General features: G+C 31.8%; 5 protein-coding genes across 7 annotated transcripts; 4 read left to right on the top strand and 1 right to left on the bottom strand.

Moving 5' to 3' along the window:
• Window positions 1–13,865: 13,865 nt before the first annotated feature.
• Window positions 13,866–17,942, top strand: LOC112526943 (probable E3 ubiquitin-protein ligase EDA40). Of its 3 annotated transcripts, XM_025137410.1 has the most exons (3): window positions 13,866–14,408; window positions 15,795–16,701; window positions 16,897–17,942. In XM_025137410.1, exons 1-3 carry the CDS (start codon window positions 14,190–14,192, stop codon window positions 17,709–17,711), a joined length of 1,941 nt encoding a protein of 646 aa, XP_024993178.1. In that variant the 5' UTR covers window positions 13,866–14,189; the 3' UTR covers window positions 17,712–17,942. The 3 variants fall into 3 exon arrangements, with proteins under 3 accessions (XP_024993178.1, XP_024993170.1, XP_024993162.1); XM_025137402.1 differs by having other exon boundaries at window positions 15,798–17,942; XM_025137394.1 differs by having other exon boundaries at window positions 15,795–17,942.
• Window positions 17,943–21,800: 3,858 nt separating this feature from the next.
• LOC112522766 (actin-related protein 2/3 complex subunit 5A) lies at window positions 21,801–25,376 on the top strand. Its single transcript, XM_025132076.1, has 5 exons — window positions 21,801–22,000; window positions 23,993–24,122; window positions 24,208–24,280; window positions 24,892–24,992; window positions 25,130–25,376. The coding sequence occupies exons 2-5, from the start codon at window positions 24,034–24,036 to the stop codon at window positions 25,263–25,265; spliced, it is 399 nt and encodes a 132-aa protein (XP_024987844.1). The 5' UTR covers window positions 21,801–22,000; window positions 23,993–24,033; the 3' UTR covers window positions 25,266–25,376.
• Window positions 25,377–27,490: 2,114 nt separating this feature from the next.
• Window positions 27,491–31,675, bottom strand: LOC112527922 (BTB/POZ domain-containing protein At5g03250-like). The gene is made up of 4 exons (XM_025138782.1): window positions 31,611–31,675; window positions 30,501–30,570; window positions 28,726–29,976; window positions 27,491–28,191 (listed from the first exon to the last, which is right to left on the bottom strand). The coding sequence occupies exons 1-4, from the start codon at window positions 31,673–31,675 to the stop codon at window positions 27,622–27,624; spliced, it is 1,956 nt and encodes a 651-aa protein (XP_024994550.1). The 3' UTR covers window positions 27,491–27,621.
• Window positions 31,676–35,742: 4,067 nt separating this feature from the next.
• LOC112518234 (dolichyl-diphosphooligosaccharide--protein glycosyltransferase subunit 1B) lies at window positions 35,743–42,683 on the top strand. The gene is made up of 8 exons (XM_025125859.1): window positions 35,743–35,919; window positions 36,206–36,250; window positions 36,916–37,547; window positions 38,403–38,550; window positions 40,468–40,647; window positions 40,752–40,820; window positions 41,192–41,281; window positions 42,222–42,683. Exons 1-8 carry the CDS (start codon window positions 35,785–35,787, stop codon window positions 42,342–42,344), a joined length of 1,422 nt encoding a protein of 473 aa, XP_024981627.1. The 5' UTR covers window positions 35,743–35,784; the 3' UTR covers window positions 42,345–42,683.
• A 9,146-nt stretch (window positions 42,684–51,829) lies between these two features.
• Window positions 51,830–54,069, top strand: LOC112511643 (auxin response factor 18-like). The gene is made up of 3 exons (XM_025117345.1): window positions 51,830–52,873; window positions 52,961–53,742; window positions 53,830–54,069. Exons 1-3 carry the CDS (start codon window positions 51,830–51,832, stop codon window positions 53,909–53,911), a joined length of 1,908 nt encoding a protein of 635 aa, XP_024973113.1. The 3' UTR covers window positions 53,912–54,069.
• Window positions 54,070–59,214: the final 5,145 nt, after the last annotated feature.

Here is a 59,214-nt window from a genome sequence, read left to right as displayed (position 1 = left end):
TTGGATTAAAAAATTACACAAAAAAATGAGGAATTTCAAATAGTTAATTTGATACTAATATCGATATATTTTTGTCAAATTTTTATAATATCATCAAACATATATTTTATTCAAAAATAAAAACATCATCGCTTTCTCAAAATCACATAAAGCCATATTATAACATCGACTGAGATAAAAAATAAAATGAAATATTAAAAACACGATGTATCTCGCTGCATTGCGCGAGTACGCTTCTAGTATAAATAAATATTATCAAGTTTTTTGTTTATATTTTACTAAGTGGTTTGAACGAAAATATATGATTATTCTCCAAAACTGATAAGAAGAAAAGAGAACGGAAATTATTCATATCTACGAAATATCCAAATTTTATTTTGAATGAGAGATAAACATGTGTCAAATGTTTTTATTAATTTACCTGAAAGAGAAATAATATGCATCATTCTGTAAAATATATTTTTTAGGATTTGATGTTTTATTGAAAAGAACGTTAAATATTTTAATATGTAACATCTCAAGCCCGAATAAAAAGACTAATCAATAATTTTAAATCAAACTTAAGACCATAGTAAAAATTACATATAACTTATAAATCTCATTTTTTATTCATATGAAATGAGTTGTTGCATTATAATATACTAGGAAGGTGCTCGTGTAATGCAGCGAAATACATCTCGATTTAATGTTTTTTTTTGTCTCAATCGATGTTATAATAGTTTGAGAACGGAATTGTGTTTAATATAAATATAATGATATCATAAAATTTTGAAAAAAAAAATTAATATTAGTATCAAACTAACTATTTAAAAACTTTTGTTTTTTGATGTAATTTATTTAATTCATTTTTTTATTTTAGGTTTAATAATATATTTTTTATAAAGATAATAATTAAGTATTTTGTTAAAACTCAATAATTATTCTAATTATATTTAAAATAAGATGTTTATCCTCTATTTGATTATATTTATCTCCAGTTAGTTACACAAGTTCAAACATGGAGGTTTAATAGGTCATATTTACGCACAATTTATTTGTAATTTTGATTTTTAAATAATATGAATTAATAAACAATATTTCATGTATAAAAAATAATTTTTAAAATTTTGTGTCAAATTAAAAGAAACCGTTGTAAGGACTAAAAACAATAAACGATGTGATCCGGTTAATCTTCAAGAGTGTATTCCTTTGATAATATTTGTTGTTTCCAGTTTTGGTCCTTGCTCTTTTTGGCAGGTGCAACTTTTGGTCTATTCCATTTCAAAACTCGAATCATAACTCTTGCAGAACACAAATAAGCATATTCAAATTTGAGACCTGAACTTATCATATTTGTCCATATAGGTCCTTGTGCTTTACACTTTTGCATATCATCAACTTATTCTTGACTTTTCTTCGATACAACCCCTAAAAGAGACTAAGGGGCTGTTTGTTTTTAATAAAAAAGCTCTTAATGTTCTCTTAAGTCTGAATCGGTCAGACATAAGAGGATTCAGTATGCTTGTTTTTTTTTCAATTAAGAGCTTAAAAGCTCTTATTAAGTCTGAAAATTTAAGTGGTTGTGAAACCTCTTATTTCAAATTGTCGCTTACCTACTCTGATCTCTTTGCGCTCAATTTCTCTAGATCAACTCTTCTGTCTCGATCTCTCATCTCCCAACTTTGTCAACTGTCGATCCATATCAACTCTCGATCTCTCATCTTCAAACTTCAGATTTCAGACGCAAAAAACAAACAGTCTAACTGATTCAGATTTCAGACTTCAACACCACCTCTTAAAAATCAGAAGTGAATTCAGACTTCAGACTTCAGCACGTCTTAAAAAACAAACGCCACCTAAATTTCATATCACTGGCCTTCTTCATAACAATTTACCACGGTAAAACCTGCATAATGTAAATTACTTTCTTTGTCTATATAGTTTGTTAAAAAATACGATTTTCGTTACCATGTGGAAAAATTGGAGTTTTCATCCCCATTACTTTGTAATTTATTGTTATTTTAGCTCTCATGATTCACGATTTATTGTTGTCTCAGTTCTTATATACTGTTTCGGTCTCTTGTACTTGAAAGTCGGAATTTAGTCTATGGACGAAAATAACATAAATTACAAACCATAGGGACGAAAACTGTAATTTACTTCGTAATTTATGTTTATGAGTTTAATTGATTTTTTTAGAAATACATTTATATATTTATTTATATAAATATACCACCCACAAACCAATCATGATACATCATAGGATTTGATTTACACATACGTCACTAATATGTGCATGCCAAAGCATGAACCAACACCCCAAAATGATGGTTTAGGAACCCACCTTGGTCCATAATGGGCATGAAAGCATGGATTAGGGTTTGACTTGGGGTTGGGTTGGGTTCATGATCATTGTGTACACACATGTGACACCATGATTAACATAAGAAGAAAAGGAAGAAAGGTTCACTTATTACTTAACATCACACTTTTTCTTAGCCTAACCATGCTTTGATACTCAAGATTTCGTTTATTATCATCAATACTGAATTTTAAATATGCTAATAACATATTTAATCAACTGGGTATCGATTAAACCACTGCTAAACAAATACTGTAAGAAAATAAATGCTGCATGAGAAGGTCATCAGATACGTACAAATAAAGAACATGTCTTACGCATGGGGTCTCGTATATATTAATTATCGAACCATTATCCTGTCATAATATATTGTATTAAAAAATGCAAAATTTATACAGATTTAAACTCGAAATCAGTATTTTAAAGAGGTGTGAAACCCAAGATCATGAGATAGTATTTGATGGTTCCAAAAAACCATGGTCAAAACTGGATTATTAGGGGATTAACCCAATGTCAAATTCATTGGTAAAAGAGAGATTTAATTATTATTTTGATAAAATCCCGTAAATATGAGTGTGAACAAAAACAAAGAGGGGGTGTTAATTAATGACCCCACTGGGGGAGCACCATTAATTTTTTAATATTAAAATAATAAATAAAATAAAAAAGAAAAAGGGTCAGCTTTTGAGTTGACTTCACCTCCCAAAAAGTCTGCAAATTTAGAGGTGGTAAAGGGAATCCTATACCCTTCAACTAAATTAATTACTTTTTAATTAATTTTTTTATAAATATTTTTTTATCAGTTTTGTCCATTTATATGGAATTTTCAGAGGTTTTGATCGGATACTATCTCCAATGTTAATGTATGGGGTATATGGTTTTTTTTTAAATGTATATTTAATTGTTTAGTACATTTATAAGAGGTTGTTTACTAAATTTTCTAAGTCTTGTATGGATAAATTTGTCATCCCGGATGAATTTATATGTTTGAGTAAAGAAGTATTGTTGTTTATCTTTTTACCTGAATCAAAGGTCTGAATGACATAAATGACTGATCTGCCCCTAAGGAGGCGATTCTGTAATCTGGAAGGAAGAGTCTCTCAAAAGGGGTAGAGTTGTCTTTTTTTGGCCGAATGGAGACAACACAACATATCTATCTATACGATTAAGTCGCCTTCTGTGCGAATGAGCCAGAGGTAAACAACCTAAAAGAGATGTGTGAATAAGCCAATCACACCATTAAGCTTATTAAGCCGCAAATAAACACCCCTTAAGTCACGTTTCAATAAATTAGTTTATAAGCTATTTTTTATTCATTTAAATGAGATTTTTGAAATAAGCTCAAAAAATAAAGTATGTTATGTTTATCAAAAATAGCTAAGATAAAAAAAAAGAATTTATTATATTAATAAAGTGAAAATTACCAGATAAAATTATAAAATCCCTTTTTATTTGTGATAGTCAATTTTCTCAAAAAGAAAAACTACAAATGTAATATATATATAAATAAAATTATTGGTGCCAAATTTTGGTATATGTCGTATGATCGAAATCGGTTGGTGATATCAATATTTGTTTGTTTATAATCATATTTTCTCACAAATCTGAATGTATTATACGTGTATTTATAAATACTAGTTGTGTATTTGTGCAATGCAGTGGAGCCGTGAATTTTAACGATTTTGAAGTTTGACTAGTTTTATTAGAGAGGATTTAACGATGATATGCGTTACACTTGGTATTTACATATTAATACAATTGAAATAAATAAGAGTTATGGTTCCAATTACAGTATATCGATGAAAAAAATTGTATGACAGTTTAAATTTCAATATATTTAAAATTCAACATATTTAAACGACTCCACAAATGTGTTCGATTTACATCAAGAGCAAAGAAATTAAGAGATCAAGAGTGAGACCGAGAGTTCTAGAACAATTGAATGGGAGATGAATGAGATAACTTTTAATAACTCATGGTGAATACCAATTTGAATCTCATATTGGGAGATGAGGAGAAGACATAGAGGTATGACCATATGAGATGGTGAATGCATGAGTGAAATATGTCAAAAGTATCTTATGAACATTAAAAAAGAAAAAGTAATAATATGCATTGGTAACTTGTATTATATGTTATTTTAACTATAGATTAAGAGATTTCAAGACTGAATGCATAAAACAGTAGTATTTAATGCATTATGAGTTGTTTTTAAGACTTTGTGCATAAATGTATAGTACTTTATGCATTAAAATTTGTTTTTAAGACTTTTGATAAATCTAATTTATAAGGTAGTATAGATTTTCAATATATGATAACAAATCCATTAGATTTATGTTATTAAACATGTAATTCGTATTAATATTATGAAAACCGTAATACATTTTCAGAACACAAATACAAATTAGTATATGTATATATATAAATCTATATTTAAACGATGCAAAAATTACCGATTTGCCCTTCGAAGAGGTCTACCGGAATCGGTGTGTATCTCAAATTCACAACTTGAAGAGCATTTGAAACACACAATGCATAGGAACAAAAAAGGTGGTCATGTGTGGTCTAAAAAGAAGGGTAAAATTGGAAAAGAGTAAGGTCCTTAGTAGATGTTGTTTTGTGGGGGTAGGGAATATTTAACTTTTGCACCCCTTAAAAAGATGGGGCATTTTTTGGCTTTAGGGAGGGGAGTAAAGTGGGAATAGGGCACTCCACTCAAATATTTTAGAATCATTCATGTAGTAAATTACTAATATACCCCTCCTCTATGGTATTTATATAACAACATAAAAAGTATAAGTATCATATACATACATATCCATTTAATAATGACCATGATATTCATACCTATCGAATTAACAAAAATAAAAACGTTAATACAAATAGAAAAACAAAATTTTCACTTTTTAGATATGATTTGTTGATTTAAAGTGTATCTAATTTTAAAAAACCCATGAATTAAGAATATGGTCATGTATTAAATTGGTTTTTGGCATATTTTTTGACGTTAGAATAACTTTTCAGCTTAAATATATGATAATATACCCAATTTCTAAATTGAAAATGTATATAAAAGATAGTTTATATATGAGGGCTTAATTTTTTGAGTACTCGATCATAAACCATTAATTTAAGATGATTAATACACGATCAATGATTTAACGAATGATCGTTTGAGAATGGAAGTTGTTGTGAGAAGCTTAAGAGGAGATTTGAACATTTGATCACTTTTAATCTTATGATCACCCATGAATTGTGCTTTAGGGAATTGATATGGTGCATCTCGGTGTACCTCCTTAGTATTGACATTTAATTATGATTGATCTAAGGGTAGAGACTTTTTCTTACGTTTCTCACTATAACTTTTATTTTCACCGGAAACCCAACCCGCATGATTCATGTTAATTTGGTTCATTATTCATGATGAATAATACACATTCATCATGAATGATACATTGTTCATAATGAATAACTCGTGAAGGTGTGAGATGCATGTCGTTCTCTCCTTCGTTTCCCGATTCACAATCGAAAATCGGTTGGTAAAATCTATGCTCGGCGTCATGATAATAAAAGAGCGATCATGTTGATCTTGAATCGATGATTTCCTTGTTTTTCATGGTAAAATCTATGTTCAACATTATAATACATAATATTTTTCTTCATAAAATTGTCGCATGTTCTTCTAATGACAAGATATAACATGTTCTGTTAATTGTACCAGAACAAAACACATTCCGTTAATGACATTAATTAAATACATAATAACATCCATAATTATAACTACCGTAATTAAGTCAAAATCCTCACAGTCATGGAGGTTCATCTGTGATGATTCCATGTCATTCGCGAGCGCTCGAGAAATTAGTAATTGTGCATAAACTGACCTGTAAACCCAAACTTAATTCGAAAAAATATATAATTTATCTAATGCAATTTCCTTAAGTTGTATATTTAATTAAAAGTTGTCATATATTTTTTTAAATAAAATTATGAAAAAGAGATAAGGAGACATGTCATGATATTGTTAATACACCAATTAATAACATGACATGTTTTTAATTAATTTATACGATTGATTTTAAAAATGGTTTTCATAAAAAATTACTCGCAGAATTTTCATAATAACTTACTTTGTAAAAACATAAATTATTGGGTAAGCGAACTTTGCTATAATAACTTATAATGTGACATATTTTTAACTAAAAATTGCGATTTTTATTATTATTTTTCAACTTATATTTCTTTAAATATATATGTATATATATTTAAACTATAAATATTTAAATAGGTATTTAGAGACATGTGTTATATATAATAATTTGTAACTCGTATGTAGTAAATTATATTGTTGGTCTTGTGGTTTCCTCAAAATCCAGATGGTGTATGTATTTCAAAATAAGTACAATTAACGTACCTGTGGTTCTCATTTTGGTGCAACTTGTGTCCCTTAAACATACATATGTATATATATATATATATATATATATATATATAGATAGATAGATAGATAGATAGATAGATAGATAGAGAGAGAGAGAGAAAGAGTGTGTGTGTGTCTCGGGTTCATGCGATATTGATACGTATTTAAGAAGAAAAAAAATAAGAGAATGAATATGAACTATATATTTCATTCTATAGCTTTTAAATAATTATATTTTAAAAATAAATAAACCAGAACATAAAAGTTATTTAAATTTTTTATTTAATATTCTACTTTTACCATGTTTATGATTTAATATGATTTTTTTTTATTTAATTCATTAAAATAAGCATAATTTTCATTTAAATAGTTCATTTTTATTTAAAGAAATACTTTAAAAAAATTACATTTTTCGTTAACATCACATGTGATTCACAATTAATTTATTTATTTATTAAATGTTTTCCTAATCATATGTGATTTAAGACTTGAAAAACAATGATTCAAATTGAAAATTTTAAATTGAAAAAATAATAATGAAAACATAATCACATATTATGTATAACAAAACACATTTAAAATATATAAGATCGCATGTACTTCGAAATGTAATTCGTAATTTACACATATCACATGTAATATTATAGATAACTTACATTTTTTTTCCAATCTCACGTATAATACATTGACGAATATTAGCGGTTCTTTTTTTTGGAAAAAAAACGCCGACTAATTATGGATATCACATATAATTTTTAATGAAAATTATAAAAAATCTTTAAATAAATCACTTCAATAAAAATACATATTTTAAATAAAAAAATAAATCACACTTGTTTTAATGTTATAAAAATTAAAAAAAATAAATATATGAAAAAATAATCATGCTTGAAACACGAAAACTATAAAAAAATCATGAATAAATACCTCAATTGAATGTTTTATAACTTTTATATAAATAAATGAATTTCCGAATATAATCTGCATACAACAAATGCCACATATGTCCCTCATAGTTTTTAGAAAATTTTATCTAACGTATTATTCAAATAAATGATTGACCCAGAATTGTCATCTTATTTTTTTAAATACGTATCATTCTCGTATGAACCTCTCACTCACTCTCTCTTTCTTTCTCTCTCTCTCTCTCTCTCTATATATATATATATATATATGTGTGTGTGTGTGTGTGTGTGTGTGAATGATCGTGTGATGATAGTTGAGATGAGAAACGTAAGAAAATATTTGGTTCCTTGATACCTTTGATCTCAAATCCAGTCATGAATCGCGCTTGATACATAGATTGATCCAGATGCATCATATTCTAATGTGCATCCAATGATGAAATCATTTCTTACGATTCTCACCTTAACTCTCATTTTTTTTTGATTAACTTGTATATCCAACCCTCTATGCGAGCCGACTAATCCCAGGACGACCATCTGCTTTGTACATAGCCCGGAATCACTGTATTTGAACCTCCGTGGCCACAAGAAGATTTTTATTTCTCATTAGACTTGAACTTGAGACCTCCAGGTACTTTTTGATCTTTGGAGTCAAGTTCAAACCAACCAGATACCACCATTGTGGTTAACTCTCATTCTTACCATAACTCAAACATATACATATATAGGTGTATATATATAGGGTATATTTCAAATGCAACCATGTCCATTTGTACAACCAATGCAACTCAATCAATTGAGATATTTATGGAAAAATGATGAGAGTTCATTATTGTGATTTAAATATTTATAGAAGATGATAGAGTTCATTAATTATGATCAATATTTTATATTATGAAACAATCAAAACTTTTATGAAATCACATATTCATCAAATTAAATTGACGGTTGAGATTGAGTTGTATTGGTTGTATAAATATAAAGGGTTGCATAATAACTCACCTCTCTCTCTCTCTCTCTCTCTATATATATATATATACCTATATATGTATAGGGTTGAGTATATATATGGTTGGGTTCACGTGAGACCAATCTATTTTCACTAAACCCGTGAGTTCACAAAATAACGTTGAAACTTCACATTAATTCATTGAGAATGTATGAAAAACAACGAAACTTCACAGTAAAAACACTGTCAAGGTTTACCTTCACAAACCTTCCCAATGTTTTTGCTGTGAAGGTTTAGCGTTATTTAAGTGGTCTCATAAAAACAGTCTGGTTTCACATGATCCCAACCATATATATATATATAGAGAGAGAGAGAGACGCTCAATTGCAACTTGATTTGTGGTTGTGAACTAGGGATAAAGGAGAGCACAATACGTATCCCCGACTTCCACATTCAATATAAATAACGCAGGTGAAGTTCATGAACTATTTATGATGAATCATGATGAATAATACACAATCATGGTCCATAATAAATTGATTTACTATTCATGATGAATAATACTCATTCATCGTTATTCATGATGAATAACCCATGAACGCATGAGACAAATGTCACGCTCTGCTTTGTCCCCGATTCAAAATCAAAACTTAGTTTTCATTTGAACTCGTCTCTATATATTAGACTATTCTTCCTCCCCCTTCCCCACAATCCCCCGCCCTCATTACAAACCCATTGTCCTATTTCAATACTACTTCAACAACCTTTCTCCTCCGTTACTATCACCATCTCCAGCTCAAATTTCTCGATTATCATTGTTGCCACTAACTTCATTTGAATATACGCCATGGATCCCATTGATGTAACCACCACATCCATACAAAACCACCCCCTCACACACATAATGTGAAGAACCCAAATAAATCAAGGTGTGAATAAAAAAGCAAACGAGACAGGAAGTGTACTTATTTAAAATGGGGACAATATCCTGAGCAAACCACGAGGGGCCAATGGTGTAATTTACTTTTTGTATGCTATTTTTCTTAAAGTAAATTGCATTTTTGGTTCCTATGGTTTGTTGATTTTATTGGATCAGGTTCCCATAAAAGTTTTTATTATACAACATCTCTCGTGGTGTAAAAATGCTTGATTTTGGTCCCTAAAACTAATTGATTTTAACCTTGAGGTGTTAACTCCCTTCATTTGAGAACAAAATTGGGATTTTGACGTGACACTGACATGAACTATTAATATTGTATTGAATATTGTTTTCAACCATCATCCACCACCATCAATCATCTACCATCTTGACCACCACCAACACCTACTAAAATTAGAAACAAACAATTAAAAAAACATTGAATATAAAAATCAAACATTGACTAAGAACATAAAAATATACGAACATAAATACAAACTGAACCCCTTAATAAAACTCTAAAATCTTAAGGCTAAAATCAAAATAAACCTATATCTCGTGCCCTAATAACCCCTTCGACTGCTTCACACAGAAAGAGAGATTTATAATTACAGATTGGATTCATGATTTACGGTTACATATCAAGGGCTTCGTCTGCGTGCCTGGTCTGAAGGGATTCACGATTCAAGGATAGGGGTTTGAAGACTATGTATATAGGTAGTGGCAGGATTATTCATATAGGAGAAGAGGGATACGGTTTTCGGTCTCTAAAAAGGATGCTTTAATGATAGAAACAAGTATTATACTAATTAATTTACATTTTTAAATAATAAAAAAAATGAAAAAGACTATAACGTCCTTGACTTAACAATTCTTTTAGACATGTTAAAAGGAAAGGATCAAAATGCAACATTTTCATATACCACAGGACTTTTTTACAAAAAAAAATGTAAGGAACTAACTGTAAAAAAAAAAAAACCCAACAAACCACAGTGACCAGAAAATGCCATTTTACTCATATTCTTATTTAAAATGTGTACTAACCTAATGTGTCATAAAAGTAAATAACTTTAAATGATCAAAGTATTTTGAATAAAGTACACTTTTACAAAATATAACACAAATTGCAAAAAAAAGTGGGTCAATTGATGGGGACAAAAGTCAAGGGGGAGAGAGCTACTTAGGAAAAAAGCCATTTGGGATTTACCTTTTCTTAACTCAAAAATTTTAAAAAAGATGGAAAATATTTAATTGTATTATTGAAAATAATCACTTAAAAAAGTGATATTATTATTATTATCTGAAAATTAGATTCTCATTTTATGGTTTTAGTGTTTAAAATTTTAGATTTTTTTATGAGATTTGATTTATTTTGTATGATAATAATTACATATGTTTTGTTGGTCAACATAAAATATATATTAAAAAAAGGTAAAAGAAAAAAGAAAAAGTAGGTTTTTTTTATTATATTGGTAATTCTACTTGTTTAGTAGAAGAGTAATTATTAGAAGGGTATTTGTATAATGTAACGAGATAAATATTGATTTTAATATTTTATTTTATTATTTATCTCTGTTGATGTTATAATATGGTCCTATGTGATTTTGAAAAAGTGATGATGTTTTTATTTTTTGAATAAAATATAAATTTAATAAAAAATATCGATATTAGTATCAATTTAATTATTTAAAATTTCCCATTTTTTATGTGATTTTTTAATTCAATTTTTTTATTATAATTTAAATTATGTTCAATAACGAAGTGATTTATATTTGGTTTAATAATGTAATTTTCTTATAAAGATAATAATTAGTTATTTTGTTAGAACTCGATAATTATCTTAATTGTATTTTATATTTTAAAATAAGATGTTTATCCTCTGTTTGATTATGTTTATCCGCAGTTAGTTACACAAATTCAAACATGGAACTTTAATAAGTTGTACTTATGCATAATTTACTTGTAATTTTGAATTTTAAGTAATATGCATCAATATACAGTTAAATAATTGTTGTTTTTGTAGATTCATATAGGAATCAAATATTTGAAGCGAACAAACTGATGCGATGTTTGGTCAGAGGTATTAAGCAATAATCAATGAGACTTAAAATAAAATAAATTGTTTAGTAATATATATGTAATGTTCTCATTCTCTCATAAGCCCAAACTTTCATTCCGGATTGAACCGGGAAAAATGAAAATTCATTCCCATTTTCATTCCATGTCATTTTCATTTTCATGCTTACTTAAATATATTCAATATTCACCATGTTAATTTATTTCGTTACCTTTCATTAATTATTTAGATATTCGATTAATACATTTTTTTGGAATGAACATAGAGTAGATTTAGATATAGTGAATCTATCTATTTTTTTGTGAAACATGTGAGACCATATTTGTGTCGTTGGATGATCAATATTCACTGTAAAAACACCAAAAACGAATCTTCATAGTACTTTCCTATGTGAAGGTTCGTCAACCAACAACTCTAAGGGGCCGTTTACCAAACGCTTATCTAGATAAGCGCTTACCAAGTGAAATTACCTTACCGAATCAATATGTCAAGGATGAAGAATCTTACCAAGTAAGAGCGAATGCAAGGACTGAGAGTCTTACCCGGTAAGTGACGACGACTCTTACCACGGTTAGCACTTACCAAGTTAGTTGTTGCACACGATACTGTTTTGGTGGACTAAAATCTTACCTGGTTAATAATTCATAGTTTTGAAATTTTCCGGTAAACACTTACCCAGGTAAGTGTTGGTAAACAACACCTAAGATGATCTCTTATGGGTCACACGAAAATGAGTTGTCTATTGTACTTGTACAATACAACAACATGTAAAATTTAATGTAAATTGAGTATAAAAAATTAATACAATCCGTCATTAAAAAATAAAATATGAAATTAAATTTATGTTCGAATAAAATAGATTTATAATAATTTATAACCATACATTTTTGTATGTAAATGCAAAATATTTTAACTTGTTTTTGATTTTTTTTCTAAAATATTTATCTTTTACAGACTAATTTTTCAAGATGCTTTTAATTACATCAACACTCTTAAAAAATCAACTCAAATTTATGCAATTATCTATAATGTATTATAAAATATTTGACAAAAACTCTTAAAAATCATTTTTTATGCATGAAGTACTGTTTATTGATGTATATTATTTAAAATTCAAGATTACAAATAAATTGTGCGTAAGTATAACTTATTAAAGATTCATGTTTAAATTCATGTAACTAACGGGAGATAAACATAGTCAAATTCAAGATAAACATTTCATTTTAAATATAAAAGATCTAGGATATAACTAGGATAATCATTAAATTATAACAGAATACTTAATTATTATTCTTATGAAAATTATATTATTAAATCAAGATAAATTAATTCGTTATTACATTTAAATTAAATTATGATAAAAAAACTGAATTAAAGAAATTACACAAAAAAAACGATAACTTTTAAATAGTTAATTTTATACTAATATTGATATATTTATTTTCGAAATTTTATAATATCTTCAACTTTATATTTTTTTTCCACAAATAAATACATTATCCATTTCTTAAAACCATATTATAACATGTACATTAGTATCAAATCGAAACATTAAAATCGAGTACCTTTTAAATAGTTAATTTGATATATTTATTTTTGCATTTTTATAACATTTTCAAATTTATATTTTATTCAAAAATAAAAACATCATCTTTTTCTCAAAACCATATTATAACATTTACATTAGTATCAAATCAAAACATTAAAATCAAATGAAACACTAAAATCGAGATTTATCTCATTGCATCGCGTGAGTACCATTCTAGTAACAACTAATAACAAAAAAAACATAGCCTTTAACGTGTAGCTCAATTGGTAAAGGAGTGATGTAAAACCTCCCGCTAACCTTAACCACCGGAGTCAGCAAAAAACGTCCACTCACATTCGTGTCTTTGAAAACATGTTCAAAAACCAACTAAAGTTGTTGGTGATCAACTTTTTGCTCAAATAAAAAAAACATCTGAAAAATTAAATTAAAGTATAACAAGCTTATATTAAAAAAATAAATTCAAAATCAAAAAAGTATATATAACCAATATAATATTTTGTTTAAATTTAATTGTATAAAAACACCTAACAACCTAAGATAATAATAATATTATTGTTTATTATTTATATAAAATAATATATAAATAAATAAATACTTTTGTTTTGAAGGAAGATAGAGGGTATAAAAATGAACATCCGCACCACTCACTTAACCCCTCTCAAACACAAAACCAACAACAAAGGTCAACAAGCTCCTCCGTAAAAAGAAAACCAGAAAAAAGGAAGAAGCATTCATCTCTCTCTCCTCTCTTCTCTCCATGGCAATTCAATTAATGGCCGCCTGTTTCAAGAGTAAGCGCTGAATCTACAACCTACCCATCATCATTCATTGTCTTATTCACAGTCGAAACCCTCATCTTCCTCCTTCCTTTACCATTTCTCTCTCTAAAAACCCTCCTCGATTCTCGTGCCTACCATTCACTCTCTTCAATTATTCTTCAAAACCCACTCCTCATTGTTCGATTCAGCTCTTCTTGCTCAATACCCACTTCGAGATCTGTTTTTTTTTTGGGTGTTTTTGGGTGAAAGAATGGGGAGCAAATGGAAGAAAGTCAAGATGGCTTTGGTGTCTAATTTGTGCGTTTATGTGCCTAAGGCTGATGCAGACGATTCTCCGCCGCATTCAGATGGGTTTTCCGATGCTGCCTTGTTGTCTCCGGCGCCGGCGGCATGGAGCATGAGCGGCTCCGCTACTCGTCCGGCGTCTCCGAGCTTACGATTATCTAAAAGCTTCAACAGATCTTCCAAGGTTTATTTTATTGCTTATTTATTTTAATTTATACTTCAAATTTTGACCTTAGAAATTTAGGATTTGTTTATTATGTATCAGGAATTTAATTATCTTGTTTTTTTCTTTATTTTCCTTGGTGGCTGTTTTTGTTTTTTTCTCTGTTTTCTTGCTTAAAAGCAGATAAATCAAATTAAGTCAAATTAGCTTCCCAAAGAGGACCAAAATCAAGGGGAAAAAGTAAACTAAAAAAATTAAAGATAATAATTTAAAAAAAAGATAAATTTTCTCGGTTCGATTGATGCAAATTCCCACTTTTTCTTTTTTAAAATCTTTGCTTTTTGTTACAAACATCTCCCAAGAAAACTTGTATGTTTCTTGAATCTTGATACGGATTCTTTCAATGGTATTGAGCCCTTCCCCTTATGGGTTTGAAGGTCAGGGGTTTGATTCTTGTGACCATTTATTCATGTGTTCTTCATTCCGTGGGTTCCATCTTCGCTGGACCCATTAAACCACTCTTCCAATGGACCCACACAAGAAATAGAACCCTAATTCTTCTAATTTGATTGCATCCTGTTTCTTTGAACTCTTGTGAAGCTTTGAATCTTGTTATGTGTCTGAATGGTAAATGGGTTTCCATGATTTTCTTCATTTGATCTCGTGATGTGTGGATTCGATATCAATCGTTTTCATGGCACTTGGAGATTTATGCTTTTATGAATTCACTCATTTAGCAACTGTTCATGCTTTACATTTCCTTTTCACTGTATGACTTTATGATCCTTCTTTAGGAAAAGTAGAGATTTAGAGCTGTTTGTGGCCTCATTTGTTGACTATCGACTTCTGGGCTTTGTGAACTTCATAATGATCAAGAAGATGATTTAAGAAAGAAGACAAAAGAAACTCCAAAAACGACCAAAAACATTTGTCTCAACCTCTTATGATGAACCCTTTTCTTGGTTTCTGAATGTAGTTGTTGTTTGTGTTTGATGTTGTTGTCTTCTAGTTGCCAAATGAATCTTGTTTTGCCTTATCTCCTGGACTTTATGCACATGTATCTTGTTTTGACTTTTGAAAGTCAAACAAAATGCTTTTCGACTTTGAAATTGATATGAATTTGTTTAGTTTTGTGATAAATTGACAGATGGGTTAAGTTATACCATGATTTTAATGAAGAAAAAACATAACTTTATGGCAGGATTTGTTGAAATAATTTGAATTATCTTTGAATTAACAAATACATGGTTTTGACTTTCAAAAGTCAAAAAGCGCAAGATTTGTCATTTGTGTATGTTTACAGTTCAAAGTTCATATCTTTTTAAGAATTATGTGATTCTTGTTATGATTTGTTTCACGAATGCGATAATTCTTGAAGAAATCGTGACATTTTTGTTGTTCTTGCAGAAGACGTGCACGATATGTTTAGCTTCAATGAAACGTGGAGAAGGGCAAGCCATTTTTACAGCGGAATGTTCACATTCGTTCCATTTCCAGTGTATTGCTTCAAACGTGAAACACGGTAATCAAATCTGCCCAGTTTGCAGAGCGAAATGGAAAGAAGTTCCGTTGCAGGGTTCTACTGGTTCCGGGCCTCCTTTAGGAAGAACAAGAATAAATCCTGTAAATTGGTCACAAGACAATCCCGTGATGACTTTACTCCGCCCAATACCGCCTCGTCCAAACAGCCCCCGCCATGCTGCCGCTCCGGTTTTCCCGGTCCCGGAACCGACTGTCTTTAACGATGATGAACCGTTAGACCTTAAATTTTCAAATAGAACTTCATCAGACAGCTGTTCTTTGAAGAGGGTATCAGTCAAAACCTACACCGAGGTTCCAGCTGTTCCACGGTTCAGTGCTGCTGCTGATTTTACGGTTTTGATCCACCTCAAAGCTCCGGTTTCGAATTCCGGTCCTACGGTGAGCCAGGCTAACCGGATCCCACGAGCCCCAGTTGATCTGGTCACGGTTCTTGACATCAGTGGAAGCATGGCTGGCACAAAACTCGCCTTGCTTAAACGGGCCATGGGTTTTGTCATACAGAATCTTGGACCAGCGGATCGGCTGGCAGTGATCGCCTTCTCTTCCACCGCCCGCCGCCTCTTCTCGCTTCGGAAAATGTCAGATATGGGAAAGCAACACGCCCTTCAAGCTGTCAATTCACTGGTGGCAAATGGTGGCACTAATATCGCCGAAGGTCTGAGAAAGGGCGGCAAAGTGATGGAAGACCGCCGGGAGAAAAACCCCGTTTCGAGTGTAATACTGTTATCAGACGGGCAGGATACTTATACCGTGACTAGCGGTCCAAACCCTGGTGGAGGCCAAAACCGGTCAAACTACCAGTTACTCCTTCCCCAATCTATCCATGGTGGTGAAGGTGGTTCCGGAATCAAGATTCCGGTCCATGCTTTCGGGTTCGGATCGGACCACGATGCTTCGTCGATGCACTCGATCTCCGAAATATCTGGTGGGACGTTTTCGTTCATCGAGACCGAAAGCGTGATTCAAGATGCGTTTGCACAGTGCATCGGTGGACTTTTGAGTGTCGTGGTCAAAGGTGCACAGGTGATCCTCGAGAGCGTAAACCCGAACGTTCTTCTCGGATCTTTAAAGGCCGGTAGCTACAAGAATTACTTGATGGCCGATGGAAAATCCGGATGCATTGATGTCGGAGATTTGTATGCTGATGAAGAGCGGGATTTTCTTGTTTCGGTCAACATCCCGACGGAGTTGACTTCTAGCAACAAGACTTCTTTGTTGAAGGTGCGGTGCCATTACACCGACCCGTTGACCAAAGAGACGGTCAACTTAGAGAGTGAAGTTGTCGGGATCAATAGACCGGAAAATCTTGGGCCAGAAGTGGGTGTTTCCATTGAAGTTGATAGACAAAAGAACAGGTTACAAGCAGCAGAAGCCATGGTACAAGCAAGAACTGCAGCTGAAGAAGGTGATCTGGCACAAGCCATGGGTACCCTGGAGAAGTGCCGACGGATCCTCGCCGAAACCGTCTCGGCGAAATCTGGTGACCGTCTCTGTGCGGCACTCGATGCGGAGCTCAAGGAAATGCAAGAGAGGATGGCTAGCCGACACATGTATGAAGCATCCGGAAGGGCTTACATATTATCAGGGCTAAGCTCACACTCGTGGCAAAGAGCCACGGCTCGTGGAGACTCAACCGATGGTTCAAGCCTGGTTCAATCCTACCAAACCCCATCAATGGTTGAGATGCTGACTCGATCTCAAGCTTCTCTTTTGGGCAGCCCTTCGGCACAAAGACCGATCCGTCCTGTGTGGTCGTTCGCATCACAGCCAAAACCAAGGTAAAGGGTTACATTCCGTTTTTGGGGTTAGGAAGCGCGATTTTGGGTGTCGATAACTTTTTCGTGCTTTAGATGTGTAAAGCAATAAAGATGTGGTGATTGGGGGAGAGGGGGTATAAATGGTGATAGGGGAAAGATAAGGGGGTTAGGGTTCTTGATTTTTGTTTTTGTGGTTCAGATGTTCTTCCTTGTGTAATTTTTGGGGGTGATGTACATAAGGAGAAATGGTTCTTTTCTTTTCTTTTCTTTTTGGGTTGGGTATAAGCTTTGTAATTGTGGGGGGATAATTGGGGGTGAAGGCTTTGGTTCTATTATGACATAAGACCTCTATAATGTGATTCTTTCACAACTTTTATGCTTTCATTGTCTTTACTTTCATGGGTTTGGGTTGGGTTGGGTTTACGTGAGACCAAAGGTTTTTCATGAGACCCTATGTTTATTGATCAACTTTATAAGCTAATTGTCTAATTATCGGGGACATGGATGTTTAGGGTTTGATATTTGAGAAAAAGGGGGTTTAGGTTGATGAATAAAGGAAAGTGAATTTGATTGGTTGATTGATTTGAAGATGAGGATGAGGATGGAAAAAAAGGGTGAGTTGTTCACCTTTGGTTACACATGGGTGGCCCATGCCACAATGGTGTACCATCATAGTCATGGCCGCCTTTTGATGGTGGTATAGGTGGTTTTACACTCTGATTTCCACATTTCGCTTGTATGAAACTTTGGTTTTACAGTTTTTTTTGTAAGAAAGAAATTTGGTACTTTATGTATTCAGAAGGTGTACATGATGGATTAAAGGTGTACTGAATGATGGGTTGCAATATGGGTTGTGTGGCAATCTTCAAAGCATGCAACCTCTTGCAAGAATCTTGAATGTACCACATCATGGTACTACTAAAAGGTTGAATCTTAATGTGGTACCATGGTATAACTAAAGGTGTTCAAAAACCCGATTAACCTAGTCCAATCCAACACGAAATAACCTAACCTGAAGCAACCTGATGTCTAATCGAGATGTAAAATTGTCAAACCATATGTATTGGGTTGCTATTATTTGAACCAAACCCAATCCGATGAATCCGATATCCTTTTATTTATTGGATTTAATATGATTGTTGAATTTTTGTTAATATGTACATTAGACAATTACACTATCATATATGCTCTTCATATATACATATTTTCAATCTATTCACATCTTTATATAATTCATTCGTATATATGTTCAGTAATTGTGAACATATATATATGTAAATTGAGAAAATTAACTGAATGTGATATACGTTAAGAAGTATGAATAAGTTGTATCAAATGGTTGTTGATGGAAAAAAAATTATGTGTAGAGAAATAACATATTGTATGTTAGAAAAATATTTTAATGTATCAAAGTATCAACCTTATCAATCTGACCAACCCGTACGGGTTGGGTTGCACTTTGGTTCGGGTTGGGTTGGGTTAAAAAATTTCAAACCGCAAGCATTAAGTTGGGTTGTTCAAATGTCTTCAACCCGATCAACCCAATTTGTGAGCACCCCTAAGTATAACCCCATTTAGCAAGGTAATTGTAAGAGGAAAACTAGAAGGGTACTTGGATAATGCAACGAAATACATTTTAATTTTAATATTTTGATTTATTTCTTCTTCTTTTTTGTCTCGGCCAATATTATAACGGTTTTATGTGGTTTTGAGAAAACGTAATGTTTTGATTTTTGAATAAAATATAAATATGAAGATGTCATAAAAAAATGAAAAAAATATTGGTATTAATATCAAACTAACTATTAAAATTTCTTGTTTTTTACGTATTTTTTAATTTATTTTTTAATTTTTGATTTAATAATATAATTTTTTATAAAGATAATAATTAAGTATTTTGTTAGAAGTCAATAATTATTCTAATTATATTTTAGATTTTTATATTTAAAATGAGATATTTAATCTCTATTTGATTATGTTTATCTGTAGTTAGTTACACAAATTCAAACATGAATCTTTAATAAGTTGTATTTACGTATAATTACTTGTAATCTTGAGTTATAAGTAATATACATCAATAAACAGTATTTCATGCATAAAAATGATTTTTAAATTTTTTTATTAAATACTTTATAATATAATATAGATTATATATATAACAACTTAGTTATTTGACAACTCTTAAAGTTATTTTTCTTGGCTATTTATTTGATTTAATTAATCATATTTATTAAATAAATATAAAAGGATAATTATGTAAATATTTAGGCCAACTCATAAATCAATATATTTATTTTCCTTATATAATTCTTTAGGTTATTGAAATTTCGTTCTCAATTTTAAAAGACTAGAAGGGTACTCGTACAATGCATCAAGACACATCATGATTTCAGTGTTTTGTTTTATTCCTTTTTTATGTCGATATAATACGGTTTTATGTGGTTTTGAGAAAACGATAATGTTTTTATTTTTAAATAAAATATAAATTTAAAAATATTATAAAATTTTAAAAATATATATATCGATATCAGTATCAAATTTATCTTTCAAAAAGTTCTTGTGTTTGGTGTAATTTCTTTAATTCAATTTTTTAATTATAATTTAATTTAAATTTAATAATATAATTTTTAAAAAGATAATAATTAAGTATTCTGTTAGAATTTAATGATTATCCTAATTATATTTTAGATTTTTTTATATTTAAAATGAGATGTTTATTCTGTATTTGATATGTTTATCTGCGTTACAAGAATTCAAAGATAGAGCTTTAATAAGTTGTACTTAAGCACAATCTACTTGTAATCTTGAATTTTAAGTAATATGCATCAATAAACAGTATTTTATGTATAAAAAGTAGTTTTAAAAGTTTTCGTCAAATACTTTATAATATAGTATAGATATGTGAAAATGGGTTAGTCTTGGAAGTGAGGCGTAACTTTTTTTTCCTGCTTTTAGGATATGTAGTTTTTTTTTTTTTTTTTTGTGTTATTGGTGGTGTCGTACATATTATGTTCACGATGTGTAATATAAAGATGTGGTCACAACCGATAATTGAAATAATATATTTAATAATGATTCACATTGTGATACTATAGGATTTTGGTTCTAACTTAATTGGAAATGTTTGAGTAGTGTTTAAATTTGAATATTGATTTTGTTCGCAACGTGTTCACATACCAGTTTTTGCAGATTCACGATATGCTCATTATATTCACATGGTGTTCACAAGTGGTAGGTTTAGATGTAGTTTTGTTAAGTTATTTAGTGTTCATAATGTCTTATATTACTTGTTAGGTTTAGTTTAAATTTTTTTAGGTAACGTTTTTAATATGAGGAGAGAGGTTAATTTTAAAAAACCTATAAATCCCTTTATTTGATTTTGTAATTCAAAATTATCAAACTTAATAACTTTACAATTTTTGTTTTCGTATTTTTAAAATTGTTGTTTTTGTCAATAAGATTTAACTTTGTTCGTGTTTATATTAAGTATAAGAGACGAAAACAACAATAAATTGTAACTCACATTAACAAAAACCACAATGAAGTGTAAACTATAAAAACAAAAACCGTAATATTAAAAACAACAAAACCAAAATATAAAATTTCAACAAACCACGTGGGTGAAAACCGTAGTTTACTCTTCATTTTAGTTTTGCATATGCATTCTTTTCTTTCTTTATTCATAAAAAACTTTTAAGTGTATGATTTAATGTTTCTCTGTGTTTCATTCTGTTTTAATGAAGAAACCTCCATGGTTCCATTTTCCATGTTCTTGATTGCGTGCATCATCGAGTTGGCCTGCTCGAGCAACTTCTTATTAAGATGATGTTTGATGCCTACCTGTTGAGGGGTTATTTACCAAATGTTTAACGGTTAAAGGTTTATCAGCAAGAGTCATAATCCTCATTTATCTTATCAGATATTATTCATTAATATTTCATTTTGCTCTATATTACTTAATTATTCTGACAACTTAATATTCTGTACCTAACACCCCCTTGGCTCATAAACGTTAACAGGATAGGAGTTGTCAACAGAATCTCTGTTCTTGGTCTTGCCCTTCTTGGTTTTAACTATAACTTATGACCGAGTTAACCGATGGAAATGTTCCCAGATTACCCTTTTGATCCTCTGACCGAGTTGCTTCTTTTCCTCGTCGCATCCTCGTTGCTCTCCTCTCCTCTCAATCTCACTGCTCGCACCTCTGCTCACCGTCTTCATTGCTCGCGCTGTGGTCGCTCTGTTTCTCGTGATCTTCGATTTGCCATCTCTCTCGATCTATTTAGGGCTTCGATCTGCGATCTGCGATTTACGGTTCGCTTCTGTTTCTTAAAATGAAATTACTCATCTGTGTTGCGATTTGGATTTTGTTCTTACAGAATTTGGTGGATGGATTTGCTATATCATTGAACGATCTTTAGGAAATAAAATAAAATAAAATAAAATAGCTAGTACATTCTTCTTGTCCTGAACATCTAGACTCCTAAATCCTCATTAATTTCTTGAGGAACTAATGGCACTTGGTCTCTGTTTAAAAATATACAAGCCTATGTATATGATGTACAACTCAAATAGCATAATCTAGAACCGACAGTTACTAGAGCAGGTTGTTTCATGCATTATGCTACCTGTAGAGCAGAACCCCTTTTAAGGTCAATATGGCTTCATGCTACGGAATTAACTAGAAGGGATTTTATCGGTTAGGTAAGAAAGGTAAAATGGAGAAGACATGAACTTTATATGTTGTTTAAAGACATAGAGAAGTCATTTGATAGAATTCCAATGAGAATTCTGTGGTCCTTGAGAAGAATATGCCTGCAAAGTATCTAGATGTCATTAAGGATAAGCAATTTGCTTGAAAACATGGGTGATAAGATGGATTATAAATTATAATTGCACCAAGTACATAACATCTATAGATGAACTTATAAATCATATGTCAGATAAAATGTCATCTTTCATGCTATTTGTAGACGACATTGTGCAAATTGATTAGATGACATATTTTAACCAACGCTTGTAGATAAAGTGAAACTAGTATACTCTTTGTGACTTTAGAAATACCAGTAGAGATTTGAAGGTTTGGTATGTAGGTAGCATACAGGAGCATAGGAGTTTAAGAGGGATGTTTGAGATACTTGAATTCTAGGATGTGATCCCGCTTTGTGATGGTGAAGTGATCTATATATTTGTTAGATAGTCTACAAGCAATGCACAACTCACAATCAGAAGACATAAATGTCTTGATCATTAGTAGTATTATGATCTACTGAAACCATGTTCCATGGGATTTATCTTCTTTGTATTCTCGATATTTTTTTGTAAGGGTGTCCGGGCCAAAGCCCGACTAATCCCCGGCAATTTTGGAGGCTAAACATGGCCCCACTTAAATGTCGCCAACACTCCCCTCCCAGGGCTCGAACTCGGGTTCATGACTATGCCATGTCCAAGCCTTTACCACTAGGCTGGAAGGTCTTTGACTTGTATTCTCGATATTATTGGTCACTTTGGTGGCAATTTAGTCACCCATCATCGTCGAAACGTGCTTTTTCTTTGTGGGCGCAACTGTTGCACCTTTAGCCTTTCTTGAACTTCCCTCCTTAGTTAATATGCTGCTCATTGTCTGCCATTGATCTTCCCTTTTTTCGACAGATTCTCGGTCTCCCAATATATAATTGTTGTGTATCTAATAAAATCTTGATTATGAAACAATGAGCATGTGTATGGATACACTAGAACACTTTTCTACGTCTCCTCGCTTTGTTTTTCCGGTCACTTGCTTAACTTACATTATTGTCGTTTGATTGTTTTTGTTGTGTGCATGTATGGGTGTTGCTTAGTATGTGTTATTTCTTGGGTCAAGTGGCAATGAGGATCTGGGAGTTTAAAAAGAGTGTGCATGGATATGGGATACTGTGGGTGACTTGAGAGGTCTGTATGGTTTATGGGCAGGTCTAATTTGTATGCAAACTATCACGTTGATATTCAAAATATATACTTGTTTTAAATTATTTTGAATTATCAAAAGTGTAGTTTTCTGTCATTCAAAACACTTGGTAAACAATCATAATTCATTTAACAATTAATCGTACAGGAGGTTGATATGGTAATTTTCTGTCATTCATTTCTTAATCTAGAACACTTGTGACACTTCTTATTCTGTGCATCAACTAGACAAAGCTTTTTATTTATTCAATGCTTGATAAAAAAAAATGGGTAAACAACCCTTTTTGTATGGCAATACTTTAACTTGAAACCCCTCAAATTGGAATATATGCTTATTTGAACCTTAAAATTTGTTAAAAGGCCTGGTATCAGTTGGAAGAGCAAGGGAAGATTGTGCAAAAATGGGGGAACATGTGGTAGCAGACAACGCAGAAGCCATTATCACAAGGATTGAACACAAGTCTCGCAAGATCGAGAGTTTGCTCAAACAGTCTGTACTATAACCCTATTTTTTGGAATAGATTTCAACTTTTTCCCATTTATCGAAACCCTAAATTGTTGCATTGATTGATCAGGTACAAGCCAGTAGAAGCCCTCAAGACTGCTCTGGAAGGATCTCCTCCCAAGACAAGAGATGAAAGATGCAAGGTTTGGCTCGATCTTTCTCATTTGTATATCTAGATATCCCTTCTCTTAGAATTAGTGAACGTCAAAGATCAAGAACTGGAATTGGAATTTATTGCACCCTAGTCGCTCTTTATGGCACTCATTTGGCTAAATGTTTTGAATCTTCGGATCTAATTGTTGTGTGGATTGGTTTAAATTAAATGTAAACGGACCATCATCTATGTGAGTGGTAAATTACACTATTGAATTTTGTTCCCCTATTGAAGTATGCTCAATTTTGATTTTGTCTTGGTTGTGTGACTCTCGTTTTATGTACTCCGTTTCGATGGTATGTGTGAGCTACATGATGGAAAATTGATCCTTGACTTCTGACTTGAGAAAAAAGGTTATCATTGCCCTAATTTAAACTGGGAAGTTGGAACTTTGAATCGTAACTGTGAAACGAACCAGATATATTGTAAGGGAGAATTCAATTCTCTAGATTGTACGTAAGTTGTTGAACCGCATAAATAACATGCCAATTTTTTGTTTCCAAACTGTAATCGTGGCTCTGTGTCTTTAACTGGATTCTGCATAAAGCTCCCCCTTCAAACTTGTATATGAAAGTTGTGTTTTGGCCTTATTGTTTGTAGTCTGCAAATTGGATTGTGGTGCATAGAGCACTAATGGCGATAAAAGATGTGGATTTAATGTTCTCCTCTTTGGATCCCGAGTACTATGATATTCTCATGAAGTAAGTCCCTTTCTTCTTCTCCATTCTCGATATTTCATTATTTCTTCTCACACCATGTAAACAAGGTTCACATCAAATGGTCAAAACCAAAAACCAAAATGAAGTTAAATCTGAGTTGTGTTGTTATAATTCAACAGATACTTGTATAGAGGATTGTCTACGGGCGATCGCCCCACCTGTGACCAATGCCTACGGATTCATGAAAAGCTTACACAGAAAGCTGGCCTCGGATGCATACTTCGTGCACTCAGTGATACTGTAAACACTGTTTAATTTCTACGATTACCCATGACAAGAAACACGGTTTCCTACATATAAATCATGTTATTTCTTTCTCTTTGATCTCTAATTTCACATGGAAATGCAGGTCAATAGTTTTCAAAATGGGTGTTGGAGAAATCATTGATACCTTGGGGTAGGATTGGCAAAATCAACTGGTTTGAAACAAAATCAAATGTCCATTTTTGAGTCCCAATTTTGGAGACATGGTATGCCATGATGATTCAAGGTAAATATTATGCCACCAAATGATTAGTTGGCTTCTATTGTTGATGGAATCATGGAATGTGGGGATAAAGATCCAGCCCAACAAACACAAGTTTTTCTAAAAATGGATATAAAGGATCATTATATCCGATTTCGCGATATATCCAAGTATAACCAGTTATCGAAATTATGTCGAACGAACTCTAGGAACGTTGCCTGCGTCTTCTATTCATCGTCTTCGTTCACTATTTATGAAATGAAATCTCAAAAATCATGTGTACGAAATGCAGGTGCCTGTGGTTTTTGCCATGAGCATCTCCAACAGGGACAACACCCAACCTCTCAACAGTATTTTTAAAGAATAAAAGAAAGACAAAAGAAGAAGAAAAGGACTAAAATGCCCCTATTTGCTATCTATATGTTATTTTAAAATTAATGAGCAAAATGAGCAAGTCTTAGTATCTTTTTTAATTATACTACTCGTGCATTGCAATGAAACATCATATATCTTGATTTTAATATTTAATTTTATTCTTTATCTCAGTTGATGTTATTATATGATCTTATATGATTTTGAAAAAAACGATGATGTTTTTATTTTTAATAAAATATAAATTTGAAGATATCATAAAAATTTGACAAAAATATATTGTTATTAGTATCAAATTAACTATTTAAAATTTCTTTATTTTTTGTGTAATTTTTAATTCAATTTTTTTATCATAATTTAATTTAGGTTCAATAACGAAGTAATTTATATTTGGTTTAATAATATATTTTCTTATAAAGATAATAATTAATTATTTTGTTAGAACTCAATAATTATCCTAATTATATTTTAGATTTTTTATATTTTAAAATGAGATGTTTATCCTCTATTTGATTATGTTTATCTGTAGTTAGTTACACAAATTCAAACATTGAGCTTTAATAAGTTGTACTTGTACATAATTTACTTGTATGCATAAAAAATAGTTTTTAATAGTTTTTGTCAAATGTTTTATAATATAGTATAGATAAATAGATGATATAATTTATTAATCATGTTCTATCATCTTGTATTTATATTCCTTTTATTTCAAAATAAATGTGTATAATAAACAATAACACATATTTTTTAAAATATATGATTATTATACTTTTTTAATTTAATTAAATGAGAATAAACTCTTAAAAATATAGTGAATAATGAATCTTGGATCTGGAAGGAGTGCTAATTAAATTACTTCGTTTAATTATAATACAATTAACTAACACTAATCGTCAAAACAAGTTACGGGGGATGAACAATATAATAGAATATTTAGCATTTTAATGGTATTGATAATTTGTGTTAGATATTTGATAAAATTGAACAAAAATGACATGATTCATATAATTATATAAGTAATATGATCATGAAACAAGTCATAGGTTTAGATCTATTTTGAAAATTTAAGGAGTTAAGTCTCTTTGGTTGTATTTATTAGGGACCCAAGTAGTTACTTTGTTTAGGGATCCAGACTGTCAAAAAACTACAACCATAAGGACTTAACTTGTTAACAGAAATGAAACTAGAAGGACCTATGTTGTTAAAGACACCAAACTGCAGGGACTAAAAATGTAGCTCATTCTTAAGGCTTTTTGACGGTTGGTAAATGTTTTGGTGTAGAATTATTAAGCGGCTCTTATGATATAGCGTAAAATAAAATGTAATTGTTCGCTAATAATTTACAATGAAATTAGAGTACTGAATGGTTAGCGAAGACTCATGATACAAAATCATTCAAAAGATTTTAAAATCATTAAGAGTCAGAATTTTTTTATCAAACAAGATTCATCTCTTAATGATTCAAAGACTGTCTTTAATGATTCAAAGACTATCTTTTAATAAAACTATTAAGAAAACAACCCTTTAGACTATAATTTAACAAACAAAACCCAAAGTTGTTAGAAATAATAGAGTAAAATTTCATCTTTCTTTCTTTCAATATAGTTTTTGTAGATAGCAGATAAATTAAGAAACCAAATTTAAAAAAATAAACCAAAATCTACAACTTAATTACAGCATCATCATCATTAACCAACAACTCTGACGACTCCCAATTTGTTCGAGACTCAAATTACAAAAAGAATTTAACCCTAAATTTATTTAATCCTCATTCTAATTTCGACCACCCGATTCACCATTTTCTTGATCTTGATTCTTTCCTTTCCGACCATCTTTTATTCTTGCCGGTGACGCCGCCCGCTTGCCGCCAGGGTCATTGCTCGACGCACAAGCGTCCCGAGTCTTTGACTTCAACCTTAGCCTGATCCCGAACATCTTACACAGACTGTTCCAACTGATCCCTTTAGTCTTAACGAGTTTATCGATCTCTTTTTTCATGGTAAAACATTCTTTCTCGAGCTCGGAAACTCGATCCCGCATGTCGTCAACCGCCACGATCCGCCGATCGTTTTCTCCTGCGGTCAACAGGTTGACATTCCCACTTTCCGGCAGCATCATGCTGCTGCTCAGGTGGATCTGCGAGTTGTAGTTGTCGGAGAGGTACAAGCAACCGGATACGGACGTCCGCAGCCGCAGCTGTTCGAAGAAGAGAACTTGGACTATGAACCGAAGCGGTAGCCGCTCGTTTTGAGCGGCATGAGTGCTGGCTTCTAACGACAGTTTCTGGCAGTCCATGAGCCTGCAGACTAGTTCCCGGTCTGAATCCGTCAGCCATGGATGAGCCTGCAAATTACCCAAAAAATGCATGTTGCATGGCAACATTTAACTTTCGAGGTCAAACAGATTAAATTTCCTCTCCAAAATTATATACATTCATAAACTCTTCGAGAAAATGATGCTGATTACCTTTTAGATCACAATACCTACTGCGTATAAGAAAACGTTCGGTTTGAATTTCTTTCGAGATCAGTTTCGGTTTCAACTCCGAATACTAATTGGTTTGACCTCAAAAGTCAACCGTAACTGTTTTTAGAACAGGAATAACAGACTATGTTTGGCAAACTAAACTGGTTGATAAGCTAGTTGTTGCCGATAAGATAACCGATAAAATAGTCATGTATGATAAAAAGTAATTGATAAGATTAGATAACAATGTAAAATTACCTATAAGGACGTAAAAATATAAGGGGCATAAATGGAAAGAAGCCCCTAGAGCTTATTAAAACGCTACTAGAAGTAGCGTTTTGAAAGACTAGCTTATGACGAACCAAATGGGTTTTCTCATAGCAGACCATACAACTCTGAGCTAACTGTTACCTTGAGATATATATCGATGGCGCGGTACATTCCATCATCCATTGCCCTTGCGTATTCGGGAACGGTGGCAGCCAAGGTCCGGAACTTTTCGAGCTTTAAGTTAACGTCAGAAGCCACCTCAGCAAGATAGTTGTCGACAAGATTAGCCACCATTGTCATCGGCGTAAGCGAGTGAGAATTCCCCATCAATTCATCATCATCATTGTCCACTAAACAACCCGATTCAGTAATTTCACTTCCATCCTGATCCTGATCCTGATCCCGATCCCGGTATACGACCACAAAATGATCAAGCATTCGTTGGACGCAATCGATCTCATAAAGCGTCTCGCTTGAATAACCCATATTCGGAATGAGAATATCTTCAATGGATGCTTGATCCAACTCCAACCCAATTCGTCTTTCCAAATCCCCACGACACAGAGGGCTACAATGTAAAATCATCGATGTTCGTAGCAGCCTGAGGAGGAGCTTCGTGGGAACGATCCGCTTTTGACTCGGGAGCAAGTCAACTATCTCTTCAAGAAGCGTCTTTTGATCTGAATTTGAATCGAAAGAAGAACAAAGATTGCTGTTTGGAAAGCTTGGTTGTCTGCCGAGTAAAGGAAGATGCTTTTTCGCGTAGAACATGAGAGACCCGGCTATCTGTTCTTGATCCATACTTCTTGAATCAACGGCCAAGATGAATCTCCTGTAAAGAGGTAATCTCAGCTTCGAAACATCCTCATACCACCAATCTTGGTTCGTTGAAGAGCTTTGGATTCCATTCCAGATGACAGTGGCAAAAGGGTCATTTTTCGTGCTCGAAACAGGCCAACCAAACAAATCTTTATCATACGCACAGGCTTTTAAAGCAAGAGAATTAACACATCTCGAAACTATATGAAGCTCTTCGGCATGCTGCATCACTTCATCACACGAATCGAGCGCCTTCAGGGTATCGATCCAGCTGCCAAACACTTCACCAAGGAAGGTTTCCATATGATTTATGAGATTTCCTTCTCCATACTCTTCAGTCATTTGAAGATACTCAGATGCACATCGAAGAGGAACCACATTCGTTGAGTTGACTTCTAGTTTGACCCCATAGCAGAACTTAGCAACGAGCAAAAAGGTTTTCGGCCCTCCCGGTAAATCATGAAGTTTAAGAACACAAGATTGTTTCTCATCCTCAAGCTTTATCCCTTTTTCATCATCCGAAGAATCCCCAATGAGATTTTCCAACGTTTTGCTTCTAGATAATAACGGGAACTGCGTGTTACACCAAACAACAAATTGGCGAAAAGGTGCATCAATGAAACATCTCGTGGAAGGTCAAGATTAATGGATGTAGAGTTTCAGTAGTTCATATTTAGGGTTGGGTTCCGTTGAGAACAATCTCTTTTCACCATAAGGTTTAAACAAGTGAAGGTTTATCTTGAAAACTGTAAAGATACCTTTATACTGTGTGAAAGTAACAACATTCAAACAATATAATGCAACCTTTTAATATACATTTATAAAAAGGTGATGTGAAAATTACAATCTTCACACAATATGAAGATATCTTCACTTTTTATCACCAAATTTCTCACTTGATCATGACTCTGTGTATATTTAAAACCGTTACAATAGTTATATTGTCTGGTTTTCTTTTAACCATGGTTGTCATACCTTCAATGGATATAGGCAAATTGTTCGATCACGTAACTACTAAGAATTTGATTTGTTTTTGGTCCTACAAATATTATAGTGAGTGACGCTATCGATCCTAATAAAAACAAGTAAACACGGACCTTGTGCAGATGGAATGAAACGTCTCCAATTTCAATGGTAACATCGCTTGGAAGGCCAGACGAGCAAATCCTGCAAGATTTAGTTGTAAATCCATGTTGGTTCAACATCATTTAGTAAGTAAACATCTAAAAGTACTTCTAGATCATATAAACATGAAGAATTGCATATCTTTACCTTCTTAACACACACAAAACTCCATTGATCTAAGAAGTACGTGATATGTAGTTATATCATTATGCCACATTCGATGAGAATGTAAGGATTACAACGAATAATACGAGCAGGAATTCATGAAAATATTCCGTTATGCATAGAAAGGTTCCTTTCTGCTCAATGAAATTTTAAGTTGCTTAAACATATACACATTCTATGGTTGAGCTACAATGTAGATCAATCCCAGAAATTTTGACTTTGCAGAGTCAAACCTGGTAGTTTTCAATGGAACTCGATATGAAATTTGTTACGAATTTTAACACCGGTTTTGTTCTCACCCATAGCGATTCTTTATATAGTTTCATGTGTGTTGTCAGAGATTTCTTGAAAATGTGAGAATTCCATATCAATTTTGATGCCAATAAGCACTTGTTTTGACTCTTGGAATCCACATTGTAACTCCAGTTTTGAAATGGAAGCAGTAACATCTTCCTCTATGAAATTTTCAGAAAGTTCAGTCATAACAATAGATTTCCCAGTTGTTCTAATTTACTGCATAATAATTTCTCATACAAATTATTGCCAAATTAAACCCACATCCAAAAACATCAAGAACAGTGCTGAAACATTCAATCCGAGCTCATACATGTCGATATCACGAATTTAAAACCAAAACCATCCGAGCAAATTAATAAAATTAACACAATTCAAATGCAAATGTGGGTATCGAATCAGACCCATGAGCAATCTACATTAAGCCATCAAAAACCCCAGAAAAAGAGAATCGAAAATTCGCAATTGGGGACGACAAAAAAACTCGAGAAATCGAGGAAAACCAATTACGGGTGTCAATCAAAACGATAGACGAGACATACCCACATAACAATTTTCACGAAACAATCAGAATTCGCAGTGAAACTCGTTAAATCTACACAAGTAACGTAAAAACAACTAACCAGGTTTTCGAATCCTCGTCGAGATGAAAAACTTCCGATTTAGATCCTAACTTCATGCATGACATCGCTATGTATGTATGTATGTATGTATGTACGGTTCGAGTTGTTCAGTTATGGAAAGCAATGCGAATGGAAGCGTATATATGCATAAAGATGAATGAATCGAGTAAAGAAAACACAGTCAGAGTGTGTGATACAGATGATGATAAGAATGGGGGGCAAAGGGCAAAGGTAATGAGTAAACACGCACTCTCTTTCTCCGTCTTGTGGGTGTGGAGGGAGAGATGGTCCCTAGTCTACAGGGTGAAATAATCCAGGGGGATAGAAGAATCTGTTCTTGCTGTTGCAGCACTCTTTTTCCGGAGTAAAAGTCCCTCAACTATTATCAACTACCAAATTTAGTCCCTTAAGAGTTCTATTTTGCAATTTTAGTCATAAATATTTGATTCATTGAGGGGCTGTTTACCGATCTCTAATCAGATAAGTATTTATCAGGATTAATCAAGACTCTCACTTACTTTATTTGGTAACATTTCCGACCATCAAAATGAATTATTGGTAAGTATTTGTGACTTGGTAAGTACTAACCGGATAAGAGTTATCTTCCTCACTTTCCGAGTAAGATTCTCGGTCATTGTTATCCTTATTCATGATAAGATTTTCGATTATTGTCATGCTCACTCAATAAGTTTTTGACAAACCAACCTCTAGAAACATCTAGAAAGATAGTTACCGTGCATATCACTGGAAAGTTTGTTTGAAATTTTCTCTTCGTATTAGAAACACTGTTGAAAATGAATGTAATATCTGGGAAATTTGAGTATTAACCTTTGCTTCTTTATTTTGAATAAGTTATAGTGAAACAAGTTGGATATGTTCTAACAAAGTTTTTGACTTCTGAATTTGGAGTGTCCTACTTCCATACAATTGACACGAGACAATTCTCGGTTCAGTATTCCACTTTAGCTAATAAATCATCTGTGTTAGAGACTATGATACAATGCAATATATTATTTTTTTAAAACAATTCAATAAAATAAAATAAAATAAAATAATCTATATTATATTATAAAGCATTTGACAAAAACTTTTAACTATTTTTTATGCATTAAGTACTTTTTATTGATACATATTACTTAAGATTCAATATTACAAGTGATTTTGCGTAAGTACAACTTATTAAAGCTTCATTTTTAAATTTGTGTAACTAACTATAGATAAACATCTATTTTAAATACATAAAATCTAAAATATAATTAAGATAATCATTGAATTTCAACTGAATTTTTAATTATTATCTTTAATAAAAATTATATTATTAAATAAAAAATAAATTATTTTGTTATTAAACCTAAATTAAATTATAACAAAAAATTGAACTAAAAAAGTTACAAAAAAACGAGAACTATTAAATAGTTAATTTAATACTAACATCGATTTTATTTATTTTTTAATTTTTTATGTTATCTTTAAATTTATATTTCATTCAAAAATAAAAACATTATTGCTTTCTCAAAACCATATAAAATTGTATTATATCGATAGAGACAAATAATAAAAACCAAACATTAAAATGAAGATTTATCTCGCTACATTGCACGAATACCCTTCTAGTAAACTTCAAAACATTTAGAAAAACTAATAATCAAGTCATTATGTCGATAGAGTAACTTCATGAAAAACATGGATATAGAAACTTATAAATTTTTCATTAAATCAATATAATATCCTTTTAACAGATTAAATACACCAGTTAATGTTACTATCTCTTGTCATAATACATTTATGACTGGTTTAATGACATTAATTATTTTTTAAAATATTTTTTTTAATAAATGTAACGGTAAAGTATAAAATACAAATCTTTTAGGCTTATATTTTAGTTTTACTTCAATTAAGATTGATCAAATGGTTGAATTTTTTTTCTTATCATTCTCATTGGAACTTAACATTACTTTTATGGACTTTTCATGGTCCACAACAATGTTATAATTTATTGTTAATATTGTTTTATTTTAAAAAAGAATAATAATTCAATGCAAAAATAAAAATCTGTTTATAAATAAACTAGAATGGTATTCGCACAATGCAACAAGATAATCTCGATTTTAATGTTTCGTTTTATATTATCTCTGCCGATATTATAATATGATTTTATATGGTATTAAAAAGCGATAAATTTTTATTTTTAAATAAAATATAAATTTGAACGTATAATAAATTTTTGAAAAAAATATATCGATCATAGTGTCAAATTAAACATTAAAAAGTTTTTTTTTTTGTAATTTTTTCAATTCAATTTTTTAGTATAATTTAATTTAAATAATTAAATGAAATCATTTATTTTTAGTTTATAATAATATAGTTTTTTTTATAAAGATAATAATTAGTATTTTGTTAGAATTCAATAATTATTCTAAATATATTTTAGATTTTTTATTTAAAATGAGATACATATCCAATATTTGGTTATGTTTATCTACAGATAGTTGTACGAATTAAAAAATAAAGCTTTAACAAATTATACATATGCATAATTTACTTGTAATCTTGAATTTTAAGTAATATGCTTCAATAAACAGTACTTAATGCCTAAAAATAGTTTTTAATAATTTTTATCAAATATTTTATAATATAATATAGATTAAGTAAAATAATCGATATATTTATTAGAAACTACAAAACACCATCATTAAATTTACTATTTTTAAAATAATGTGGGTGGTAAAAAGTACAATAATTTAACCTGGTTTTTTTTACCCGGTTACAGTTTTAGAAATTAACTTTTATGCAAATTTCTTTATCGGTAACCGGGTTCAAGACGTCATACGTTGTCGGGGCATGTGGGGGGACCAAACAAGCCATTATGCAAAAAGGGAGGGTTTTCTTAATTATTATTTCAGGACCTCGAGTCTCACAATTTGCAATTTCAGTCCTCGCAATTTTTCATTTTGGTGATTATTTAATTACTAGCCTATGTCACTAACACCTACATGTTTTATTGTGTATAGTATTAGATAATCATAGAACCACAAAGTCTTTGAGTTGGTATTCCAAATGGAACAAGTGTTGTTGATTAGTTGAATTTTCACATAATAATTTTAATATTTTTGTCTTTTTTTTTTAAAGTAAATGTATGATTTGTATATATATTTCTTTTTATATCAGATGAGAATTACTGTATTTGTTTGACTTGATTAACAGTTATAATATTTATAACTTGTGTTTATTAGAAAAACAAAAACTCAGTTTTAACCAATTATTCCGTCTTATAACATATATTTGCTTTCATCATATCTAAGCGAATAAAGCAGTATATGAAAATGGGATATGTAATTGTTGTCCTTATCCACATAAAAAAAATACACGGATATGATATTGTTGTATACGTTGACAATTCAATGGGCCCACGACACACTAAAGTCTTAAATAGCATTTAAAATTAATATTTAATATGTTTCCTAAGTTTTTATTAATTAACCTTGATATCCAACTTGTTATGCGAGCCGACTAGTCACATGTCGACCACCTGTTTTGTGGGTAGCTTAGAGTCACCGCATTTGAATCTTCTGGTCACAAGGAGATTTTTGTTCCTCTTTAAATTTGAACTTAAGACCTCTAGATACTTTTGACCTTTGGTATCAATTATATTCCATTATAAAATAAATAATAATACATTTATAAAAATATTATCTTTTCTTTCATTTCTGTATGAGAAATTTATTTTATTACTCACTCTTCAAAACAGCAGATAATTTTTTTTTCTTTTTTTTACTTCCCAAATAAAATGTACGGATTTGGTTATGAATATTATTAATCTGTTCGATTTGAAAAATGAAGATGGACGGTTCGATTTTTGGTTTTAATTGAAACCGGACCAAACCATCTATATCATGTTGGGTCGGTCCAGCCCATAAATTACTCAGCCCAACAAAAGCAATTTAATAGGTCCAATCTGGCCCATTACTGGCATCACTCCAATTGAAACCGGACCAAATCATCTATATCATGTTGGGTCGATCCAGCCCATAAATTAATCAGCCCAACAAAAGCAATTTAATGGGTCCAACCCGGCCCATTGCATAACTCCAACTGTCCAACAACATAAGCATCATCATGTTCAAACGACTTGGGTCAATTCTGCTGTCACTGAGAGAGAAAAACGAAGGTAAACATGGAGGTTTTTGAAGCCAGATCTCGTTCAACCCTAATTTTATCACTCCTCGTCTTTTTCTCCCTAAGTTTCCGATCGTCTTCTTCGCTATCATCATCATCATCGGAGCTTCAGATCCTTAGCGCCGAACGCAGAGTAAGATATCCTATAATAACTCATCATTTCTGCAACAAATTTCACTTGTTTTATTTTCTTTGTGTGGGTGATATCTGATTGGAAATTTGATCGTTTTTCCTAACCGGTCGCTGGTGCATTCTCGAAACGATCGAATTCTTAAAACGAGTTGGTAATTGACGAGGGGACTGAGATTTGGACTGGTTGTTGTGTTAGATAGAATGAATTATGATGTTTTGTTTATGAATTGGTTATTTGTTTTTATTATTGTATATGACGTTAATAATGCTGATTGTTGTTGGTGCAGATTGATTTAGCTTCACACATTATTAGGGTCGTCTTGAGTTTGAAGGTACTTTTCTATAACTAGAATCTATCGCCTGAACGTATAAATGCTTTTAAATGACATTTTAGGACAAAACAAAGAAAGCTGGTCTCAGTATCAACTAGATATTTACACATTGAGTTTTGTTGCGTCTGTACTATGGTTATTGTGAGATCAAAACCCCCTGCTTTTGTTTCCTTTTTCTTTCTGGGGGGTCGGTCTGGATAGTCCTTTTAGTCGAACTAGCCAATTTATAAGGTTAGGTTTGTTTGCTGTTTTTCCTTTCACAAAAAGTGTTGTGATCAAGATTCAGTGGTAGCGACTTCTTAGTATATTTATTATAGCTCTACATCTATATGCTGATAAGCATGTGACTATTTGGCACACCCAAGTTGCTGCCATACCAAAACAAACCATGCGAGCCTAGTATATCCCACCAAAGATGCTGCCTTGATTGCTTATATTCAGACATCTCCTTTGGTTGATTCCCACTTCACTGGTGATACCAATTAACCTAGTTTATGGGGAATGATTGGTTACATGTCAAATTTTCTTACAAGCCAGTAGCTGGTGGTCAGCAAATATATAGTTTTGAGCTTACAGCTGTCTAGATATCTGCTACTCATTGGTTTAGCTGACAATAAACCTAGAACTATATTGTAGCATATGTTTTTTATGCTGGACTATTTCAGGTACAAAATGATGGGGAATTCCCTGCTTCAAATGTTCTTCTTGCATTTCCACCGCCACAAGCCAAGCATCTATCACTTATCCAGGCTGCTGAACTTACTGGAAAAAAGAAGAAGAAATCTCTACAGCCACTCGATGTGAAGCCAAGTGATCATGCTGATGGGCCAAATGGAGCCAAATTTTTCTCTATTTCTTTGAGGAATCCATTGAGCACTGGTGGATCTGTCTCAATAGAAGTATCATATATACTGACCCAATCCCTGGAACCTTTTCCTGTAGAGATAAGTCAGTCAGAACCCCAATTAGTCTTATACCGTGATGGTGCTTTAATATTGTCCCCATATACAATTAAACAGCAGACAACAGTTATTAGGACACCGACTACCAAAGTAGAATCATTTACAAGAGTGGAACCAACCACCCAAATGCGTACTGAACTGAAGTATGGGCCTTATCAGGACCAGCCTCCTTTTTCATATGCTCCCATACTTGTTCATTTTGAGAATAACAATCCATTTGCTGTCGTTGAGGAACTTGTACGAGAAATTGAAATTTCTCACTGGGGCTACCTTCAAATTACAGAGCATTACAAGTTGGTGCATAATGGAGCCAGACACAAAGGTGGATTCTCAAGGTCAGGTCACAGTTAATTACATATGATATATGAGGCCATGCTTGTGCAACACAATGTTAGTTCAGTTTACCCAACTCCCTGTTTTCTTTTGCACTATTCTCAACTCTCCCCTTGCACTACTTCCTTCAGTTTCTTGTTGCTTGCCGGTGTTACCTGTAGGTTGTGATGTGCCTTGAGATGGCTGTCTTGCCCCACCTCCCCGGCGCTAGGTGGGCAATCCGCTCTTAGGTCGTTGGACGGTTTTTATTGAAGCAAATAAAAATGAATAAGTGAAAATAAATATAATAAAATAATAGAGTTGAGTATTTTGATATAAAAAATCGCATTTTTCTTGGTTTTATGTCCATCCCTGGTTATTTTCTTTTGATCTTACAGTAATTAAGGGTTGCTACCTCATTATATTTCTTACAAGTGAAATCCATTGTAGCGCATTCATCCCTGGACGTCTCTTTTAACTATAGTTACAGATTTGTTTAGTATCCTTTTATGTCTGCACTAATATGCATGCTATTCATATTCCATGATATATGAATTAAGATCCAAATTTATGTCTTTGAAAATTGTTATGGTTGTTACTTTAGTTTGTACATAGGATGATGATGATGTTAGTCTACTTGCACCTGTATTTTCTTGTTTTGTTTCATTTTATACTTGCCTTTTTGTCGTCACTGAGATATCTGAATATGAATGTACAATGTGGTCATTGATATTCATCTTTGTTAAAAGGAAGAGATTATTTTATTTTCCCTCCTACCGTCTCAGGCTGATTCGTGTTCTTGGTTGATTATGTTAGACGCTGTTTACTTTTTTCCTCCGTTGATTGGTGTTTGACCTTTTTCACTCTTAATTTTGCAGGGTTGAATATCAATCCAGACCATCTATCAGTGGCGTTTCTTCATTCAAGCATCTTCTTGCAAAATTACCCCCTAGGGTTCACTCTGTCTACTACCGTGATAACATAGGCAATATTTCAACATCACATTTACGGACAAGTTACAGTAAGGTAACTCGGTTTATCTTATTTTGATCATGGTGGAAAGAGATTGTGTGGTTTTTTCATGGTTCCTTCAGAAGATTGATTCTGACATTTTGATTTTTCATCTATATCATTGTCTTCATGATGTTTGCTGCAAACTAAGATGGTTATCATTCTGTACACTTTTTCTTTAGTTTTTCTGTGTGTATTATGGGTTTCATCTTCATTTTTCCTCATATCATATGAACGGAATCCACTATCATGCCTTATGTCTTCTTACGTCATATAAAATAGGACTAAGAAATGAAAATGTTGATTGGTCTAAGAAGTTGTATCTAAGACGGCTGAAATGAAGTTTATAGGAACTTGTACATAAAACTGAAGGTGGGGAGGGGGGGAATGCAAAAATAGAAAAGTTAATTTACCTGATTTCTCTATGTTTGATCGGTCTTAATGGGTACAGGGGTCGAGACAATCATTTTGCTATTCTCTACTATCAAGGTTCATGTTCACGCTGATATTGGTCACCATCGTCCTTCACTACCTCTTTCTTTTAGATTGTTATTTTCATGTGATGCTCATATTTTGACAAACATAACTTGTTTGCCATGGTGCGCCTAGAAGGCCTACATAAACGCACTTCAAATATCCTCATCTCTGATCATGTATCATCATGCAACTCCTTATCTGATCCATCTTTTAACTCTTAGTAAAAACACAAACAATCAAAGTGGTGGGAGATTAACTATACTATATATGAAAACGGGAATGGCATATGCCTGTTGGCAAATTTTCTTCAAATAGAAGGATAAACAAGAGATCATCATCTGTTGCACAGGGACGCCTAGAATTCCCCAATGTGTACATAGGAAATAGATTTAAAAGCCATAAAGATGTTGCATCATTTCCTGTTGTTGGTACTAAGGGTGCGTTTGGTACACTGGATGGGACAGGACAGAACAGGACAGAGATCCCTGTCCCATGTTTGGCATGACTTTTATGTGGAACAGACAGGAACATAGTGAAACATGCCTATTCTACCCCACCCCATTGATCAGGGTGGAACAAGGTGGAACAAACTTATATTTTACCAATATAACCTCAAAATAAAACTTAATTCTCTTCTAAAATATCAAATAGGTCTCTTTTTTACAATTTATTCATTCTTTAAATTTTATTTATTGTATTTTATGTTTCTTAAACTTTCATTTTACTGTCCTCAAAATATTATTTTTATACGGTTTTTATATTTTTATTAATTTATGTAATTTATTATATATNTATGTTTCTTAAACTTTCATTTTACTGTCCTCAAAATATTATTTTTATACGGTTTTTATATTTTTATTAATTTATGTAATTTATTATATATTAGTAATAAAAATAATGTAGAAAAGAGATAAAAATAAAAATTGGAAGCTACATAAACTTTTTATTTGGTGTCATTTTAATTGTTTTGACGAAAACTTCAAATGATATATTTTGTTATAAAAATTAATTATTCTATTATAATTTAATAAATTACATAAATTAATTAAAATAAACAACTCATCAGGGGTAAATTGGTCATTTTACTTGTTCTGTTCTGTCCAATTTTATCTTACCAAACGTTGAACAGTTGTTCTATCCTGTCCTATCTTGTCTGGACACCAAACACACTCTAAGTGACCTCTGACAGCATTGTTCATGTTTGAGGTTGGTATTCTAAGTTCTAGTGGCATGTCCAGGATGTCAACTTGATGCTGTAGCTAAATGCATCATGTCACTCCAAATGGTTTTCCTTGGGAACATAATCTTAGCTCTTCTATATTGTTACTTTCAATCCAATAGCTGATCAACTGTCTCATATTCCCAGTTTCCGTAAAAGCATGCTCGTATTCCCATTTGATGCCAGCAACATTGATTATCCATATAGACGTGACATTTTAATTTTCATGCATGCAGTCTGAACTGGAAATAGAGCCACGATATCCTTTATTGGGAGGTTGGAAAGCAACTTTTGTCATTGGATATGTGTTGCCACTTCAAGACTTCCTTTTTGAGTCAGATGATGGTAAGCGCTATCTGAACTTCAGTTTTGGATGTCCTATTGCTGAAACGGTGGTAAACAAAATAACAAACAAGGTACATGATCATGATAATTGAATCTTTTTAAAAAAAAATTGGATGCTTGTCCATTGTTCATTTGTTCTTCACTGCTTTTGTTAACAAGTACAAAGCTTTTTCAGGTTGTGCTGCCTGAGGGATCAAAGAACCCATTTGCCGTGGTCCCTTTTTCTGTGGAACGCCATGCAGAGGTAACATCTATTTGTTCTATAGATGAAAGGTCATTAATTGGAAAAAAAATTAATTGCCATAACATGATCATTATTTGTGTTCCTTTTGCTTCATGTTGTAGTTCGATACATCTTGATCTTGCTATGCTATTTTGATCAATTAGCTGTATGATAAATATATATTGCGTGACGTCTCTATGTTAAGTGAACATCTCCATTATTTAGATGAAGATTGCAAATGTTACTTCTGGTGGGTAAAGCATCATTTGTCATTTGCACCTGGTAGTTATTACTGCTTTGGCTATGTGCTTATGAAATCGAGTGACTTTACATCATTTGTACTTTTTTTAATGCAATACTGTAAACTGAAGCCCCTTTCTTGATCTCCACAGACAAGCTATTCCTACCTTGATATTGTCGGAAGACCGGTGGTGGTTTTGGAGAAGGAAAATGTAGTTCCTGAGCACAACTCACATTTCCAGGTGAAACTACTTGCATATTAACCTTTTCTTTCATTTTAACACCTTTACCTTGGTTGGTTCCTGTTGAGACAAGGGGAATCCCATATTGAAAGGTCGGACTTTATTGCAACTTTTTTTGGACAATTTAATCCACCATGACTCTTGCATTAGGAAATATAATTTAGGTTTGGATAACTGAACTCGCAGGAAAAATGTTGGAAGAAGCCACAGCATGTGCGTGTTGTATAATCTAGGAGTTTATAGTAGAATTAGTGGTTATAACTTCTGTGAAAGGATCTTGGCGTATAATATATACATGTAATAGGGGTTGAAGATAATTAAAAAGGAGCAGGTTGATAGAAAATAAAAGCCATTCCAGAAGAGGGACATCCTAAGTTGATATCATTTAGATGATTCAATTTACTTCCCTTGCACAGAGCTTTTAGTTATAAAGTGTAGTTGATTATATAAGATTTATTCTAGAAATAAAGATAAGGAGTGTCACAGTTAGTTAGGGCTGAAGGTGCAGGTGCAGGTGCAGCCATACAAAAGAGCAGGATTCAGTTGGTTGAGATTAAGTAGAATTTAACAGCAGAAATTCGATTGTCTTATTTTGCATGGAACTTTCCTGAAAGAGGAACTTATTGTTTAACTGTCAAGAAATATTGAAAAGCCAAAATAGGTGAGAAATGTATCATAAAGATGGGAACTCTTTTTATTGTGGCGCAGTAGTTCAGGATTTTTTTTTGCATATTTATAGTGGACTTTGGATGGAGCTTATTACACGGAATCCCATCTTTTAGAGAATCCAAATAGATTGTAAACGAGACATAAGGAAGTAAACACGATAGAGAATGAGCGATATATGAAATCTCGATCCAAAGAATGCCAACCATGATGTTGTAAAAGGCTGTGATGTAGTTCTCCATGTGCATTAACCATGGTTTTGTTCTTTTTGCAGGTTTACTATGACTTCCACCTGATGTTCATGCTTGCAGAGCCATTGATGCTGACATCTGTATTTTTCTTTTTGTTTGTTGCGGCCGTGGCCTACCTTCACATGGACATTTCGATAAGAAAATGAAGAACATTGCAGGCCGGTGCAGACAGATTAGTTTCAGGTACAACGCTTCGTTAAACCAATCTCAATATGAACATGGCCGGATAAATTAGAGTATATGTAAAATTGACCCATACGCTTGAGGGAACCATCACCGTGAATGTGTTATATGAGATTGTAAAGTTTCCTTAAACTAGGTGAGGAATGGGGACATTTAGACCAGTCTCTGATCAAAGAATACATTTTTTTAACTGCTTTGATTATGGAAGTGATCTGCTTCTTTACTGTCTATTTGTCTGCTGGTTTTCACCTTTAAGACCTGGACTGGATGCATAATCATTTTGAAATGGGGATGTTTGTTTTTTTGCCAAGATCAGGTAAGATTCTTGGTCCTTGCCATATTGATTCGGTAAAGTAATGTGACTTGGTAAGTGCTTACCCAGATAAGCGTTTGGTAAACGGACCCTTACTGATTATAACAAGTGTCAATTAATGTTTTAATCTATATCTTATTATTTATAAAAAAAACGTGTTAGTATTATTTGTATATTGTAATAACAAAACATAGGTGTCACAAAACGAGGCTCTAATTTTTATGTTATACATTTTCGTAATATTAATGAAGTCGTGATTTATTTTCGACAACAAAATTGAAATTACAAAAAAACTAGGATACAAATTTTGACAAAATAAATGTAAAATCTCTTTTACATATTTAAAAACCCAATATACTCTCAAAAATAATTTGTATAAAACTCTGTAAATTGGTTTTGATTTTCTTTGACCGTAAATATTTATCACGTCTTTTTCATATTTTTATGAATATAAACGTCAAAATCTATTAAACAATACACTACTTGATAACATCGTTTAAAAAACGATAAATTTCAAATATCGTTAAGTCAAAACTTGATGTCGTACTGATCATATTGACATGGAGTTTGATTTATGACGTCATATTTTTCAAAAATTGTATAATTTAAAAAAGAAAATGGTAAGGATATGGCAATCTAAAAAAGGTGAAAGAACTGATGTGATTGTTAGCAAATGTCTTGTTTTTTTGGGGTGTATGGTTGTGGCTAGGTTGGCCAGCATGGGCTCATATTCATTAGAACCATGGTCCACACTTCTTGACATTTTGCACCATCAATTATTAGAGTTCAATGAACCATGGTCCAGTCCTTGGTTGGGTTAGGTGCACCTCACCCTCACTCTCACTCTCACTCTCACTCTCACTCTCACTCTCACTCTCAACCCTACCAACTTTTGTTGGTATCTTACCAATTTCTTTCCCCTCAAGTGATCACTTTATACAATAATGATATATGTTGCTGTAAGTTTCAGCTAACAATTACTTATACATACATATATACAAAAGAAAACAGCGATCAAATGCAAAACATCTAATTTCTACAAACCATGTAAACCATCCTCATTCGTTGATTTCATTGTTTAATTTTATAAAAAAATTTCATGAAATTATTTAATCTTGTAAAATTGTTTCATATAATACTTTTTTTTGATTATTTTGTTTCATATATAGTTATGAAATTATTTCATATAATACTTAATGAAATTTCAATGGAATTGTTTCATGTATTTCTCTAAAATTAAAATAATTAAGATGATAATATCCATGATTAACACTCTCCACAATAAAAATGATTAATCAACATCTCATAATTACAAAAAAAATGAACAAAATGAAAAATTATGATTGTTTAAACAATAAAAACGGTTTGTACAAATAACGTGGTTTGCAAAGTTAACCTCTCTCTCTCTCTCTCTCTCTCTCTCTCTCTCTATATATATATATATATATATAGTCGGAGATTGAAACCAAAATACTTTTATTTTACAAAAACACAAAAATATATTTATCATACATAATAATACATGTGAGGAACATTGGAGTATGCGGACGAATAGTTCCGCGACCAAAACATATGAAATATAATCAAAATTGAAGATAAGTAAATTATAAAAAAAAACCCGATCATTCTATTTTCATTAAATTGACATTTATATTCGTTTTTTAGTGTTTCCATATTTTCAAACGTTTGACGGGTAAGTGTTTACTGGTAAAATTCAAATACTATCACTTACTTTACTGAATAAAATTTTAATCTATCAAAACGGCATTGTATGCAACAATTTACCCGGTAAACGCTAATCGGGCAAGAGATGTCACCCTCGCTTACCGAGTAAGAGTCGTCGCCCTCATTTACTAGGTAAGGAGTTGTTTGTTTACCTCTTAATAGTTCCATTAAGAGACAACCTCTGAATTGTTAAGATGTGAATCTTATTTGGCAAAAAAAAATATGCGTCTTAATGGTTCTAAAATCCTCTGAATGATTTTGTATCATGGGACACCCTTAACCATTCAGCACCCTAATCTCATTGCAAATAATTACCAAACAATTATATTTCATTTTACACTATATCAAGAGTCTCTCTTAATCATTCTGGCCACTTAATCATTTTGTACCAAACCATTCAACAACTGTCAAACATCCCCTAAGATTCTTAGCCTTGTCTTCATTCTTACAAAAAGGGTAAGTATCTAGGTTCTTGTTATATTCATCTGGTAGAGTAATATGATTTGTTAAGCGTTTACCAAATAAACAGTTGATAAATAACCCCTTATTCTTAAAAGTGAACACTTGTTTTCAGACTAAATTAAAATAGAAAAAATAAATTGCTTCATATGTTCCAATATAAATTATCTACTCTCAAATAAAGTAAAGAGTGGAATAAGAAAATTGACACTTATTTAAAAATAAAAATAAAAATAAAAATATAAAAGAAGTAAATGTATAATTTATAATTATATTTGTTTGTAGTTGTCTTGTGAAGAGTAAAGTCTAGGAATCCCATGATATTTGACTTTGTATGAAATTACAAAAATGACCATGAGACACACAACACATGCATTTAATTATCTTTAAAAGTAACGTTGACCAAGGCCCATGGGGTGAGGAGCGAGGGGCTTAAATTCATTAACACCAAACACATAGGCGATGCCGCCGTGCACGGCCATCGGTAACGCCTTCATCGGCGGCGGAACCATCACGTGACCACCATCAATACCCACTTCATACATACATAAAAAGGACATCTCCCATGTTTTTCTTTTCTTCTTTAAATAACAAATGCTTCAAACATAATCCTTTTTTACAATCCTAAAAATAAATCAAAAACCAAACTCAATAAATAGAAGAAAAAAAAATACTATTATATATATATATATATATCGCTCGGTCTCATATGATCTAAAGTTTTTTTTTCTCTCTCTCTCTTTGTATATATATAGACTTGTGATTATGTGAGACAAGACTGTTTTAGTAAGACATATTAAACGAATCATAATTTAAAAGCATTTTTATAATAACTTGTGCATCAAATATCATACAATGTTTTGGTTATTAATCAATTAAAAAAATGTAGTAATAAAATTAAATATTAATTATTGTCCAAGTGTTTACCAAATTTTTGGTTTGGTTAGGTGAAATTGGTATGTTGTTGTGATGGGGATTTGTTATCTATTCCAAGTGTGTATATGTTTGTGTCATCTCTCTCTCTCATAGATATATATATATATATATATATATATATAAATAATATGTAGGAAATTATACCAAAATAAAAGTTAAAAACTTTGGGTTGTGCTCAACAAGTATGTCATATATGGTTATTGTTTAGTGAAGTTATAAACTAACTTAAAAGTGGCCGTATCAACTCATTTAACTAATATTAGTAAAAAATCGATATATTATACTTTATTTTTTAAATAAGAATGTTAGATTCATATAAAAATTGATAAGTAAATTAAACCAGATATATTCACTAAATTGTCTTAAAAACAAGGTCCTAAACTCCATACATTTTTGTAAATATTTAAAGATACAAATATTGTTTCCAATAAAATTTGTAAATTAACAAAAAAAAAAATTCTTGAATAGCATAATTATTTGTAACAGTTCATCTCATATGGAGTAAACTCCTTATAAATCCCAAGTAGTGGACTACCAGTAAATTTCACGATAATTTTAAGTTGGATTCGAAGTTATTGGGTTAGTCCGTTGTTTTGGGCTTTGGGGGTGTTACAAATGGTATCAAAACCGATCCTTGCACCATTGACATGGTGGGGTAATCAGTGTATGCCAAGTCGTTGAGAGTGGGTGTTTGTAATATCATAAACGAATCCCATATTGTCGATGACAAGGGGGGAAGATTATGGGCAGACCTGACGAGGATGTCAGGAGTTTAAGTGGGAGAGTTTATAACAACTCGTCTCACATGGATAAAAAGTGAAAATTGTTACCTTTTTACAAGTCTTAAATAATAAGTTACCAATAAATTTCACCATAGTTTTAAGTTAAATTTGAAGTTACGGATCAATCTGTTACTTTGGGGATGTGTGCGTTGGATTTTTACATTATTATAATAAAAAAAATACCAAATTAATCACAAAATTGGGTCAAAAATATTAATTTATTAAAAAATGAATTATTGGACAATCATTTTGTTTACGTATTTAAGGTTAAGCGGCAGCCGCGTAATTTTGGATTTTCTTTTGATGTCGCACTCTTGTATTTACTTGATTCGTATTATTTTTTAAATAAATGCAATAATTATTATAATTTGTTTTAAAATTGCGAATAACATATTTTAAATAATATTTTATTACTGATAAAATATATCAAACGTTTTTATTAAATTAATATAACTCCAAATTAAAACATGAAGATGATCACAATGTGTGTGTACGTGTTCGTTATTTTATGGAACAAACATTTTCATTATGTGTGGATCCATCTTTAATTAAATTAAAGAAACATATTTTAATTTTATAAATAATATTGTTTTTTAAATATTAAACTTTATTATTAAATACGTTTTTATTGTAGGTAATAAATGAAGCTTTCAAAAATACGATACCAAAAATAGAAAATTATAACAAAATACACTTGTTTTAGTACAATTTGTTCTTGGATGTTTTGTTATAAGTAATTACTTTATCCAGACAATTCGATGTTAAACATTCATAGAAGTGTGCAGATCATCATTTGATTCAACTAAAACTGTCCGACCATAATTTGATATATAATTGTAACAGAATCAGATCGAATCCAAATTTCAACATCCAAATTAGATCAGTTGATTTTGAATGATTCAATAAAACCAAACCAATCCAGTCCAGTGACCATCTATTTATCGTCAGCTACCATCCAATTATTCATCCAACTACTATCCGTTTAGTAAGTATATAATTATTAACATTTTACAGTATTGTTTCCGGTTGATATTTATACGTATCAATTTATCATAAATTAACAAAATGCATGAATATTTGGTTGAAGTAGTTAATTAATTGGCTAAAATTTGTATCAAAATATTAGATGGATTTAATTCAACTGATAAACCGATAATAATATCCAATTGATGAAACCGATCAAATCCAATCATTCATTTTAGATGAGATTGATCAGATGATAAATATCAATTGGATTGGGTCGTATGACAAAATCCAACATCTATTAGATGATTGAATCAGATCAGATCCATATAAATCCATTGGATTTCAACCTCTATGAACACCTCGAAACTCATCTTCAAAAATTACGTTCAAAACACCTTTTTTATATATTTATTCACAGTCCATATTTCTATAAAATCATAGAAAATATATAAAAACATATACATATATATCATGCATGCATGAAATTCATATGATATTGATACAATAACCATGGTTAACTAAATAGCGAGAAAAGTGGGGGAAGGCGGTGTTAGTCAATAAGTTGGCGCAAGAGTCGGGTCTGAGACATGACTCCACCCCTTACCATAATTATATATATAATACAAAAAATTATATATACGCAAAACATATATAATATATATATATATATACATACAACAAATGCAATTCAATCAATTGAGATTTTTATAGCTTTAACAAAAGTTCATTTATTATGATTTGAATATTTATGGAAGATTACTAGGGTTCATTAACTATGATCAATACTTTATATTAGGAAACAGTCAAATTTTTTATGAAATCACATTTATCAAATTAAATGGACGGTTGAGATTAAATTGTATTGGTTGTACAAATATAAAAGGTTACATAATAACTTACCTCTCTCTCTCTCTCTCTATATATATATATATATATATATATATATATATATATTGAAAAGTTTAAACGATAACACCTTTATTTTACGAGAACGCAAAAACCTTTTTACTATAGACAATCATATGTGATACTATAATTCCATCGCATATGATACACATGTGATACTAAATTAATGACGCAGACGATTTTTGATACTATCTTAGTTGCAGACCAAGTCGCTCTTACACCACTAAGCCCCTCACAAGTATTATCACATATGATAAGAGTGTTGTTGGTATGATCCTATAATCCATCAAGACCATCACATGTGATGCTAAATCATAGACGCAAACAACTGCCTAAGACGTTGAACACGTCTTCCGCACATCACAAGGTTCCCTCACGCGTATTATCACATATGATAAGAGTGTTCTCGTTTTAACACCTCTCTCTCTCTCTCTCTCTCTCTCTATATATATATATATATATATATTCAAAGTCAATTTCACCCAAATCTCGCTTCTAGCGTGATCTCTCTTTTTTTTTCAATTTTGTTATTCTTCATTAAATTCCCTGTTTTTCCACTCTTCCTAATTAATTAATACTTAAAAACCAATATTTAATTCGTTTTGATAAGGACCCACGTATGTCCACACGCCAAACCTATCCCGTGGATCCAAACCCAACCAACTACAACCCAAGTCAACATTCACTAAATATAATTACAATTAACTCATCTTTTTTATAATTTAAACATAATTACCAATTAATCTTGCTTTTCATTTGGATTTCAATTGTTTCATCAACACCTTCTAAATCGAGTATTTATGTATGATTAAACCGCTAGTAAAATTTATAGATCGGTAGTGGAAATTGCGATGGAACTGATAATTAATCATAAAATTACAAAAATTGGTGATGACTGATATTAAATATGATATATTGGTGATGAAATTTGTGACTGAATTCATGTTAAATATAGGCAAAATACATGCCATATGACTTGTTTTTTAATTCTCAAAATTTCTAAAATAACATAATTGTTGGAGATGTTTTAAGCATTTTTTTAATGTATATTTACAAAAAAAAAACATTATATTTACAATACATAAATTTAATATTAAAAATACATAAAGTAATAATTATTAATGTATAAATAAATTTAATATTGAAACCTTGCACAAAAAGATGATTTTTTTAACACCTTAAATAACATATTAAAGATTCATACCTCATAAAAGAGAATAAATAAATATTTACTCGATATCGATATTATATATTATAAATTTGAGTAAAATTATTTGACTTTTGAATATTACATTTAATTTTATTTATAATTCAATAAAAATATACTGATTAAATTAATATATTATTTGACATCCTTTTTGAAAACGGACAGATCATGCTTTTCTACCTTTTCGTACGTAAAAGGTGGGGAGTGGCGCACACGCGCCAGACACTGCGGGTGGTAGAAGCTTCCATTAGTGCGAAGATTTAGATCTGATCAAAGTAAAAGTAACGAGTTTGCAGAAACTTCAAAACATACCCTCAACTTTGGATATTGTTCCCCATGTAGTCCTCAATCTACTTCCACATATTTATTTAGTCCATAAAACTTGTTTTAACAATTTTTTTGTCAACTTTATTGTGCATCATAATTTGTTGTCAACTTAAAAATAATGACAAAAGGCTCATGCTTATATCTTTCATCTATAAACCACAAATAGTTACCGTAAGACTGTTAATATCAAGCATTCTGATATATATCAAAAAAAAAACATCAACACTGCACCTAGTGATACCAGAATGGGAACATGAGATAGTTCATCAAATAGACTCGTTTTCAAAACAATAAGCAATGTTTTGATCAGTGTATAAACAAGTCTGATATCTGACTTAGCTCAAAACAAATCATCTACACAGTAGAGAAGTTTGGAACACAAAACAAATCATCTACACAGTAGAGAAGTTTGGAACATTACAGTAACATCCAACACCAGTATTTAACATAAATATACCTTTTAGGTTTAATTCAACGTGGATCAAGTGGTCAACTTGATGAAGACAGAGTAAACATCTCAAATTAGAACGTTGCATTCGTGAAATGCTAATAACGTGTAAATATAAGAATAGTAATTCTTTTATCTTATCACATGCTATATTCCAATCTTCTGTAAAACCAGTTTATAAGCAACAAAACTTATATCCTAAAAAAAACGTTAATTTTTTTTTGATACATATGAAACGGTTCAAATAAGAATGTTAAATATCGTAGGAAGATAATAAAGAAAAGTTAAGAACGTGTTCGTATTTGAATCGTTGAAAAAATCTATTTGAAGATGCATATGTGACCCGACGTTACAAATTATTCATAACACGTTTACATATGCATCTTCAAATGAAATTTTTTTCCCAATATCTCATAACCTTCTATTCTTACCTTTTTTTCATGATACTTAGTCTTATTATTTGAACTTTCTGCTTGTTACATAATTTTCAATAAATCTTTTTTTACTGATGCTAAATTTTTTTTTTGATAAATATTAAATTGAACTAAAAATTGATTGCAAGTTGTAGACAAGGGGGAAAAGTTGTTGCATGATTAAGGGAGGGTGAAAGTGTTAATTTGAAGAGTTGAGGGGGTATTGTTGGAGTTTGTTGTTTTTGATCAATGAAGAAATAGATATAGTCTGTACCGAAAATACTTGGGGCTCTGGTAATTTGGTGGAATCTATAACAAACAAACACCCTCTCCCCATTTTCACCCAATCCCTTTCTCTCTCTTCCTTCTTCTCTTTCTCTCTCTCACTAGAATTCATATTTGTCTGTTGTATGCCACCGTCTGGTCGGCAGCGAGGCTTCAGGTCAGTCACAATTCCTGTCTCTCTTCCCTTTGTGTTGTCACTCTCTGTTTTCTGCTTAAATTCCTCTGTGCTTCTTTCTTGCCTTTGTGATAAACCCGCTTCCCTTTTTGTCTAATCTGACTCAAGAAATTCAATTCTGTTGTTTATTGATCTGGGATTTTGTTTATAGACAGAGAATAAGATTTCTCGCTTTAATGGAGGTTCTATTTTTAACTGCTCTGCTTGTTTGTCGTATGATTTCTAAGAAAATGGGGTGTTTAATCTGAATAAAACCCGAATCCACTTGTTGAAATTGAAAGAAGTTGTTCATGATTTTGTGATGAATTTGTTGTGATATGGTTGGAAGTTATGAACCGTTTTTAGCAATTTTCAAATTTCTATGGCGACAATGAATAGAGTTATTAAGTTCTGTTTTGATTGTTTTTGTGTGATTTTGAAGGTATTTATATGTGCTTTCTGTGTGGTTTTACAGCAACTATCGGGAGGGTTTTGGGGGTTTCTAGCATAAGGGTTTTACTTTGAAGATGATTAATGTGATGGATCATGTGAATAAACCCATGAATGAAGTGGATAAGAGCTTGGATGGTCAGTTATGGCATGCCTGTGCTGGTGGTATGGTTCAAATGCCGGAATTAAACTCGAAGGTTTTCTATTTTCCTCAAGGCCATGCTGAACATGCTGCCGCCGGCAATGGCGATTTCCGGGATCTCCCAAGAATCGCGCCGTACGTTCTCTGTGGAGTCTCCGCCGTCAGCTTCATGGCGGATTCCGACACAGACGAGGTTTATGCTAAAATAGGGCTTGTCCCTTTGGGAAATCACAACGATTGTGATTTCGATAATGATGGTGGGTTTTTAGGGTTTGATCATAACAAGAATGAAAATCAAGAAAAACCGGCTTCGTTTGCCAAGACTTTGACTCAATCTGATGCTAACAATGGTGGCGGGTTCTCCGTTCCGAGATACTGTGCTGAAACGATCTTTCCCAGATTGGATTACACGGCTGAGCCACCGGTTCAGACGATCTTGGCTAAGGATGTTCACGGAAAGCTGTGGAAGTTCCGGCATATCTACCGGGGGACCCCTCGTCGCCATCTTTTGACCACCGGCTGGAGCAATTTCGTGAACCAAAAGAAGCTTGTAGCCGGCGATTCCATCGTGTTCTTGAGAGCCGATAATGGTGATCTCTGTGTCGGAATTCGGAGAGCCAAGAGAGGAATTGGGAGAGGGTTTCTTGATTCCAATTCCTCTGGATGGAACACTACGATTGCTGGGATTGGGAATTCTGGGAAAGTAACTGCGGAATCTGTGATTGAAACCGCCAATCTAGCGGCAGCGGGGCGGCCATTCGAGGTGGTTTATTACCCACGAGCAAGCACGCCGGAGTTTTGCGTAAAAGCTTCGACTGTAAAGGCGGCAATGAGGATTCAATGGTGTCCGGGAATGCGGTTCAAGATGGCTTTCGAGACGGAGGATTCGTCGAGAATCAGTTGGTTCATGGGCACCATTTCTTCCATTGATGTCGATGATCAAACACGTTGGCCGAATTCTCCATGGAGGCTCCTCCAGGTTCACTCTTCGTACCTTTTTGAAAAACTTGAAGTTTATTAGCAATTTTCTTGCAATTTAACCGTTTTGATTCGTTTCCGATTGCAGGTAGCATGGGATGAACCCGATTTGCTACAAAACGTGAAGCGGGTTAGTCCGTGGTTAGTTGAATTGGTGTCGAATATGCCATCGATCCATCTTTCGCCATTTTCGCCGCCAAGAAAGAAGCTTCGGATCCCTCAACCGCCCAATTTCCCCCTTCTTCCGATGCCTTCGATGATCACCAACAGCATTCCCACAAGCATTCAGGGAGCCAGGCATAATCCTCAATTTGGATTCAATCATCATCAAAAATACTTCAACAAGATCCAATCATTTCCATTTTGGTCCCCAAGATTCCCTCCAAGATTCATCGAAACATCCCAAGAAACCGATGAAAACGTGTCTTGCTTGCTAACGATCGGGAACAATACCAACTTGAAGAACAACGATGACGAAAAAGACGACAAAAAACCCATCTTCGTGTTGTTTGGTAAGCCAATTTTCACCGAACAGCAGCTCTCCGAGAGCAGTTCTGGTGACACCATAGCGAATCAATCTGATGGTTCGGTGGTGGTTCAGAATGGTCCAGTCGAGAGCTCATCCGATGAAGCTGGTCCATGGTGCAAAGACCAAAAGTCTGAGTTTGGGCTCGAGACCGGCCATTGCAAGATTTTCATGGAGTCTGAAGACGTGGGGCGGACACTCGATCTGGCTACTTTTCATTCATATGAAGAGTTGTACCGGAAGCTCGCGGACATGTTCAGTATCGAGAAACCCATAATGCTGAACAACTTGATTTACCGTGACTCGGCTGGTGCCGTAAAACACACCGGAGACGAACCGTTCAGGTATATTGCATGATCGTGCTGTACAACATGCATTAAAACTTGTATGATTCGTGTCTAACGGGTTTTTCTTGTTGTACATTGCTGCAGTGAGTTCTCAAAGACCGCACAAAGGCTAACGATCGTGATGGATTCAGGCAGCCATAACGTAGGACTATTAGCGACGAATTAATGGGTTTCGTGACATGTACAGTCGTTGCTAATTCAAATTCTTACGATTTTTCTTGTCTTTGTTTCTGGGAGTTGTGGTAAAGGCCCCATCGACCGATTTTGAGACGGTTTAGTTTACGGTTTTCTGCTGTTTGCATTTTGCTCAATTAAATGTTGTTTTGGGTTCGAATTCTGTAGTTTTTGTAACTTGTCATGGTTAATGTGTCGTAACGGCCTTCTGTCGCTAAATTGCTACGTGACAGTGGCGGTGGCGGTGGATCCACGGTCTTTGTTTGGTGGTTGAAACCAACAATTGAGTTTGGGCAACAGACAAATTGGTCACCGTGCTTCCAAGGTTCTTGTAATCGGACAAAATTAAATTATTAATTAAATACACTTTTTCACAATCTCACAAAATGTGGCCAAAATTGTAAGAAAAAGTCAAAACAAGGACTAGTTGTGTTACATTATCAAACCTTGCAAGCACAACAATTCAATACATTAAGTAAATATTTTGAACATCGGTAGGTAATATTGGCATCTTAAATGTGTTGTATTGTACGAGTATATTCGTTTAGCGTATATGTGTAACGGACTTTTTGGTACAGTTGTTGCATGATTTAACATGTCTTTTTTAATGCAAAAGTTATGTAATTATAAAACATCATTGCTAATCAATGATTACCATGAAGTCCTTGTACATGGGTTTTTGAATTATATTTGAATGATAAATAAAAAGGATTTAAGTTTGTAAAATTAATGTTGATGTTTTAAAAAGTCAAATATAAGATTTAGAAAAAAGCATGAGACCATTAATTATGGGAGTTAGCAAAGGGCATCCATTAAAGAAGTGGTGGGCATTGAACACAGAAATGTGTGTTGTTAATCCCAACCCAATCAAGCAAAAAGAAGGGCGCAAATGGTGGAAAAACAAATTTATAGGGATTTGAGAGTTAAGTTTTTAAAAGTTGAAGGGCCCTGAAATTAAGGGATTTTTTGGTCAAACTTTGCCTCTTTCTCACAAACCATATTCAAGTGTGGAAGATATGTCACCCAAACAAACCAACCTCTTTTGTGTGTCCACACACCCCATACCTACTCAATGTTACCCCTTTCAAAATATTATTTACAGGTATTTTTCAGGGTAAAAAGATTGATAACCGGTAGTTCCAACCAGTTCATATGAAACCTGTTTTTATAGACATTTTTTTGGTTGATTCAACGGTTGAGGCTGGTCGGGGGTCTTGAATCAAACTCATAACCTGTTTTGTATATGTTTATTGAAAGTATGTTAATTTAAAAATAGAAAGTTCATATTAGATTTGTGTGTACATGATGATCCGATACAAGGGTCAATTTTAGATAGAGTCAATTAGGTTATGAAAACAAAAGATATTACTGCAAAAATTAAATTTGATGTAAGATAACTGTTTTATCTTTTTTTTCCTTCATATTTTAATACTAGACTCGTGTTAACATAAGGTTATTGCTTATGTTATTTTTTTTACATTAATACACAACTTATTACAAAGATTTGCCTTTGAACAATATCTGAATTTGGTAAAAAATGATCAGGGACTAAGACGAATGATCGAGTGAGAAGGAAAGTTAAGATGAAAAACATAAGAATAGATTTGGAACCTTGATCATCTTTAATCTCAAACTCACTCATGATTCCCACTTGATACAATGAATGATCTGGTACATCTCATCCTAATGTACACCTAAAGGTGAAAATTCATTCTTACGCTTTTCACATTGACTTGCCTTATCATTGAAACCCAACATTAGGGACTAAAAGGGTATTATTTTAAAAATTTGTGGATGGAATTAGAAAATTAGCATTGTTATGATGAAATAGACAGCTTGCACACGTGTGGTCGTTTAGCCTCGTGATAGGTTAAAAAATGGATATAAAGATTATAATTAAAGAATATAATATTGCTTCTATTTAATTGTGTGTATCAAAATTATAACAATTCACTTTGACTAACATTTATTTTATTTTATTATTAATTGTTACAAATATTTGTGTAATTTTTGTTGATGAACTTTTCCATTAAAAATGTTCTAAAATATTTCATTGTTACATAAAAAAGAGTCAAATTACACTTCCTTTCCATATGTGAAATAAAAATCAGAATACATATTTCGTTTAAGTGATAATAAAATAAATAATAACCAAAAAAATACAAAAGAATCAGATATAACAAAAAAAATGCCATAAATACCAGAAAAACGATTAAAATAAAGTACAATACGACCAATTACAATTTATCCGAAAATGAAAGAATTGTTTGAATACATAATTAAAAACAAATATATATATATATATATATATATATATATATATAAAGAATATTGTATTGTATGGTAAAAGTAGAAGGGTATCCAATAGGACATGTATTTGCAATCCATAGGCCCAAGATCCCAAGCAAAATGTTTTGATCTCTGTTACAAAGTCAGAGAGTCAACCCTAGAAACTCTCCACCCATGTTTTCCTCATTTCTTGTTTTATAAGAATTTAGTATTTTATTTATTAACTTAAAATGTAAATATTATCTTTTTCAAAAAAAAAAAATTCCAAATGAGATATCAGATTTAAGTATCCGTTTGGTTTGCAGGAATAAAATAGATTTGGATTTCAAATTCATATTCATGTTTGGTTTGTTAGATTATCCGGATTTGAAATTTTATAATTTAATTGAAATCCTATCAATATAGGATTTTAAAATCTTTAAGGGTGTTCGGGATTTTGTAGAATTGTATGTAATTAGGTTTTTTTTTTTAAATGTTAAAAACATTTGTTTTGTAATAATCGATTATTAAAAATATAACTTGATTATTTAAAAAAAAATTATAAAGCATTTATAAATAATGGAATCCAACTCATATTCAAATCCTATAAACCAAACACACCAATGATTTCAAATCTTTTTCAATCTAAATCCCTCCATGAATCCAAATCCCTCAAAAACTATCATGCAAAGCAAACGGGCCATAAATATTATGATTTGAAGTCAGGTAGTTACTTTTGTATAATCGACAAGTTTTGCTTTCAAATTTTTTTTTTGTAGACATGAGTTTTTCAGCTGTACACTTTGGGACATGATCGAATAGGTAGAGAATAAGTTGTGTACTTTCTTTTTCTTAACGTCTCTGGATTTTCAAAATAATTTCTAATTTTCTTAGTGTCTTTGATATTTTTATAAGCCAGATTTATTCATGAAAACAACTTCTATATTTGAGTTATATCATATGATATTTATGGTTTCGGTTTTCGTTTATAGGTTTTGTATTTTTATTTTGTTATCATATATTTTTTCTCACAATTAATTTTATTAAAATCGTATTTTTTTTATATTGTATCAGTCAATCAATTACAAAAAACACAATCATATAAGGTCAAGTTTATGGTCATGGAGATTCACCTACAATGACTCCGCCTGAAAAATTAGTCAGTGTGCGTAAACTGACCCGGAAACCTATGGTTACTCGAAAAAATATATACATATTAAAGCATCTCAAAAAGCCGTGCTATAATTTTTTTCTAAAACTATTTATATCAAAAGTTAAAATCTCTAAAAAAATTACATTCAACTCCAATAGTTACTCAAGTTTAGCAATTATACTATTGACTATATTATTAAAATATTCAATACATTTAATAAAATATTATTGTTCTATCTGAAACAGTTAATTTTAATGTCTCCGATTGATGAGAAAAAAATTCAATACCATTCCTCTTTTCTTAATTTGAAGTTTTAGAGATATCTCCAAATTTGGAGATTTCTATCATCGCTATCTTATTTTCTTTATTTTTAACATACAACATAACATAGATGTTGAAGCAAAAATATACCATAAATCTCCAAAATCCCTAGTTTAGCATAATTGTTGGGGTTACTCTTGTTATGCAAATCATATTCACATTTCATACATAAACATGGACTTGCTAAATAACCAGGGTTGACAATCGATAAGGGTAAACTCGTTACCTGTTAGGTTTCGTTCCATTGGATAAGGATATAGATAAAGAAGTTTTTATCCATTACTCGTTTACCCGAAATTTTGGTGGATATTGTATAAATAAACAGTTTTTCATTATCCATTACCAATTACCAATATATATATATATATATATATTATACACACATAAATATATTAAGTTACTATTAATTTTTTAGGGAGGTTCATACGATAATAATACATATTTAAGAAAATAAGTAATCATAGGTCAATCATATTTGAATAATGCCTTGAATAAAACTTTCTACGTCCAAAAAGCATACGTGTCATTTGTTTAATACATATTTTATATGAAAATTCATTTATTTCCATAAAGATTATTTAATACGTTCAATAAAGGTATTTATTCATAATATTTTGTTTTCATAATTTTCATAATCTAAGCATGATGATTTTTTATTTATTTTGTACAACATTTAAAATAAATGTGATTTAGTTTTATTTATTTATAATATTTATTTTTATTGAAGTAGATTATTTAAGAATTTTTTATAATTTTTGTCAAAAATCATATGTGATTTCCACAATTAATCGTTTTCTTTTTTCAAAAAAGAATCGCTAATTTTTGTCGATGTATCATATTTGATATTAATTATGGTAGAAAATAAATGTAAGTTATCTACAACATTACATGTGATTGATGTAAATTACAAATTACGTTTTGAAGTATATATGATCTTTTAATTTTAAATGTGTTTTGTTGCACATCACATGCGATTTTGTTTTGATTATTTTTCTTTTTCAATGTTTTATTTGTATTACTTTTCAAATTTCAGATCTCATATGATTAGAAAAACATTTTCATACAAAATAATTAGTTGTGAATCAAATGTGATTTTGAAGAAAACTGCAGTTTTTTAAAATATTGCTTTAATATGCTTATTTTAAATGAATTAAATATAAAAAATATATTTTAAATAAAAAAATAAGTCATTAAAACCGTAACTATGAAAAAAGTATAACCTTAAATAAATGGCTTAAATAACTTACATGTAACTAAATTACCTTTATGCCATTTATTTATTTTTAGAGTTAATTATTGAAGATATTTCTTAACGAAATCTATAATCCATATATATTCTCTTATTTTTTTAAATGCATATCATTCTCGTATGAACCCGACTCTAATATTTTTATAATGTTACCATATATATCATATGTTGATATGTAATTTAATTTACCTTTTATATTTGCCCGGTAAAAAAGTTCATGATGATTTAAATGAGAAACAAGACGAGGTTGAAAAAATAAGCACAACAAAAAGTGTTACATATATTTTTCAAACATTATATCATG

Source organism: Cynara cardunculus, assembly GCF_001531365.2.
Source record: "Cynara cardunculus var. scolymus isolate 2C chromosome LG 1, CcrdV1, whole genome shotgun sequence".
Lineage (NCBI taxonomy): Eukaryota > Viridiplantae > Streptophyta > Magnoliopsida > Asterales > Asteraceae > Cynara > Cynara cardunculus.
The sequence above is the reverse complement of the archived record's forward strand: the minus strand, read 5'-3'. Positions and strand labels throughout refer to the sequence as shown.

Coding starts and splice junctions, on each gene's coding strand:
- LOC112511643 (XM_025117345.1), top strand. CDS start 51,830: ATGATTAATGTGATGGATCATGTGAATAAACCCATGAATGAAGTGGAT. Junction 52,874..52,960: donor CTCCATGGAGGCTCCTCCAG/GTTCACTCTTCG, acceptor TTCCGATTGCAG/GTAGCATGGGATGAACCCGA. Junction 53,743..53,829: donor ACCGGAGACGAACCGTTCAG/GTATATTGCATG, acceptor ACATTGCTGCAG/TGAGTTCTCAAAGACCGCAC.
- LOC112518234 (XM_025125859.1), top strand. CDS start 35,785: ATGGAGGTTTTTGAAGCCAGATCTCGTTCAACCCTAATTTTATCACTC. Junction 37,548..38,402: donor CACAAAGGTGGATTCTCAAG/GTCAGGTCACAG, acceptor TTAATTTTGCAG/GGTTGAATATCAATCCAGAC. Junction 40,648..40,751: donor TAAACAAAATAACAAACAAG/GTACATGATCAT, acceptor AAGCTTTTTCAG/GTTGTGCTGCCTGAGGGATC.
- LOC112527922 (XM_025138782.1), bottom strand. CDS start 31,675: ATGTCATGCATGAAGTTAGGATCTAAATCGGAAGTTTTTCATCTCGAC. Junction 30,571..31,610: donor GACGAGGATTCGAAAACCTG/GTTAGTTGTTTT, acceptor TAAATCTTGCAG/GATTTGCTCGTCTGGCCTTC. Junction 28,192..28,725: donor CCATCGATATATATCTCAAG/GTAACAGTTAGC, acceptor GGTAATTTGCAG/GCTCATCCATGGCTGACGGA.
- LOC112526943 (XM_025137394.1), top strand. CDS start 14,190: ATGGGGAGCAAATGGAAGAAAGTCAAGATGGCTTTGGTGTCTAATTTG. Junction 14,409..15,794: donor GCTTCAACAGATCTTCCAAG/GTTTATTTTATT, acceptor TTGTTCTTGCAG/AAGACGTGCACGATATGTTT.
- LOC112522766 (XM_025132076.1), top strand. CDS start 24,034: ATGGGGGAACATGTGGTAGCAGACAACGCAGAAGCCATTATCACAAGG. Junction 24,281..24,891: donor CAAGAGATGAAAGATGCAAG/GTTTGGCTCGAT, acceptor TATTGTTTGTAG/TCTGCAAATTGGATTGTGGT. Junction 24,993..25,129: donor TACTATGATATTCTCATGAA/GTAAGTCCCTTT, acceptor ATAATTCAACAG/ATACTTGTATAGAGGATTGT.